At 39.8% G+C, this 72,089-nt stretch overlaps 2 protein-coding genes across 6 annotated transcripts; both read left to right on the plus strand.

The window, feature by feature from the left end:
- Positions 1 to 15,209: 15,209 nt before the first annotated feature.
- sh3bgr.S (SH3 domain binding glutamate-rich protein S homeolog) lies at positions 15,210 to 38,309 on the plus strand. 5 transcript variants are annotated; one of them, XM_018248912.2, is made up of 8 exons: positions 15,210 to 15,381; positions 20,412 to 20,597; positions 24,071 to 24,151; positions 25,650 to 25,706; positions 29,163 to 29,219; positions 31,717 to 31,773; positions 35,667 to 35,743; positions 38,064 to 38,309. In XM_018248912.2, exons 1-7 carry the CDS (start codon positions 15,211 to 15,213, stop codon positions 35,694 to 35,696), a joined length of 639 nt encoding a protein of 212 aa, XP_018104401.2. In that variant the 5' UTR covers position 15,210; the 3' UTR covers positions 35,697 to 35,743; positions 38,064 to 38,309. The 5 variants fall into 5 exon arrangements, with proteins under 5 accessions (XP_018104401.2, XP_041439368.1, XP_041439369.1 ...); XM_041583434.1 differs by lacking the exon at positions 31,717 to 31,773; XM_041583435.1 differs by lacking the exons at positions 25,650 to 25,706; positions 29,163 to 29,219.
- Positions 38,310 to 48,988: 10,679 nt separating this feature from the next.
- Positions 48,989 to 51,288, plus strand: b3galt5.1.S (beta-1,3-galactosyltransferase 5 gene 1 S homeolog). The gene has a single exon (XM_018248709.2). It carries the CDS (start codon positions 49,796 to 49,798, stop codon positions 50,759 to 50,761), a length of 966 nt encoding a protein of 321 aa, XP_018104198.2. The 5' UTR covers positions 48,989 to 49,795; the 3' UTR covers positions 50,762 to 51,288.
- Positions 51,289 to 72,089: the final 20,801 nt, after the last annotated feature.

Here is a 72,089-nt window from a genome sequence, read left to right on the forward strand (position 1 = left end):
CTCCAATCTTCACACTATAGATTCCTCGCTAGCAGCGCCGGCCATTCAACGGAAGGAATACCACTGTTTGATATCATTCGGCTTTATTATTACACACAGTGCGGAGTTACAATTTCAGTGGGTGTGCTGTGCAAACCTACGCGTTTCGTGTCTAGGTAAACGACACTTCCTCAGGGTTACCCTACTCCAGCAGAATTCTGCACTGAAATCCATTTCTCAAAAGGGCAAACAGATTTTTTTATATTCAATTTTGAAATCTGACATGGGGCTAGACATATTGTCAATTTCCCAGCTGCCCAAGTCATGTGACTTGTGCTCTGATAAATTCAATCACTCTTTACTGCTGTACTGCAAGTTGGAGTGATATCACCCCCTCCCTTTTTCCCCCCAGCAGCCAAACAAAAGAACAATGGGAAGGTAACCAGATAACAGCTCCCTAACACAAGATAACAGCTGCCTGGTAGATCTTAGATCAACACTCAACAGTAAAAACCCATGTCCCACTGAGACACATTTAAGGTGGCCATACACGGGCCGATAAAAGCTGCCGACAGACCGTGTCGGCAGCTTATTGGCCCGTGTATGGGGGCCCCCGACGGGCTTCCCCGATCGAGATCTGGCCGAAAGTCGGCCAGATCTCGATCGGATGGGATTAAAAATCCCGTCGGATCGCGGCCGCATCTGTTCGTTGATGCGGTCCCGCGATCCGACCGCCCGTTTGGCGAACGCTAGGATCCGATCGTTGGGCCCTAGGGCCCACGATCGGATCAGCCCGATATTGCCCACCTCAAGGTGGGCATATCGGAGGGAGATCTGCTCGTTTGGCGACATCGCCAAACGAGCGGATCTATCCGTGTATGGCCACCTTTAGTTACATTGAGAAGGAAAAACAGCAGCCTGCCAGAAAGCATTTCTCTCCTAAAGTGCAGGCACAAGTCACATGACCAGGGACAGCTGGGAAATTGACAAAATGTCTAGCCCCATGTCAGATTTCAAAATTGAATATAAAAAAATCTGTTTGCTCTTTTGAGATATGGATTTCAGTGCAGAATTCTGCTGGAGTAGCACTATTAACTGATGTGTTTTGAAAAAAACATGTTTTCTGATGACAGGATCCCTTTAAGGACCTACTGTATAATTTCTGATTTTCCAACTGGTTGGTAAGGGATTATTTTGACAGATTCTACCATTTTTAAGAAAAGTCTGATTACATCCTTTTGCACTTTTGTCTTTTGCATTTCTTTGCACTAAATGAATAAAGCACACACACTGGCTTCAATTAAACAAAATGTGTTCTCTATGCTGGAGAAATATTACTTGCACGAATTTAAGGAAATTCGGTGCTTCTCTGTCCACCAATGAATAAATGAGGTTTAGAGGCCTGTTATTGTTTTGAGAGGTGTGTTCAAATTGGTTTGTTGGAATTTCCATCAGTCCTGTAAGTCAGACTCAATGGTTTAGGGCTTTAGGATATTATGAAGCATAAACCATTTTTGAAGAGTGTATTTTTCACTGCCCAGTGATTCAGATCTGTCCCCTAGTTTTTTTGTGTATTTAAATAGTGTATCAACAAGTCAGATTTCTATAGAGGTTGCAGAATATAACTGAGCGTGTGCCCTTATTTTGCTTCAGATCTGAAATTTTGGAATCATATTAACAAGGTTTGGGCATGAAGTAAGTGGTAAGGTTAGGACCAGGTCATGCTCAAATAATGAGAGCTCATGTTCTTTATTGTCTATTAAGAGCTTTTGAATGATTGAATAATTGTGAAAAGCTATTGCGAGGGGCTCAAATGCCGTCACTGCCTTGTCTTCTTACTAATGAGTCTCTTAATTTTCTGTCATTTAAAGGTCCCCATAGACTTGCCAAACGACCGACTTTAGCGAAGTCCAACCAATCCTTTCGAAATTATCGTGCGGTTAGTGGCATTCGAACGATCGTACATCTTACGATTTTTTAGCCCGACATCTTTTGGCCAGGTTAAAAAATCTTTATCGGTCCCAGTGCAATCTATTTATGTTTGCAGGGACAAGCAGGCAGCTCCCCTTTGTTTTCCTGGCAAATGGTCTTTTTAACTGATGGACAATTCGATCGTTTCGAGATAATCGTAGTCTCACGGTGACGATCGGATCTTTAAAAAATCTTTACATCTATGGCCAGCTTAAGCCTCGTAGTTATATTAGAGAAGTATGTTTTTAAATCTTTAAGAACCACACTGGAGATTCTTATCACTCTGCTCCACTTTGCTCCACCCTGCTTGATCTCCCACCATAGTGGTGGAGCTTATTTTATTTGGTGCATATCAACAGCACGAGCACCAACTGTGTTCTCTTTAGCTATAGCGATGGTAGTGAATAGCAGGTCTGAACTGGAAAGGCGATAGGATTGATTTCTCTCTCTATTTTCACTTTCCTTCTGTTTCTCACCTGATTCCATGTGTCTGTCCCCTCAGTATCTCTCACTCTTTCCTGCATAATTTTACTAAGAGGCACATTTACTTAGCTCAAGTGAAGGATTAGAAAATACTTCGAATTTCGTTATTTAATCCTAATTTTTCCTTCGATCGTTCACTCTAAGCACTTGCGGTAAATCCTGTGACTTCGATATTCGAAGTCGAAGGATTTTACTTTGAGGGTCGAATATTGAGGGTTAATTAACCCTTGATATTCGACCAATAGTAAATGTGCCCCTAGGTGTAGAATGGTCATATAAATATTATTATATTAGGGGGGAACTATATTACAGAGGGGTCCTCAAATACAAAAATAAAAACTGTACAGAAATATTTCCAAGTATCAGTTATGGGATCCGTTTTTTGGAAACCTGCTATCCAGAAAAAAATGCTCCCATAGGCTCCTTTTTATCTAAATAATCCAGTTTTTAAAAAATTATTTCCTTTTTCTCTGTAATAATAAAACAGTAGCTTGTACTTGATCCCAACTAAGATATAACTAATCATTATCAGAGGCAAAACCAGCCTATTGGGTTTATTTAATGTTTACATGATTTTCTAGTAGACTTAAGTTATGAAGATCCAAATCACAGAAATATCCATTATCCAGAAAACCCCAGGTCCTTAGCATTCTGGATAATAGGTCCCATACCTGTTCAATTCTAGCAGCAGCATAAATAACCAAGATCTCACAACTCACAAGCATAATTTATTCATTTAGCTTTTGCAGAAAACAATTCATTTGGATTTGTAGATTCTTCTTCTTCTTCTTCTTCAGCTGTTTTATCTGATAATGCCGGATGGCAAGTACAGCACTAGGCTGTGTATCAATGTAGCTCTAAATCCTACAGACACAATAGGAAAAAAAAACACCCATGATAAGAAGGAGCATCTCTGAAAGCATAAATATATTGGGGATTACTCAATCCATGCAGTATCTTATCTAGAATAACAAACCGTATTGTAATATAAAAGCTATACAAAGTCACGAGGATTCCATGACCATATACTGAATACAGGTCTTGTATAACTTTTATACTACATTAAAGTATATTATTCTGCATAAACTACACATTTTAAAAGGAGTTTACTAAGCAACAATTGTAACTGTTAACATCACCAAATACCATTTATAATTATAGGTCTATATGTTATTCTTGGCTAGTCTATTATAAAAGCTAATAAATTAGATTGTAAGCTCTATGGGGAAGGGACCTCCTACCTACTGTCTCTTTTACCACATGGCACTTAGCTCTATGTCCATATGAAAATTTTGTGTACCTATATTTATTGTATTAATTATGATACTTTCCTTCCTGTGCATACTCGTGTTTTTATATGGTCATGAAACTCCTCGGTAACTTATAATATCCTTATATTTTACAAGAGGGGGTACTTTATTCACTATATAATGTACAGCTCTGCGGCTCCTACAGCTATAAAGTTATACATACACTAAGAAAATATTAAATATGAAGATACCAAGAAGTTATGTGACCATATAAAGGCACAAGGCTACAGTATGAATTATAGAGGGAACTTTGAGTGTCACTCATGCATTATAAGGGATAATGTACCCCCTACTGTAAATGATAAGGATATTAGAAGTCACTGAGGGGTTCTGTGACCATATAAAGGCACAAGGCTGCAGGCTGAGTTATACAAGGAACTTTGAGTATCACTTGTATTATAAAGTATAATGTACCCCCTACTGTAAATGATAAGGATATTAGAAGTCACTGGCACGAGGCTGCAGGCTGAGTTATACAGGGAACTCTGAGTATCACTCATGTATTATAAGGGATAATGTAACCCCTACTGTAAATGATAAGGATATTAGAAGTCACTGAGGGGTTGTTCTGTGACCATATAAAGGCACAAGGCTGCAGGCTGAGTTATACAGGGAACTCTGAGTATCACTCATGTATTATAAGGGATCATGTACCCCCTACTGTAAATAATAAGGATATTAGAAGTCACTGAGTGGTTCTGTGACCATATAAAGGCACAAGGTTGAAGGCTGAGTTATACAGGGAACTCTGAGTATCACTCATGTATTATAAGGGATCATGTACCCCCTACTGTAAATGATAAGGATATTAGAAGTCACTGGGGGGTTCTGTGAACTTATAACAGCACAAAGCTATGTGCTGACTTATACAGGCCGGTGAACTCTAAGTAACTGGGACATTTAAAGAAACTTGTACCCCTGCCAAGAGCCATAGAATATATCTTGGATATCCCCAGAATACAGAGGTTGTCAAAATGCCAGATGTCAAACGGTGGACACAGGCAAATCCAGCACAGATTTTATCCCACCCAGTAGAAATGGCAGTATGAGGAGTTTCTGTAGACCCCTTCTAGTATATAGGACAGCTGGTGGTATGGTAGGCATTTGCCCAGCCAGCAGCAGGGAGAGTTGATTGTGGACACTCCTACAATGTCTAAATCTATGATATTTATGATACTATGATAGGTATCTACTGTATGATACTGTAGATAGTCCTGAGATACTATGAGAGAATGTAGATAGTCCTGAGATACTATGAGAGAATGTAGATAGTCCTGAGATACTATGAGATACTGTAGATAGTCCTGAGATACTGTAGATAGTCCTGAGATACTATGACATTCTGTAGATAGTCCTGAGATACTATGAGATACTGCAGATAGTCCTGAGATACTATGACATACTGTAGATAGTCCTGAGATACTATGAGATACTGTAGATAGTCCTGAGATACTATAAGAGAATGTAGATAGTCCTGAGATACTATGAGATACTGTAGATAGTTCTGAGATACTATGAGATACTGTAGATAGTCCTGAGATACTGTAGATAGTCCTGAGATACTATGACATACTGTAGATAGTCCTGAGATACTATGAGATACTGCAGATGGTCCTGAGATACTATGAGGGACTGTAGATAGTCCTGAGATACTATGAGAGACTGTAGATAGTCCTGAGATACTATGAGATACTGTAGATAGTCCTGAGATACTGTAGATAGTCCTGAGATACTATGACATACTGTAGATAGTCCTGAGATACTATGAGATACTGCAGATGGTCCTGAGATACTATGAGAGACTGTAGATAGTCCTGAGATACTGTAGATAGTCCTGAGATACTATGACATACTGTAGATAGTCCTGAGATACTATGAGATACTGCAGATGGTCCTGAGATACTATGAGGGACTGTAGATAGTCCTGAGATACTATGAGAGACTGTAGATAGTCCTGAGATACTATGAGATACTGTAGATAGTCCTGAGATACTGTAGATGGTCCTGAGATACTGTAGATAGTCCTGAGATACTATGACATACTATAGATAGTCCTGAGATACTATGAGAGACTATAGATAGTCCTGAGATACTATGAGATACTGTAGATAGTCCTGAGATACTGCAGATAGTCCTGAGATACTATGACATACTGTAGATAGTCCTGAGATACTATGAGATACTGCAGATGGTCCTGAGATACTATGAGAGACTGTAGATAGTCCTGAGATACTATGAGATACAGTAGATAGTCCTGAGATACTGTAGATGGTCCTGAGATACTGTAGATAGTCCTGAGATACTATGACATACTGTAGATAGTCCTGAGATACTATGACATAAACACATTTGAACGAGGTGTTTAGGCAGCAACAGGACTATCTAGTTGCTGTCTAAACACCTCGTTCAAAGGGTCCCTGCTCCCCAACTTCTTTAAAATTGGTTATCCCTTTAGGGTACACTTTTTACTGGGGCCTTGTTGTCCCAGGTCTCCCAGCAGACATCCACCTTGGTCAGATGATTGAGGCCAAGGAAAAGAGTCTTGGGTTTCCAGTCACAGGCCACACATCTCTGAGCCATCAAGGGAATATCTATCCCACTCAGGTAGCTGTGGATATAGGTGCATTGACTTAGAAATAGAAGGAAATTAGTTTAGAAGGGGATGGGTCAAGCCAAATGGGGAATTGTCCAAAATGTCCTAAATTTTTAGTTGACAATACTGGTAATAGTCACTCAGAAGAGTGTTGTTACACTGTTTAGTATTAGAATGAGTTTTAACTCTGATGAATTGTTTTACTCTGTAGCAAAAAATCTCTGCACCAGACGGATTCATGGAGCATCACCATAGCATAGAAAAACTGAGGAAATTATGGATGACTTTAGTTGAGATGGTAGATGGTTCATAACTTTATGGATAGAAGGTTCTGTGCTCAATGCAAGAATTTGACTGGAGACCAGTGGAAAGTTACCTCCCGTTCTTGTAACTAGACCAATCAGGAGCAGATTACTGCTATATGGTTAGAGAAAACATTGCACTTTTTAAATTTTACAACCCTTCATTTGGGTCTGATGGCAGCAAGCAGTATAGACTTAAGAACCACTAGGTGAGAACTTAAAAGGCAAGAAAGAGCTATTTTAGATTTGACCACTTAAAGGGGTGGTTCACCTTTAAGGTAACTTCTAGTATGTTATAGAATGGCCAATTCTAAGCAATTTTTTATTATTTATTTTTTATAGTTTTATAATTATTTGCCTTTTTCTTCTGACTCTTTGCAGCTTTCAAATCGGCGTCGCTGACCCCTTCTAAAAACAAATGCTCTGTAAGGCTACACATTTATTGTTATTGCTACTTTTTACTACTCATCTTTCTATTCAGACCTCTCGTATTCATATTCCAGTCTCTTATTCAAATTCACAAAACAGCGAAAAATTTGCAAAACAGCACTTGCGTCTTGTTTTTGATGCTGGCGTCCCTTTTTGATGCCGGCATCCATTTTTTTTTTGATGCCGGTCGGATTTACGTGGCGGTTTCGCGAATTTATTCGCCGACGGCGAATCGCGGAACTTCGGCGCAAATTCACACCTGGCGAATAAATTCGTCCGTCACTAATAATATACTTTTTAAGTAGTATGTGCCATTTTGAAAAATAAGGGCAACCTTAAATGGTGGTTCAAGGCAAGAGATGTAAAAGCACAAGATTTACTTAAATATAAATTCCATTCTTTAATATGCCACTTAATCTGTTGCTTAAAGGGATTCTGTCATGATTTTTATGGTGTAGTTTTCATTTTTAAATTACAGGTATGGGATCTGTTATCCAGAATGCTCGGAACCTGGGGTTTGTCGGATAACGGATCTTTCCGTAATTTGGGTATTCATGCCTTAAGTCTACTAGAAATTCATGTAAACATTAAATAAACCCAATAGGCTGGTTTTGCTTCCAATAAGGATTAGTTATATCTTAGTTGGGATCAAGTACAAGCTACTGTTTTATTATTACAGAGAAAAATGAAACCATTTTTAAAAATTTGGATTATTTGGATAAAATGGAGTCTATGGGAGATGGCCATTCTGTAATTCGGAGCTTTCTGGATATCGGGTTTCCAGATAAGGGATCCTATACCTGTACACTGTTTACATTGCAAATAATTCACTCTACAATATGGGTGAGGGCTGGATACAAAGCAGCTACATGGAAAGTTGATTTCTGAGACTTACTGATTAACAGGTTCCAGGTCAGTGATATTTTCCTGGGTATCGTTCTTCTGGAACAAGTTCATAGGAAATATACTGTATATTTATTTACACAAGAAGCCATTTAAGGACATTGATACCTTGGTGTTTTGCTTTTGTTATTGAAATTTCCTGACACATTTTGCCAAATTTTAAAAAAATCTCCTTCTGAAATAATATTAATAGAGAGGTATTCCTATGCTGGCACAGTTTTTATCTTTACAGCCCTCATATGGATATTTTAGGGGTAACCCTTATTATTTAAATGATCTGGGAACCTAACACTAAGGGGGTTATATATCAAAATTAGATTTTTTTTTTTTTTTGGATTTTTTCAAATAAAAAAGTCCGACCAAACTCAATAGTTTTTTCCCTTAATCATACTATTTTTTTTCATCTTTTTCCTGAAAAAGTCAGATTTTTGGGCTAATTCCAGCGCAGACCACAGAAACTTCCAAATAGGATAGCGACCTCTCCCATTGACTTACAACTTCGGCGGGTCTGAGATGCCGGATTTGCAGATTCTGACTTTTTGCAGCATCGGACTTTAATAAATCCTGAAAAATTTTAGGTTATTTTCCACTAAAAATTCAGATTTTATAGTAAAAAAACTAATATTTTTCTTTTTTTTTTCCATTTGGACCTCAATAGATAACCCCTTAAATGTAGTTAATGCTATACAATAAATGTTATGGAATTTGTTGTACTTGGATAGGAAATTGAGATTTATGAATGGAACTGGAACATCTCATTGTGATATTTCTGCTCCTCTTATTTGTAATTCAGTTGTTTTTTGCAGGAAAAAGTATGAAATCCTCAGCCAGGAGAGGTAATGTTGGCAGAAAAATATAATACTGACACTACTGTGCTGTAAATTTTTATTTTTTGGAAATTTCAGGGACACTTGACAATTAAAAATGTGTAGAATGTCGCAACCTCAGTCACCAGCGACACAAAACAAACAAAAATGGATAATGGATCTTTCCGTTATTTTGGATCTTCATACCTTAAGTCTACTAGAAAATAGGGATGCACCGAATCCGGGATTCGGTTCAGGATTCGGCCAGGATTTGGCCTTTTTCAGTCATTCGGTCAAATCCTTGTGCCTGGCCGAACCAAATCCTAATTTGCATATGCAAATTGTGGGCAGGGCGGGATTTCACATGACTTTTCATCACAAAAGAAGTAAGTAAACAAATTTCTTTCCACTTTTTACTTTCCGGTCCCTAAATGTGCATATGCAAATTAGGATTCGGTTCAGTATTTGGCTGAATCTTCCACAAAAGATTCGGGGATTCAGCCGAATACAAAATAGTGGATTCGGTGCATCCCTACTATTAAACCATGTAAACATCAAATGAACCCAATAGACTGGTTTTGCTTCCAATAAGGATCAATTATAAGTTTGGCTCAAGTACAAGCTACTGTTTTATTAGAATAAAATGGAGTCTGTGGGAGACGGCCTTTCTGTAATTTGGAGCTTTCTGGATAATGGGCTTCCAGATAACGGATCCCATACTTGTATATGGCAAGAATTTTTGAAGATTGTCATTTAATTTTGAGTCATAGTCACTATTCTGCTCTCATATTCCCATGTTTACATATCTATCTACTTCCTGTCATGTGACAACACATACCTCCCGACTGTCCCCCTTTTCTCATGGCAGTCCCAATTTTGACAGCTCAACCCACAGTCCCTGATTTGTACTGAAATATCCCGACTTTCTCTTTGATCTCCTGCACTGAACAGCCAGAGAATGATACAAAGTTTCTAAAACTTAATTGGCTTTTGGCAGAGAGCCCAAAATACCTGGCAGCTGCACTTAGATACATTTGTAACAATTTAAGATAAGCTAAGAAACAACTGTAACTATTTAGGATAAACAGGTCTCTTGGGGAAACTGTGACTTGCAGATTTAAGGGCAATTCACCTTCATTAGCAAAACTGTGATAACGCATAAAACCCACAGAAATGTGTTTAAACTTTTATAACCTGCCAAATTTTGTAAAGTGGATATGGTAATTAGGGGGTGTGACCACAAAAATGGGCGTGGTCACCTTATAAAGAGTCCAATAGTCAAAGGTCCTTTGTTATTTTATAGTAAAATTCTGCATACAAATATAAATAAATGGATGAAAGTGTCACTTTTTAAAAAAGATATTTCTGCATTTGTCTATAAGCACACTCCTAATCACATATACTTAGCAACCCTTCTATCTACTACTACTTCTATCTTACCTGCGGTTGGAAGTTGACTGCAAGGTCCTGAACAAAAGACACTGTAAAATGTTCTCAGAAGGCAGCACGGTTATACTGGGGTCAACTTTCTCCAGCTCTGAAAAATACCTTTAAGCAGAAAGCTGATCCAAGAGATTTCTTTCCTTATATGCACTCATGGGTGAACCACAGTTTGCGACTTTCAGACAAGATTTACTTTACTCATTGGGCTGCTCTTCCACCACTTTTGCTCCAGAGCAACACCCATCCTGCAGCCATTCAGATTCCTATTAAATATCCTATTTTGCCAGACGGATCTGGTTTTTCACATCCCTTCAGTAAAAGTGGGAAGAGCTGTATATTCTCAGTAATGATGCACACGTGTGCCCAAAACCCAAGGGACCCTCCTGTATACTTGGGGATCTGGAGGGTTTAGGTCACAAAGGGCCTCTACTTGCTCAAGTTTTAGGCCAGTGTCAGGTCCAGCTGCTTGTATTAATTGACCTGTCACCAGGAGAAGATTAAATATTCCTTTGATCCCAGGTTGTAGTCGGGCCCTGCCCCAGCCCAAACTATCCTAGATACTGAAAATAAGAGACTAAGTCAACAAGTCCCTTTAGAAGATCTCAGTGGTGATGTTCTTCCTCCTCCATGATGTTACCTACAGGTTTGGTTCATGGTAAAAATTGGAATGGTATGGGTTCTGACGGACCCTGGTACTTTTCCAGCCACTTTTCAACATCAACCTTTACATTGGACAATATGTTCCTTTACACCCCAATTACAAACCACCTACGCCCCGTTACACCAAGACCACACCCTTTGCTCCGTCCCTGCCTGGGGGTATTAATATAGATGACTCCTGAAAAGTACAGGTGGGTTTACAGGTCTTTACTATGATCATTTGCAAGTTGGGATGGAAGGGGAAAACAGTTTTTACTTCCTTGTTTTGTGACAAAAAGTCACGCGATTTCTCTCCCTGTCCATAATTTGCATATGCAAATTAGGATTAGGATTTGATTCAGCTGGGCAGAAGGATTTAGCCGAATTCGAATCCTTCTGCATCCCTATTTGCAAGCCTATCTTTACATTCACTCCCTCATAGGACACTTACTGGGATTCCTTTGCAACGTTTCACCTGCCCCCCAATACATGGCTCCATAAAAGTACCATTGTGTCATTGCTGTAGATTCTATGGTTCCATATCTTTAAATTGACTTAGTCAGTCCCTTCCTATGTGCAATTGTACTTGGTGAAATTTAACATTCGTGTCAGTAAATTAGACTTTAGAGACTTAAAATGTTCATGATGGAAGCCAGAAGCAGATACATAGATACCTTTACTGTGTAAACCTGCGTAGAACTCTGATTTTCTAGCTAGTAATCTCTAATCAACATTTTTATTATTGCCATTTTGAAAATTCTCTGCTCACAATCTAGTTCTTAGCTGAGCCATTTTTTTCTGAGGCCCAGAGCGCCACCTGGAGGAGCACCGACTGAACAATGAGCATCCTTGTATCTGCATGAATTCTAAGACGACTGACGCTCGATTACATTTTAATATGTATGTAGCTGCTTTGGATAAGAAGAATATTCCTCTCGTTCCCTCAGATATTTAGTAAAAATGTCTCATTTTTAAGGAACACAATATTTCCCTTTTACATTGTTCCCCTTTGTGTCTGTATCAGGCGGCGAGCAAAATAACCGACGCGCCACATGACTGGTGCAGTATCCCTGCGCCTCCAATAATCTTCAACAGATGCTTTCCTTGAGGGGAAAAAAAAATAAGAAGTTTATCTTGTTGCTATGGAAACAGAGCAAAGGCAGCAGTTGGGGAGGTTGGGACGTATAGTTATGAGAGCAGCGCTTTTAATGCCATCTTGTGGCGGCACAAGCACATTTTTATCTCTTTTTTTCTCCAATCTCTTTTCTTTAATCAAATTTCACAATTTTTTTTTCTTCAATTCCAGCTTATACGTTTTAATAATATTATAATTAAGAATAAGAACGCCTAATTTGATACTGTTTTCTATCATGCATGCAAGCAGAAGCTAAAATACTATGCAGTTCAAGAAATTCCTGCTAATCCTCTCAATGCTACGGCTGCCACCTGGCTGGTAATCCATGAGCCTGGATGGCGGAACTGATGCTTGATATCTATGCTATTAATAGGGAAGGAGGAATAATAAGGTTGGAAGGTCACTGATATTGATATTCATATGACATATCTATAATTCTAGGTATGATTCGGAACTGATTCGACCACTTACTACATAACAACAATCAGTTTTAATGGTAAAGATATAAACAAAATAAAAAAATCAAGCAAAAAGGACAGAGGTAACTCAGTGCTCCACGACCCTTGAGCTTCTCTCTCTAACGCATTTTGTGCCTCCTCTGATGAAGTGTCAGACTACTCAGTACATAACCCATCACCATGTAAATTCCAGCTAAGTTCTTAGCATAGGTTTTAAGCACAGTTCACTACCTCATTGTCCCCTCCCGACTGCATCCATCTTTTTCGATTTAGCAGCCAGGTAAGAATTAAGTTCATCGCCTATCTGCGCCCAGCAACAGTCAAGAGAAAACACACAGTTCACCACCTTTCTGCCCTTTAAGCCCCCATTGTCTTTTATTCAGCAGCCAGGCTCACCACCTCTCTGTCCCCAGTGCACCCATCTTCTTTAATTCTGTAGCCAGGAAAAAGAGTTCAGTTCACCACCTATTTGCCCATGCTGAACTCATCTTATATCCAACAGTCAGGAAGAGACCACAGTTTAACAAAGTTGTGCCCACAATGTATCCATCATTTTCTATTTAGCAGCCAGGAAAAAAAGAGGACACTTCACCACCTTAGTGTCCCCAGTGCACCCATTTTTTTTACTATTCAGCAGGCAGACAAGAGTTCAGTTAACTAACACTTATTCCCCAGTGCACCTATATTCTTTTATCGAGCAGTTCATCTACTCTTTGTCCCCAGTGCCCCCATATTTTTTTATTTGACAGCTAGAAAAAAGAGCCCAGTTCACAGCCTCTCTGTCCCCAGTGAACCCATCTTCTTTCATTTGGCAGCTGGAAAAAAGAGTTCAGCTCATCACCTCTCTATCACCAGTGAACCCATTTCTTTTATTTGGCAGCCAAAAAAGAAGTTCAGCTCACCACCTCTCTATCCCCAGTAAACCCATGTTCGCCTGTTCAGCAACCAGGAAAAAGTTCAGTTCTCCACCTCTCTGTCTCCAGTGAACCCATCTTCTTTTATTCAGTTGTAGGGAAAAGATTACAGTTTGCCACTTTTCTGTCCCCAATGCACCCATATTTGTTTAGCAGCCAAAAAAGAGTTAATTTTACCATCTCTTTGTACCCAGTGAACCCATCCTTTTTTTTCAGTTTCCCAAATTTCTGTCCCCAGTCTTTCTATTCAGCAGGCAAGACAAAAAGCACACTTTACCACCTTTCTGTCCCAAATGCACTTACTTTCTTCTAATAAGCAGCCTGATAAAGAGTAATTTGTCAGGGCCGAGTGGCTCTAGTAGGTTGGAGTTGGGACCAAGGAAGAAGATGTATGCAGAAAAGTCCAATCTGTGGAATCCAAGGGGTTAAAAGACCTTTCCGTGGCCCACGATCCAGGCAGGGGGCGGAGCGATGATGTCAGAGGGGCGGGCCTGTGACGCTGCGGGCGGTGCGAGAGCCATCATGGGGCCAGGGCTGACATTGGCCTGTTCCAACAGAAGAGACAACTGTTTCTAGGCCAGCCAAAAGCAGGTACTGTCCCTTGTCTTAGTTGCGCTAATTGGAACAACATTACAAAAGGATCTTTTTTACCCACCCCCACAGTGGACGTAAGATTCCTATCAGGACATATTATCCTCTTACATGGTGTATTTAATAAAATGCTCTTGTGGCCTGGTCTGGCCTATGTGGGGGAAATAAGGCAAAAGATAAAAGATCAGATAAAGCAACATCTCTGCCCCTACATTTTAAAGAACAGAAACATTCAGTTAGTCAGTTCCATTATCAAGTGATAGATGACGTGGGGCCGCATAGACCAGGGGGTAATAGAGTCTCTGTTATCCAAAATGCTTGAGACCTGGGGTCTTCCGGATAAAGGATCTTTCTGTAATTTGGATCTTCATACCTTAAGTCCACTAGAAAATCATGTAAACATTAATAAACCCAAGAGGCTGGTTTTGCTTCCAGTAAGGATTAATTATATCTTTATGGAAGGATCCGTTATCTGGAATACCCAGGTCCCGAGCATTCTGGATAACAGATCCCATGCCTGTATATAGTGAATAAAGTACCTGAATAAAGTACCCCCTATTGTAAAATATAAGGATATTATAAGTAACAGAGGAAATCCATGACCATATATTTTATACAGGTCATGGAACTCCATGATGACTTCTAATATCCTCATATTTTTCAACAAGGCGTGCTTTACTTATTATAATATACACATTTTTGTGAGTCGTGTGACAAAAATGACATCACTTGGCTCTGTTTATAACTGATGACATCACTAAAAGCCGTTTACAAAGTTTGCAAAATGCACTGAAGTCAATGGCAGTCAAATTTATTTTCAATTTCGATGCCTGCGACAATTGTTATACGCGCACCTATTTTGTCTAAATGCATTAAAGTCAATGGGCGTCTGAACTTTCGCAAATTTATCCGCCGGTGGTGAAACCCGGAAATTCGCTGCAAATTCGCACCTGCCAAATTTATGTGCCCATCACTAATAAGGATATCATTTACCGGATATTTATGGCTTTTGTGTATTATAATGCTATATTCCATATCTTTTCCAGGGGCTTCCCTAATTATAACTGGGCCAAACACCCTAGCACTATAAATCAATAGTCCCTATCAACTATGCGCTGATTGGTTTATTGTTCTCTCTTTCCTTTTAGGGATTGCATCAGGCCAACCTAAAGTGATAAGCAGCAGTCACAACAGATGTCTCTCTCTGAGCCTATCGCTGTGCCAGCTGCCTGTTCCCAAAATATCCTCAAACCAATGATCAAGTTGCAATGTCCATGGCTCAGAGAGCAGGTTAGACTCACAGGCACTGTGCTTGGACTCACTGTGCTGGGACTCTGTCTGTCTGGATCTGTGGGTTCCCCCTCTCCTCTTGCAGCCAAAATGGTTATTAACGTCTTTGTGGCTACCGTGGCAGGATCCACTGCGGTAAGTTGGAGGGTTTTCTTTCCCTTGATACTGGTGCACGTGCTTGGAAATGCATCAAGGCTACAATCAAGAACTGGGAAATAGGAAAAAGGAATTTTTAAAAATCAGATTATATGTTAAATCTTCCCATTGGGTTACATGTATTTTTGAAATGATAATGCATTAAGGAATCGGCTTGTAAGGGCAAAGGCTCATGTTGTCATTTGGTTATTTCTTTGCTCGTCGCTTCCCCCAAAACACTGCATTGTTTGGGGATCATCACCCCTGTAGGGCAACCTGGATAAGGGAAAGCAATTACGTCTCTTTTCCCAATGGGCCCCCAGCACTTATGGGGCAAAGAGATGTCTATAAAAATGATTTATTATTATTTTCAGATAATACATCAGAACTGTCCAGTAAAGTAGTGTCTGGGTTGCCCTTATAGAGCCTGAAAAAATAGCTTTTTCCCCTCCAAAGCATTGGGTAAAAAATGTAACTTGATAAAATTGAATCTTTTTTTGAAGCCTCCTCAGCTATGTAACTATGTAACAGCGGCCTTCCAGCGGTTATAATGCAACTTACAGCATTCCAGCCAACAGGTGAAATGGGGTATTCCCGGCACCTGGTTTCCAGCGTTACCAAGAGCCCCCCCCCTAGCATTTTTCAAATGTAAAGGTTTTTTTTAAATTTTGCCTGCAAGGGCCATTTCCCTCAAACATGCTATGGAATCTGCTCGGTGCCTGATAAATAAGAATAAGTAGAAAATAAAGGCACGTCACATATATTCTTAGTTAATACTGTGTCTGGAAGTCTCAGAAGAAAGTATTTGGGAGGCTGAGGGGCGGGCGAGGGGTTACCAGCTGAGATGGTGAAGGGACGGTAGGCAGGGGGAAGGGAGGCGAGTTTCCTTATATATCCCTGCCTGACAACTGATCTCACATAACTTGGTGCCTTGCATTTCGCAGCCTCTCAAAAGACGGCTTTATCAGGGTCGCTCTGAGAGATATCGCACGGGACACAGAGACACTTCCAGAGACATTCCTTAGGGATAGGTTTTTCTGCAACTGTAAGTGCTGCTTCCAAGCATTGCTGGGGCCCAGGGAAAAAATAATATTGCTGGGCCCTCAGATCCATAACAACAGCTATGAGTATCATTATTATTATTATTATTATCATCAGGTACTGCTTTAAATTAAATGGGTCTCTGAACCTACAGAATTCCATACAATAACCAGTAACCAATACAAGAGGTGAAGAGGGCCCTGGCCAAAGGAGCTTACCATCTAAATATGATTAAGTAATCTGTATCTGAGCCACACGCACACACTTTTATGGCACAACAGAAATAGCGACTCACAAACGCAAACGTTTCAACGGTGCAATGAGCTTTCTCCAGGTCAGATTAGGAGGCAATAAAGAAAGCACAATTTATTAACTACAGGTATAGGATCCATTATCCAGAAACCCCTTAACCAGAATCCTCCGAATTACGGAAAGGCCGTCTCCCATAGACTCCATTTTATGGTAATAATCCAGATTTTTAAAAAGCGGTTTCCTTTTTCTCTGTAGTGATAAAACAGTAGCTTGTACTTGATCCAAACTAAGATATAATTAATCTTTATTGAAGGCAAAACCAGCCTATTTGGTTTATTTAATGTTTAAATAATTTAGTAGACTTAAGATATTAAGATCCAAATTTATCCTAAACATTCTGGATAACAGGTCCCATACCTGTAGAAGATGTAGTTAGTAAATTATAGCAGCTGTGGAGGAAGGAGTGGCAGACAGGTGGGACATGGTTGTGCATTTCCATTGCAGAGAGGGCCTTGTACTTACTGCCTGGTCGGGGCAGTTGTTAGGTACAGGTGGCCATTGGTCCAGAGCATAACGTCACTTGACCTTTTTGCATCAAAGTTGGTGCAAAGTGCAGGTACATAACCAGTAAAGCTGCAAAGAAATGGTCAGAAGAGCTGGTATTTAAGTGGGGGCAATTCTGCACCTCCTGCACTGGTTCTATTCTGAGCATTAGTAAATGTGCATGCTGTGCTTGCTGTATAAGCTCTAAGGGGCATTTGCCTTCCTGCAGAAAACAGTGGTGCTCAGAGTTTACCGATTCTCCTGCCACCAATGTTACAGGTCTCCATAAGGCACACTATACAGATGAGCAAGAATCTAATGTACAGGACATGCCACCTCAACAGGGCTGCATTCCCCAGAGATGCAGGGCAGGACGCCGTCAGGGTCGGACTGGGTTGGCGGGACACCTTGAAAAAAACAGGTGGCCCAGATGGCCCAGACACGATCCTGGCACAAAGCCTACTGCGGCTTCCAACCTTACTCCCTGGTCACCCACCCTGCACGCCCCTAGAAGAAATAGGTAGAAGGGGGTTGCGGCTGGGGCCGGGGCGTGCGAAGAGTTGGCCCCAGTTACATCTAATATAAAAGATAGATTGTGTTATAGTCTTAAATAATTTGTTTTGTTGTTTAACCAAGGTCATTTATATTTGCAGTGCAAAATAAAGCTTTAGGCTCGTAACTCTTATTGATACAGGGTCTAGTCTGGAATTTATACAGTTACAGGTATGGGACCTGTTATCCAGAATGCTTGGGACCTGGAGATTTCCACATAAGGAATCTTTCCATAATTTGTATCAGCATACCTTAAGTCTACTAAAAAAAACTTTAAAACATTAAATGAACCCAGTAGGCTGGTTCTGCTTCCAATAAGAATTTGTTATATCTTAGTTGGGATCAAGTACAAGCTACGGTTTTATTATTACAAAGAGAAAATAAATCAAGTTTAAAAATTTGGATTATTTGGATAAAATGGAGGGAGATAGCCTTCCCATAATTCAGAGCATTCTGGATATCGGGTTTCTGGATAATGGATCCCATCAGTGGTATAACTAGATGTTACTGGGTCCCACAGCAAATTCATTTTAGGCCCCCAACATATCCAGAGGTTGGCCTGTTCTACCAATATATGTTGAAATTGCTCATTAATTAGGGCCTCATGGGGCCCCTTGTACCTCCTAGGCCCCCCTACAGCCGCTGCGTCTGCATCCTCTGTAGTTACGCCACTGGATCCCATACCTTTATTATAGAGTGAGTGTAAAAGCACAACAAGGGTAGGTAATGATTGGAGCCCAGCTGCAGTTTGGTTTTGCTCCCCTTGAGTGAGTGTACACTGGCCTCCCTTGACCTGTTGGGCAGAAATATGCATCAATGACATCCCAGATATAACCAGGGAATAATGTATAACTAAAGATGGCTACACATGGGCCAATTATTTGCAAACAGTCTCCAGACTGCTGAGGCCAAAGGACATTACTCTATTCTCATTCTCCTGGATTTATCTTCTGCTTTTTTTTTCTTTTGATGCTGTTGACCATTCTGTTCTAATGCAAATTCTCCATTCAATTGATATCTGGGGTCAAGCTGCATCCTGGTTCTCTTCCTTCCTTTCTGACCACTTCTTCTTTATTACGTTTGCTAACAAATACTCTCTCCCTGTTCATCATAGTGTGGGAGTGCCTCAGAATTCTGTACTTGCTTCTTTATTGTTCTCCTTCTACACTCTCTCTTTAGGAGACCTTATATGTTATAGATATATTTACTCCCCTTCCTTAACTGATGATGTTCAGAGCCAGATCGCTGACTGCCAAGTAGCTATCTCCTGTTGGATGAACCAACGCCACCTCAAGCTCAATTTGGCCAAAACTGAACTCATTGTCTTTCCACCCAAACCTAGCCAAACTCTTCCTTTCTTCATTACTATTGATGGCATGCCCATTAACCCGGTTAACTCAGCACACTGCTTGGGGGTTATCTTTAATCAGTCTCTCTCCTTCTCTAACCATATTAATAATACTGCCAAAACTTGTTGCTTTTTCCTCCACAATATAGCCAAGATACGCGATTTCTTTCACAAACAACAGTTAAAACACTAATCCATGCCCTTATCTTATCCCGTTTAGACTACTGCAATCTGCTTCTAACCTGTCTTCTTGACTCCTATCACTCTTCCTTCCAATTGATCTTAAACTCCACTACCAGGATCCTTCTGCTCTATCCTAAGAGGGAACCTGCTCAACCGCAACTAAAATCCTTAGCATGGCTGCCTGTTAAAGGATAGCATATAAAATCCTTCTACTAACTTTCAAAGCCCTTCACTCCTCACTACATTTTGTATCTCACTGTATATTCCTGGTCATCCTCTCAGAGTTCCTTCAAGACCATCCACATCCATAAATTGTGGTGCACACAAAGAATTTTGTGTGAAAATATAACATTTCTCATTTATTCTGACCTGCACACACAGTTTTTAAAAATGCGCACACAAGTTTAAAATGTGCGCACAAAATAATTTTTTTGAACACATAACCAATAAGGAACATTCACTGCTACCTCTTGTTTCAAACCTTTCTATCTTGCTGCTCCTTACCTCTGTCATTCCATCCCTGAATTCCTCCTTAAGGAATCCTCTCTCAAGCTCTTCACCTAATAATTAAAAGTCTACCTTTTGGAGCACTAGAACATTAGTCTAGTTCTAGTACCTATTGGACAATGCCTTCACCTTGCACACTTTTTCCCCTCCAATTTTTTAGCTACCCATCCACTTAGACTGTACGCTCTACAGGACAGAACCCTAAGGTGCACAGACCTGTAGGTGTCTGTCATCTGAAATGCATCTTGATGCATCTGATAATCTAAAAATGAACATGTTTACATCTGTACAAATACTTCTACCATGAACAGCAACCAATAGCCAGACTGGGGCAGAGTTGACACAATTTGTGGTTGACCGAGTGGGAACTGCATTATGCAGGTAAATTGATGAATCAGGTCCAATTTCACCTATATGCAAGATGTGTTTGTAAGAATTTGAGATACAAATGTAAATTTGATGATTATTATGTGTTCCCTCGAAACATAGCTGTGTGCTTTATTGTAGATGAATTCTTGTTTCAACCAGATACAACTATAAATACATTGATAAGAGATTGTTAAGAAGATAAAAAGTTCTCGGCTCTTCTCTCTCTTACCAACAGATAAAAAAGAAACAACAAGAAGTAGTAGGGTTTTTGGAGGCCAACCGGATTGACTTTGAACAAAAGGATATTGCGTGTAATGATGACAATCGGCAATGGATGAGGGAGAACGTACCTGGGGAGAAGAAACCGGAGAACGGGATACCTCTTCCTCCCCAAATTTTCAATGAGGAACTGTATTGTGGGGTAAGGAGTGACCCTCTCAGACCTTCATTCAACTTCAAAGATTTTGTTTTTCTATTTGTTGAAACAAATAACAAGGAACAGACCTTGATGGTGCATCTGGAACATACTAAATAACCTTTATTTTAGTTAAAGAGGTGTGTCCATGTTCCCCAGATGTTTCAATGGTGCCAGATTCTTGTCACATCCATATTATCTTTCAATTATATATTACTTATTACATGAAGTAACCTTCACCGGTCTATATCTACAGAAACAGGCCAATAGAATAGCTCCCGAAAAAGGTGTTAAGGGAAAGAGGAACCCATGTGCTTGTGAATAGAAATAGTCATGGTGATCAAGAAAATATATGAAAATATATATCTCTCCCCAATTGAGGGGTTGTACAAAAGGGTACATACAAGAAATATTATGACTACAACCAGATGTACTGCATTTATGTGACTTCATCTTCATATAATCCAGTCCATGGATAAAGTTGTATATGAGATGATCAGCCTATAGCATAGAAAGTTGGCCAACTCTTACTAAGACAAGAGGGTCTCTTTATTATTTAATGTGCAAAGTGGCCCTTTAGTTTAATGGTTCATTATTATTCCAGTGATTCAGAACTGCAAATCATGAATTTTCCATGCCTTTATGTGATTGTATGAATGAGGTTCATTGGGAGGGGTTGATGGTCTTTTTTCAACTCAAATTAACTATGTAACTGTCAAACCCATTTGTTGCTTTTCATAAATGTTCATAAAACTGGAAAAAGTCTATGGTGGGTATCTTCAACATCATATTTTATCATTCAAGTTTTTTTTTTTTAAATAGTGTTTTTTGTTGGCTGTCAATTTTTTTCTAATTGAGTTAACGGGATCAAGTTTTTCTGATTTTAGTTTTTCTGTCAATATGCTAGCAGTCAAGAAAAAAACAGAATCAGGATAAAACTTTTAAATCGTTTAAAGCTTTTTTCACCACAGTTTCAGAAAAACAGGAAACAAATAAAATTAATTAATCATCCTCAAAATGTACCTTAATTATTACAAAACAGACATTTAAGATACTAAAGATTCTGATTACAGCAAATTGTAACAGGGACAGTAAACTATTTTAACTATAAATCCAAGGATCTCCTGTAGATTGCTCAGGAATTCTTTGAGCAGAGGACAGCATGGAGGGTATTTGCTGCATTTCTCTGGTTTTGATGCCAAACAAAAGAAATATGAGTCCTGTTTGCCCTCAGGGAATTAAAAAATTCTAGGCGGCTTTTACAAAAGCACTTGTCTAGGATAATTAGATGAGGCATGAGTATAGCAGCAATGAAGCAGTAGTGGGAAGGGGTTTCACTTTTATTTTTCATTATCTACTTGCCAGATTAAAAAAAATAAAAACCAAAAAAAGCCCATGAATACACTGAGCAGACCAGTGACATCTAGGCTTAACCTAACCTCTCTTGTGCCAGGTTATAATGATGCACAGTATATCCAGTGTTTTTCATTTCTCTTTTGGTAAATTTCTGTAAGCTATATTTTTTTACTATTGATGAAAGTCAAATAGTAAATGATAACAATTAGTGATAGATTTAGTGCATGTTTTTAAGGTGGCCATACACTATAAGATCTCAACCTCGCCAAACAAATGGATCTTACCCCTGATATTCGTTGTCAAGGCAGGGTGTTATCAGGCCAATCCATTTGTTCAGCTGTAGGGCCAAATGATTGGTTTACAACAATGGGAATAGGCAGCAATTGGACTGGAGGACCTGGTGCCCACTGGGCCTACTGCCTCGTGGCCCACCACTACCCTCCTCATGCCCCCTACCCCAGATGTAAAGCATCCTCTGGCCCCCCTCCCCGAGCCACAACATCCCCCCAAACCCTCGCACCTACCTTCTTTTTTGTTCTGCCATGCTGGGTGCCAGGCAGGGAAGTCAAAAGCCTCTTCCAGCTTCCATGCAAGGACCGGGACTGGGCCAGTGGGGCCCATGAGGGCCATGGCACACTGGATTTTTTTCTGGTGTCCCACCACCCTGTCCAACATTGGGAATAGGTGCCAACGGGTTGAGGACCACATCAACTAGCCAATGCGGTCCTCAATCAGAGGGGAAAACCAAACCTGCTCAATCCATATCTGGCAGATTTTTGGCCAGATATCAGTTGGGGATGCCCATAAGAAGAGATAAGCTGCCAAATTGGTCTAAAATTCCCAAATTGTCTGCTTAAATCTGCCCCTGTATGGCCACCTTTAGATTTATCCAAAAACCCCAATTCTCCAGTTTACTTTATTCAGTTTGCATGAAGAAAAAAGAACATTGCAGTTGTTATAGTATAGAATGAAAATTTATAAATGCAGAACAACAAAGAAATCCAAACTTATACCACAATATTATAATGGGTATAAATGAGAACTCCCAATAGAATATGGAGAAGCCGCACACCACACACTCCCAAAGGTTCTTATCCTGGTGCCCAGTGATAGAGGAATCGGCAGCCTCACAACAAGGGTAAGAAGAATTTCACCGGCACACAGGAATTGTAGTAGCAGGGCAAGCCCTTGCAATTTTATTATGCAGTAGTGCAACTTTTCGGGGTCACGCCCCTTTGTCAAGCATGCTTGACAAAGGGGCGTGACCCCGAAACGTTGCACTACTGCATAATAAAATTGCAAGGGCTTGCCCTGCTACTACAATTCCTGTGTGCCGGTGAAATTCTTCTTATTGTTATAAATGAGAACTCGCCAAATCCAGCCCCAAACCCTCAGCAAGCGTTGCGGAAAGCCCTAAAACATCAACCAAAACAAATGGGGAACAGGCGCTCAAAAACCATGAACGTCACCAGGAAAGATATTTTAAAAACCAAAAATATCTCTAATGCCTTACACGTTTCATTGGCACTTAATCATAGGTAGATTAGGTGCCTCTTTCTGTACACTTTGTCTTAGATACAGAATATATTTCATAACTGTTCAAAAGGGTATTACTTTATCCCACTGATATTGTTGGCTCAACAAATCAAGAAATTAAGACTGTTGGTTTCGTTGTAGCCCATAGGGATACGCAAACACGTCCAAATTTATCTAATTATTTTCTGAAATATACGGGTTATTTCCCCTTATTTTTTAATACATTTTCCTGAAAAATTCCAGTGCGGGAAAAAACTAAAAAAATCTTACGAAAATGCAAATTTTGGGGATTTTCCGACCAAAAAAACCACAAAATCTTCAGATTTTTGCATGAAACCCATCGCAGATCAGGATATCTTTGGGACTTCTAACATTGATTTATATACAATCTCGGCAGGTCTGATATACCAGATTTTAGGATTTGGACTTTTTCCATCCTCTGGGTATAATAAATCGCAAAAAAATTTTATAGTAAAAAAATTTTTCTCGAGTTTTTGGCATTCAGACTTTAATAAATAACCCCCTTAAAGACACTTACCTTATTTCAGTGTTATAAATGAATAATTAATACCTTTACTCCTTCTTAGGACTTTGAATCGTTCTTTGATGCTAAAGAAGGAAATGAAATATTTGTGTTCCTGGGATTAACTCCACTTCCAAGTAAAAAGGTAAGTCTGTGACTTGCACTTGCATTACACGATAGGATTGCTTACGTTTTGGGCTATGTTTTTTCATTTTTTTTGGATAATATTTTTTCATGATATATTTTCATCCTAAACTCTATTGGTATTGCCCACATACATATTGCCTGCATGCTTTATCTACATATACTACCCTTAATTTTATAATGTATGAATCTCTATAAATAATAATAACGCTGCTCTAATCTTCTATTTTTCCACAAGGGCTGAGTTTAATTTTAGAAATGTTAATTGCTTAATTAATAGACATTTAATCCATTATGTGTGTGTAAATTGTCCATCAGGCTTTCTTGTCATGAGCTTCTGTGATGTTAAAAAGAACCGTGTGCCAGTCAAGCTATAGAAGTAGCACATGATATTAAGTGTTGTCTATTGAGTTTTCTTTCCTTGAATTAACATTTGATCTGTACTAGTGATGGGCGAATTTGCGACGTTTCGCTGAATAATTATCGAATTTCCAGCGAAATTCACAAAATGGCAAAAAATTCACGAACTGGTGCCGGCGTCTAGTTTTTGACGCTGGCGTCCATTTTGATGCCGGCGTCCGCTTTGTTTGATGGCCGGCGAATTTTCGCGAGCGTTTCGCGCAAATTCACGGCAAATTCACGCCTGCCGAATAAGTTCGCCCATCACTAATCTGTATTTAAGAATTTCGTCAGATCTATGCCAGTGATAATGGATTATGATCTTATTCTGGAGTGTTGTTTGGGAAATGAAGGTTTGGCCCTGCTGAGAGTCTGTATGTAATATGACCTGTACCAGCCCATGCAAACCTTCCAAATATCCTGTTTTCCTCTATGATCTGCACAGCCAGAAAATGATACAAAGTTTCTAAAACTTAATTGACTTTTGGCAGAAAGCCCAGAATATGTGGCAACTGCACTGCTACAAAACAGGTGTGGTCAAGTACATTTTGTCTCGCTCAAATCTTTTTGTCTCTCTTTCTATTTCCAAAATGTTGGGAGGTATGCCCATGTGTGTTTGGTGCTGGAAGCTCATTCAGTTTTCAGGATATTTTTATCTAGGGGTTATGATTGGGATTTTTGCTTCCCTTTCAAGTGCTTCTCCCTTAACAGGTAACATGGGGCCTCGTAACCAGTTTTATTACGTCCAGTGCTCCAAACCTATGTTAAAATTTACTCCAGAACTTATTTTGTTTTGTGCAGATCTAAGAGAAGGTTTTTAGAACTAAACTCTAAAAAGTAATATGGCAAAAATGCCACATTTTATATACACAACTTATTGTACCAGCCTAAAGTTCCAGCTTCTCAATAGCAGCAATGATCCAGGACTTCAAACTTGTCACAGGGGGTCACCATCTTGGAAAGTGTCTGTGACACTCACATGCTCAGTGGGCTCTGAGCAGCTGTTGAGAAGCTAACCTTAGGGGTTGTCACAAATTGTCACAGAAAATGAGGTTGATCACCAATCACATGCTGCTAATGTCTTTTTGTTTGTGGTATAGGATATGGAGGTTCCATCTGACTTGCAGAATGGGGAGGTTCCAGCAGAAGACAGCACTGTAATCATTATTTTCTTTGTTTAGTTTCTAACCAACTTTTTTTCTAACCTTCTTTTCTCTTTCATCATTATGCCAGTTACTGTATGGGATCTATTATCTGGAATGCTAGGGACTTTTAGATTTTTGTCCATCATTTGGAACAAGATGCTTTAAGGCAGGAGTCCCCAACATTTATTTTTTACCTGTGAGCCACATATGTAAAATGAGTTGGGGAGCAACACAATCATGGAAAAAGTTCCAAGGGGTGCCAAATAAGGACTGTGATTGGCTATCTGATAGCACCTATATGAATTGGCAGCCTGCAGGAGCCTCTGTTTGGCAATACATCTTATGCAACCAAAACTTCAAGCCTGAAATTAAAAATAAAACGGTTAGGGATCACTGCCTTAAAGGAAAATTATACCCCTCAAACAATGTAGGTCTCTATAAAGATATATTGCTTAAAACAGCTTGTATGTAAAACCCTCCTTCATGTAAAACCATTTTCATAATAATATACGTTTTTAATAGTATGTGCCATTGGGTAATCATAAATAGAGAATTGCCATTTTAAAAATTAAGGACAGCCCCCTGGGATCGTATGATTCACTGTGCACACAAACATACCAAACAAACCATACTTGTTAGGTCACATGAGCCAATGAACAGAGAGAGAGGTCTGTCTTTTGCTTCCATACTTCTTCCTGTTACAGTTAGATTTGAAGTATTTCTGGTCAGGTGATCTCTGAGGCAGCACACAGACCATCACAAATGGTGGCTCAAGGCAAGAGATGTAAAAGGTCAATATTTACTTAAATATATATAACGGTATGACAAGATTCTGTTGAATCTGTTGCTCAAGTATTTTGGGGGTATAGTTTTCCTTGGAATTGTTCAGTATAAAAATAAAAACTGGGTAAATGGATGGGCTGTGGATAAAAAAAATTTCTAATATAGTTAGTTAGCCAAAAGTGTAATGTATAAAGGCTGGAGTGACTGGATGTGTAACATAACAGAACAGAACACAACTTCCTGCTTTGTAGCTCCCTTGGTTTCCACTGATTGGTTACCAGGCAGTAACCAATCAGTGACTTGAGGGGGGGGGCACATGGGTCATAACTGTTGCTTTTGAATCTGAGCTGAATGCTGAGGATCAATTGTAAACTCACTGAACAGTTATGTCCCATGTGGCCCCCCTTCAAGTCGCTGACTAGAGAGCTGAAAAGCAGGAAGTAGTGTTCTGTTCTGTTAGACATCCAGTCACTCCAGCCTTTATACATTACATTTTTGCCTAACTATATTAGAAACATTTTTTATTTTGCACAGTCTATCTATTTACCCAGTTTTTATTTATACACTGAACTGTTCCTTCAAGGCAACTAAAACAAGATTATTTTGCCATCAATGTGGAGCTAAATGAGCTTAGTTAAGGGAAATGGGTTCCTGAATTTCTGAGCATTCAGGGGAAAGGTTTCCAGATAACAGGTTCCATAACTGTATTAGGCTTCAATTGTGTGTGTGTTGGAATCATATATATATATATATATATATATAATGTATATCTAATTGAAACAGTGCATCACATTGAAATTATTTAAGATGTACATAATCCATAATTGTAGTAAACAAATGTAGAATGGCTTCCCCATGGCTACACAGCAGCTTGTTTATATAAACTATAGTAGTACTTATCTGTTATCTACTGTGTATCCTGTGCTTGAATGACTGCCCCCATGGCTACACAGCAGCTTGTTTATATAAACTATAGTAGTACTTATCTGTTATCTACTGTGTATACTGTGCTTGAATGATTGCCCCTGTGGCTACACAGCAGTTTGTTTATAGAAACTATAGTAGTACTTATCTGTTATCTACTGTGTATCCTGTGCTTGAATGGCTGCCCCATGGCTACACAGGAGCTTGTTTATATAAACTATAGTAGTACTTATCTGTTATCTACTGTGTATCCTGTGCTTGAATGGCTGCCCCCATGGCTACACAGCAGCTTGTTTATATAAACTATAGTAGTACTTATCTGTTATCTACTGTGTATCCTGTGCTTGAATGGCTGCCCCCATGGCTACACAGCAGCTTGTTTATATAAACTATAGTAGTACTTATCTGTTATCTACTGTGTATCCTGTGCTTGAATGACTGCCCCCCATGGCTACACAGCAGCTTCTTTATATAAACTATAGTAGTACTTATCTGTTATCTACTGTGTATCCTGTGCTTGAATGGCTGCCCCCATGGCTACACAGCAGCTTGTTTATATAAACTATAGTAGTACTTATCTGTTATCTACTGTGTATCCTGTGCTTGAATGGCTGCCCCCATGGCTACACAGCAGCTTCTTTATATAAACTATAGTAGTACTTATCTGTTATCTACTGTGTATCCTGTGCTTGAATGGCTGCCCCCATGGCTACACAGCAGCTTGTTTATATAAACTATAGTAGTACTTATCTGTTATCTACTGAGTATCCTGTGTAGGGATGTAGCGAACTGTTCTGCGGCGAACTTGTTCGCGCGAACATCGGCTGTTCGCGTCCGCCGCAAGTTCGCGAACGTCGCGCGACGTTCGCTAATAGGCGTTCGCGTCAAAATCGTTCGACCATTCGATTCCTTCGATCGCTAAAATCGAAGGATTTTCGTTCGAATCGAACGATCGAAGCCATTGGATTGAATGAAATCATTCGATCGAATGGCTTCAATCGTTCCATTCGAACGAAAATCGTTCGATCGAACGATTAAAATCCTTCGATCGTTCGAATCGAACGATTTTCGGATGTTCGAAGTTCGCGAACAGTTCGCGAACTGTTCGCATTTTTTGCCGGTGTTCGCGAACGGCGTTCGCGAACACATAAACGGCAGTTCGCTACATCCCTAATCCTGTGCTTGAATGGCTGCCCCCATGGCTACACAGCAGCTTCTTTATATAAGCTATAGTTGTGTTTTTGAAGTAAACACACCAGTTTTATCACTGCAGGGCAACATTACATTATATTATTATTCCTTTAAAACACTTTCATTTTTTGGTGTTACAGTTCCTTTAAACCTCCAGAGGCTTGAGCATGCTCAGTTTGCTCCTCTCTCCTTCTCCAACTCCTTCTTCCCTCCTCCCCCCCTTTTGTTATCTGAGCCCAGAACAATGAACAAGCAGGGAGAGACTCAGACAGGAAGTGACCTCACACCAAGCTAATATGGCAGCTGCTATCCTAAACAAACAGAGAGCTTCTAAAGCTGTTTACTCAGATATGATAAAGCATTGTACAGAATAAATATAGCATTCTAGCTTGCACGATTATGACTAATATATTGACAATAAACAGTCTCAGTAGTTTTCCTTCCCCTTTAAATGGCTTCAATCATTCTCACTTGTATCAGATTTGATTTTACAACTAATATCTGAAAATGAATTGGAAAATAAGATACCTTGTCCTTCTTCGCTCAATCTTTTGGCTTTCTTCGGCGCAGGAAGTGACGGTACCAACAGTATCGCAAAACGAGGAGGTTCCAGAAGAAGAGAGCACTGTAATAAATGAGTATTCCATTTTGCTTAATGTCTAACCAGCTTTTTTTATTAACAAACCAATGGATAGGTGCAATGAAATTAATTTGTCAGAAAATACAGTGAACCGAACGATGTTGAAGCGAGTAAGCGTTTTAATTCCTAATTTTCAACTAATGACTTTTTTTCAGCCTAATTGTATGAGCATATTAATTCAATGCTTTGTAATGAAAAATATACTGCAATATGCACCAAATCCATAATTTATAAAGTGTCAGATCAATTCTCTAATAAAAGCACCAGAATTATTCTGATGAATCTGACGTACACTTGCCATGACTTCACCGAAAAATCTGTCATTAAACTAGATCCCAACAATGTTCCCAAATTCTAGACTTTTTGACAAATACCCTTATACATACCTTGGATTCTGTGCATCTCGTTATATAATGAACTGATTCAAAATAACCATCTATCTTAGAAGTACAGGTATTGGATCTGTTACCTGGAAACCCCGATATCCAGAAAGTTCCGAATAACTGAAAGGCCGTCTCCCATAGACTCCATTTTATCCAAATAATCGAAATTTTTAGAAATGATTTCCTTTTTTTCCGTAATAATAAAACAGTAGCTTGTACTTGATCCCAACTAAGATATAATTAATCCTTATTGGAAGCAAAACCAGCCTATTGGGGTTATTTAATCTTTACATGATTTTCTAGTAGAATTAGGGGCAATACTTTGAATTTCGAAGTGTTTTTTTGCTACTTCGACCATTGAATTGGCTACTTCGACCTTCGACTACGACTTCGAATCAAACGATTCAAACTAAAAATCGTTTGACTATTCGACCATTCGATAGTCAAAGTACTGTCTCTTTAAAAAAAACTTCGACCCCCACTTCGCCACCTAAAACCTATCGTGCATCAATGTTAGCCTATGGGGAAGGTCAAACGATTATTCCTTCGATCATTCGATCGAACGAATAGCGGTAAATCCTTCGACTTCGATATTCGAAGTCGAAGGATTTAACTTCGATAGTCGAATATCGAGGGTTAATTAACCCTCGATATTCGACCCTTAGTAAATGTGCCCCTTAAGGTATGAAGATCCAAATTACAGAAAAATCTGTTATCTAAAAAATCCCAGGTCTCATGCATTCTGTGATAACATGTCCCATACTTGTAATAAGATGAAATTCATAACGGATAAATTCATTAAAAAATATCTTTGATGGCAGAAGTTAACAATAGAAACTCTGGCACTAGAATCGATGTCACTCTTTGAGCGCAGCTGGAGATCAAAGACATAATCATAAAATTCTGCTGTTTTTTTGCTTTTTTATTTTTTCTTTGGTCATGGAAATTGTAAAAATGTCGTCATTTTTCAATTAAATCCCACGCTAGCGGTGCATCATTTTTTTATTTGCACATTTATATTCAGTGAAAAATGAGCCGTGAATTTAATTGTAAAAATTTAGGGAAATTTATTTAAAATTCACAAACATGCCGTTGAATTATTTTGCTACCTTGACGGTAACCCAATTGTTTCTATAATGCAGTACAGAAAGCCGTTAAACCAGTTTATAACTGATTAAAAATAATATAGTGGAGAAAGATTTATAAAAAAAATTGTCCCAAGTCAGACATTTTTATTAAAGGGGTTGTTCACATTTAAGTTAACTTTAAGGGGCAGATTTATAAAAGGTTGAAATTAGAGTTTATAGGAGTTTATAAAAACTCCCATGAACTCCCATAAACTTGATTTTCTTGACTAATCGAAAATTTTAAAAAAACCTATTATTTTCAGTTCGGGTGAATGGGATCGACTTGCAAACTCGAATAGAATTTGAATCAAATTCGAATCTAATTTGGTTCAAGTTTTTTAGCCAAAAAAAACTCAGACTTTCAGGATGCCACCAAACAACTCCAAATTGATTCCAGGACGTCCCCCATAGGCTAAAACAGCAATTCAGCAGGTTTGAAGTGGTAAATAGTCGAATTTGAATTCTTAAAGGGAGAGTACATGATACATTTTAAAATTAAATTTTTTTTTAAAAACTCGAATCGAATTTTAACTAATCCTTAGTCAAATTACACTAAAATAAACTTGACATCAGCGGGTGGGGCTATGACGTCAGTGGGCGGACCAGTGACATCAGTGGGTGGGGCTATGACTTGGCGATCAGCGATTGGCCGATAGCCGTGTCAATCAAGGGAATCCCGTCCGGTTTTCTTATTTGGAAAACCGGGCAGGAAGTATAGACCCGGGCAACCCCTCAAAATACGGGCTGTCCGGGTCAAAACCGGACAGGTGGCAACCCTATCAGTGACCCCCATTGAAAGCTGGAAATAGTCAGAAGAAAAAAAGCAAATAATTCAAAAACTATAAAAAAATTAATAAGACCAATTGAAATGCTGCTTAGAATTCATTCTATAACATACTAAAATTAACTTAAAGGTGAACCACCCCTTTAACAAGTACTGTATGTATAAAATCTCTTGGCTTTGTTTGGTGCAGAAACCAGAAGAACCGACTGATGTGCAAAACGAAGAGGTTCCGGCAGAAGAGAGCACTGTAATTTAAATGAGTATAATCCTTGTTTAATGTCTAACCAGTTTGTTAACCAACAACTTGATATTGATGACTATAATAATGAATAATGTACATTTAAAGAATTTTGGTGTTGCATGCCTTCCAACTGACCTGTGCTTGTTGAAGATATATATTTACAGCAGAGTATTATAATGAATCAATTAACCAATTATGCACCGAATTTGCCTTAATACCAAATTGTATTTCCAGCAAAACATTTGCCTAAATATTAAATTCAATCTGATCTGGCAAAATAACAATTGGCCCAAGTTCCCTTGAGCTAAGATCTGTTGGTAGTGAAGATGCTCGTTATGCTGAGGATTCGCTGAGAGTTACATTTTATTCAGATTCATTACAATGCTGGATTCTGTGCATCCATGACTTAAAGGAACAGTAACACCAAAAAAGTCTGTCAAAGTAATTAAAATATAATGTAGTGTTGTGCTGCACTGGTACAACTGGTGTGTTGGCTTCGGAAACTGTACTATAGTTGATATACACAGTATACACAGTAGATAACAGATAAGTACTACTATAGTTTATATAAACAAGCTGCTGTGTAGCCATGGGGGCAGCCATTCAAGCACAGGATACACAGTAGATAACAGATAGGTACTACTATAGTTTATATAAACAAGCTGCTATGTAGCCATGGGGGCAGCCATTCATGCACAGGATACACAGTAGATAACAGATAAGGACTACTATAGCTTATATAAACAAGCTGCTGTATAGCCATGGGGGCAGCCATTCCAGCACAGGATACACAGTAGATAACAGATAAGTACTACTATAGTTTATATAAACAAGCTGCTGTGTAGCGATGGGGGCAGCCATTCGAGCACAATGAAAGGTCACGTTGCATCCTGTGCATAAATGGCTGCCCCCATGGCTACACAGCAGCTTGTTTATATAAACTATAGTAGTACTTATCTGTTATCTACTGTGTATCCTGTGCTTGAATGGCTGCCCCCATGGCTACACAGCAACTTGTTTATATAAACTATAGTAGTACTTATCTGTTATCTACTGTGTATCCTGTGCTTGAATTGTTGCCCCCATGGCTACACAGCAATTTGTTATAAACTATAGTAGTACTTATCTGTTATCTACTGTGTATCCTGTGCTTGAATGGCTGCCCCCATGACTACACATCAGCTTGTTTATATAAACTATAGTAGTACTTATCTGTTATCTACTGTGTATCCTGTGCTTGAATGGCTGCCCCCATGACTACACAGCAGCTTGTTTATATAAACTATAGTAGTACTTATCTGTTATCTACTGTGTATCCCGTGCTTGAATGGCTGCCCCCATGACTACACATCAGCTTGTTTATATAAAATATAGTAGTACTTATCTGTTATCTACTGTGTATCCCGTGCTTGAATGGCTGCCCCCATGACTACACATCAGCTTGTTTATATAAAATATAGTAGTACTTATCTGTTATCTACTGTGTATCCCGTGCTTGAATGGCTGCCCCCATGACTACACATCAGCTTGTTTATATAAAATATAGTAGTACTTATCTGTTATCTACTGTGTATCCCGTGCTTGAATGGCTGCCCCCATGACTACACATCAGCTTGTTTATATAAACTATAGTAGTACTTATCTGTTATCTACTGTGTATCCCGTGCTTGAATGGCTGCCCCCATGGCTACACAGATGCTTGTTTATATAAACTATAGTAGTACTTATCTGTTATCTACTGTGTATCCTGTGCTTGAATGGCTGCCCCCATGGCTACACAGCAGCTTGTTTATATAAACTATAGTAGTACTTATCTGTTATCTACTGTGTATCCTGTGCTTGAATTGTTGCCCCCATGGCTACACAGCAATTTGTTATAAACTATAGTAGAACTTATCTGTTATCTACTGTGTATCCTGTGCTTGAATGGCTGCCCCCATGGCTACACAGTAGCTTGTTTATATAAACTATAGTAGAACTTATCTGTTATCTACTGTGTATCCTGTGCTATATAAATACTCCCCGGTCTCCCTGTTACCGACACCTGTCACACTCATTTATTTAATTACAGTATTGCCCATGGATAACGAGCCACTGATACTGGTTCTATTATTCATTATCTGAGTCCTGTTTGTAGTGAACAGGTATGGGATCCGTTATCCAATAACCCGTTATCTAGAAAGCTCCGAATTACAGAAAGGCCATGTCTCTTAGGGGCAAATTTATTAAAGGGCGAACTGACTAACTCTGGTGAAAATACGCGTGATGTAATTTCGGGACTTCGCCGATTTACTAATGGGCGCTGGCGTGAATTCACTAGCGAAGGAGATAGACTGTATCGCTACTTTGCTCCCTAATGCCTAGCGAATTTGCGGTCTGGCGAATGGACGTAACTACGCAAATTCACTAAGATGACGATTTTACTGAACTTTCCTCTTGTGCCAGATTTGCCTTCGCAAGATCAGACCAGGTGAAGTGCAATAGTGTAGATAGGAGTTCCTCAAAAAAAATTAGAAAAGTCCCAAAAAACGCTGGCGACTTTTCAGTTTTTCAGGGTGATTTTTTTTTAGGGTACCTTGCTTCCCCCCTACATTTCCTAACATACGGCACATAAACTATACAGTGGGCTCATGTGTAGGGCAATATAACAACTCTATTTTATTTTTTTTAAGGTTTCCTGGGCTTGTGTAGTGTAACATATACGTCCATTGAAATTTAACTTCCCGCCATATGCAAATTAACCAACGCTGGCGCAACTTTGCTTTGCTTGCCGAATTAGCGCTAGCGAAACTTCGCCATCGTTCGGAGCTCTGGACGCAACTTTGCATTTTAGTGAATTAGCGTAGTCCTGGCGAATTTTCACCTGGCGAAGTGTGGCAATGTGAGCGAAGCCGTCGCTGGCGAATTTCCGGAGGTTAGTGAGTTTGCCCCATAGACTCCATTTTATTCAAATAAGCCAAATTTTTAATAATAATTTCCCTTTCCCTCTGTAATAATAAAACAGTAGCTTGTACTTGATCCCAACTAAGATATAATTAATCCTTATTGGAGGCAAAACCAGCCTATTGGGTTTATTTAAAATAGTGTGTCCCAACATAACCACTCGTAATGGGAACTCCCTCCCGGTGTGGTTGGCCTAGCGCTGGCAGTGACACAATCTTTAACTCAGCACCACGTAGTTAAAATACGCCTTTATTCAAACTTTCTGGCAGACCTGTTCAGCAACGTTTGAGGCCTACATATGGCCTTTTATCAAGCTCCGTGGAGCTTGATAAAAGGCCATATGTAGGCCTGGTAACATCACATTCTTATAATATCTTATAATATCAGTGGGCAAAGTCCCGAAGATATTGTAGTTTTCAGGTAGAAAATCTAAAAAATTTGTATGATTCGAATTTTCTTCCAATTTTCACAATTTTTTCCAGTTTATTCCAGCACTCACATTTTTTGGGAAACTGTATTGATAATTGGTAGCCTCTTTCTTTGGTGTACAGGACAATGTCACAGTATTTTTAATGTGTTGTAACTTTGTTTTGATCTTTGGGAGGAGGATGAAACATTTGATCTCAAAGGAACACTTGAAACCAAAAGTGTCAAATCCTCTGATCTGCTGATATTCTTCATAAGACAATAAAGATATCATTTAAGTAAAATGTGTGAAACGGCTTCATTGGTGAATCAGCAGCTAGTTATCGAGAAATGACAAAAAGCTATAAAGACATTCTAGTGCAAATGTGTCCTTGTCTTTGAGGGACACAAAAAAACACAGTCTGTGTCTACAAAGCAAAATGTTTGAACAAGAAACTGTATATAGGGATGTTCTCTGCTCCGGTTCCCTCATAATTCATTTGCCCACACACTAAACTGGTCCATGGTAATGCCATTTTGTCACTTTTTAGGTAGAAGAAGAAGAAGAAGGAGAGCAATAATAGATGGAAGAACGCTTGAAATCAGTTCACTTTTATGAAATATCAAGGTATCATTTTTTGATTCATAATTCTTTATTTTATGCTTTTCTGTCACTCCATTTACAAAGCCCTTTAGTTCTCATTCCATAAACAGACATGTCAACTTACACATCAGACTGTAATTGAGCAGGGTCCCTAGTAGTATCTATAAAGATAGAAGAATACAGTGACGGTTTACTGATGTACAACTGGAGACATCTCTGTTAGAACTGTATTTAGTGACAAATCAATTGTGAACATTCCTAAAATTCCTTTATCCCAGCAAAGATATTAGTCAACGTGTTTGTTTAATAAAGGTGATTGGAGGCAGGAGATGTTTAGTGACTCATTTCAAACACTAGACATGTGCTTGTGCCAATCCTTCACTGGCCAATAAATCAACAAAGATTTTGACTTTTTTTTCCCCCCTCTCATACTATTGGTTTTAAAAAATGTGCCTGATGTGAACATTAAATCAGATTTATCTTAAAGTAGTAATAATATTATTATATTGTGTGTGTGCATTTATCATGGTTGATTTTCAGGTTGGTGGATCTCTTAAATGGAATCGAAGGATGCTATTTTGGGAGTTCAGAGATACTAGTTTATAAAATAAATGTTTCCTTGTCTATAAAACTGGCACACACAGCATCTATGATTCCCAGCATTCATTGGACTAAAGCCAGGGCCAATAAGTATAGTAGAGAGAGAGATGGTGCCTATAGTAACAGTATAATAGTCTCTGAGAAGGGAGTGTGACTGTGGGATAGCAGGTATAGTAGGGAGAGATGGTGCCTATAGTAACAGTGGATAATAGTCTCTGGGAAGGGAGTGTGACTGTGGGATAGCAGGTATAGTAGGGAGAGGTGGTACCTATAGTAACAGTGGATAATATCTCTGGGAAGGGAGTGTGACTGTGGGATAGCAGGTATAGTAGGGAGAGATGGTGTCTATAGTAACAGTGGGATAATAATCTCTGGGAAAGGAGTGTGACTGTGGGATAGCAGGTATAGTAGGGAGAGATGGTGTCTATAGTAACAGTGGGATAATAGTCTCTGGGAAAGCTGTGTGACTGTGGGATAGCAGGTATAGTAGGGAGAGATGGTGTCTATAGTAACAGTGGATAATAGTCTCTGGGAAGGGAGTGTGACTGTGGGATAGCAGGTATAGTAGGGAGAGATGGTGTCTATAGTAACAGTGGGATAATAGTCTCTGGGAAGGGAGTGTGACTGTGGGATAGCAGGTATAGTAGGGAGAGATGGTGTCTATAGTAACAGTGGGATAATCGTCAATGGGATGGGAGTGTGACTGTGGGATAGCAGGTATAGTAAGGAGAGATGGTGTCTATAGTAACAGTGGATAATAGTCTCTGGGAAGGGAGTGTGACTGTGGGATAGCAGGTATAGTAGGGAGAGATGGTGCCTATAGTAACAGTGGGATAATATTTTCTGGGAAGGGAGTGTGACTGTAGGATAGCAGGTATAGTAGGGAGAGATGGTGCCTATAGTAACAGTGGGATAATAGTCTCTGGGAAGGGAGTGTGACTGTGGGATAGCAGGTATAGTAGGGAGAGATGGTGCCTATAGTAACAGTGGATAATAGTCTCTGGGAATGGAGTGTGACTGTGGGATAGCAGGTATAGTAGGGAGAGATGGTGTCTATAGTAACAGTGGGATAATAGTCTCTGGGAAGGGAGTGTGACTGTGGGATAGCAGGTATAGTAGGGAGAGATGGTGCCTATAGTAACAGTGGGATAATAGTCTCTGGGAAGGGAGTGTGACTGTGGGATAGCAGGTATAGTAGGGAGAGGTGGTGCCTATAGTAATAGTGGGATAATAGTCTCTGGGAAGGGAGTGTGACTGTGGGATAGCAGGTATAGTAGGGAGAGATGGTGTCTATAGTAACAGTGGGATAATAGTCTCTGGGAAGGGAGTGTGACTGTGGGATAGCAGGTATAGTAGGGAGAGATGGTGCCTATAGTAACAGTAGATAATAGTCTCTGGGAAGGGAGTGTGACTGTGGGATAGCAGGTATAGTAGGGAGAGATGGTGCCTATAGTAACAGTGGATAATAGTCAATGGGATGGGAGTGTGACTGTGGGATAGGTATAGTAAGTTGGGTAGAGTAATGTGTATAGATATTACACCTTATGCTAAATGAGCTGAAAACTGTAGTCCGAAAGCTCTGAAAACCATAAGTTTAGTTTTAGATGAGTTGCTGAATCTGGTTTACCCTGGACCCCACCAGAAGAAGATAAAAAAAAAAACCATATCATTTAGACCAGCTATAAATGTACTTGGATTTTATTTTGATAATGACACATAAGGAAATACATCTCTTTCCTTCCAGATTGCCCAGGCAAGGTAGTGCCACACAACTGAATACAACACAGTGTTCCATAAAATTCCTTTTTTTGGGATGCTGCTGCATTGAATAATGAAGAACGTTCCCAAGATGCCACTATCTGTTCCTGCAGGGGTTTTCCACGTCGGATTCAACGTGATCTATTTGCATTTCCCCAAGATCTTTTACAAACAGGATGCTATGTATGCAATTTTATAATAAAATGACAATATAACATTGTATTATTTTTAACACAGGCTCAGAGTTTTATATGAATTCTTAACGGGTGTAACTTGCTTTGAAACAGAACCGGAGAGCAATAAGAATCTGCAGACTAGCAGGTAGGAAGTGGGCTACAAAGTTGCAGCTACAAAGATAGTGTATCTGGGCACAATAAGAAACTATTGAGTCTTTAAAGGGGTAGTTCACCTTTAAGTTAACTTTTATAGGTTATAGAATGTACAGTTTGAAGCAACTTTTCAATTATTTATTTTTTTATAGTTTTATTTTAGTATTATAGTTTTTATAAATTATTTGCCTTCTTCTTCTAACTCTTTCCAGTTTTCAAATGGGGGTCACTGACCCCATCCCAAAAAACAAATGTTCTGTAAGGCTGTTACATTTTATTAGTTATTTTTCTATTCAGGCCTCTCCTATTCATATTCCCATCTCTTAATCTAGGGTCATTTGGACCATACCATATTGCTGAAATTAAAGGAAAATTAAACAATAAAAATTAACATGGCTAGAGATGCCATATTTTATATAATGATTTTATATACACAGCAGCTTGTTTATATAAACTATAGAAGTACATTTCTGTTATCTACTGTGTATCCTGTGCTTGAATGGCTGCCCCCATGGCTACACAGCAGCTTGTTTATATAAACTATAGTAGTACTTATATGTTATATACTGTGTATCCTGTGCTTGAATGGCTGCCCCCATGTCTACACAGCAGCTTGTTTATATAAACTATAGTAGTACTTATATGTTATATACTGTGTATCCTGTGCTTGAATGGCTGCCCCCATGTCTACACAGCAGCTTGTTTATATCATCATCATCATCATCATCATCATTTATTTATATAGCGCTGTCAAGATACGCAGTGCTTTACTGCAGTTATAGCAAACAGGGAATAAATGGTGGCTAACAGACAAGGATTACAGAGTACAATGGGGTTTACAAACTAAAAGGTTAGGGTACAATTGAGACATTAGGATTATATAAACACTTTGTCATTTTTGATACAGCAATGATTAATTAAGGTACAACGAATAGGCCTCTTTAAACAGATGGGTCTTTAAGGAGCGCTTGAAAGTTTGGAAGGAAGGAGAAAGTCTGACAGCTTGTGGCAGAGAGTTCCAGAGAAAAGCAGAAGCCCGAGAGAAGTCTTGTAGACGAGAATGGGCAGAAGTGACCAGAGGAGAAGTGAGGCGAAGATCAGAAGCAGAGCGTAGGTTTCGTGAAGGAGTGTATTTGGAGATTAGAGATGAAATATAGGGAGGGGTTTCATTATTAAGGGCCTTGAATGTGAGTGTAAGTAATTTGAATTTGATTCTAGAAGAGATTGGGAGCCAGTGAAGGGACATACATATGGGAGCAGCTGATGTTGAGCGGCGAGCTAGATGAATGAGTCTAGCGGCCGCGTTTAGAACAGATTGGAGTTGTGAAAGGTGACTTGTTGGAATACCTGTGAGGAGTAAGTTGCAGTAATCAAGGCGGGAGATGATGAGAGACTGAATCAGTGTTTTAGTTGATTCTGAACTGAGATAGGGTCGTATTCGAGCAATGTTGCGCAGTTGAATACGGCAAGATTTTGCAAGTGTTTGAATGTGTGGTGAAAAAGACAGATGAGAGTCTAAGATAACTCCTAGGCAGCGTGCCTGTGTGGTGGAATGAAAAGTGGTGTTGTTTACGGTGAGTGATATCTGAGGGACAGGGGAAGATCTTGGAGGAAATATGATGAGTTCTGTTTTAGAAAGGTTCAGTTTCAGGTGGCGCTGTGACATCCAGGAGGAGACAGCAGAAAGACAGTCTGTGACTTGGGAAAGGACAGAATTAGAAAGATCAGGAGTAGACAAGTAGAGTTGGGTGTCATCAGCATAAAGGTGATACTGAAGTCCAAATGACTGAATGAGTTTTCCTAGTGAAGTTGTATAGAGCGAGAACAGCAGGGGGCCAAGAACAGAGCCTTGAGGAACTCCAACAGAGAGTGGGAAAGTAGTAGAAGTAGAGTTAGAGAAGGAAACTTTAAAGGAACGGTCAGACAGATAAGATGTAAACCATGAAAGAGCAGTGTCCCGAATGCCAGCTGAGTGTAGAATGTCAAGGAGGAGTGTGTGGTCAACTGTTTCAAAGGCTGCAGAGAGATCTAGTAGAATTAGAATGGAATAATGACCATTAGACTTTGCCAATAGAAGATCAGTGGTTACTTTGGTGAGGGCAGTTTCAGTCGAGTGTGATGGGCGGAAGCCAGATTGCAAGGGGTCGAGGAGGGAGTTGTGAGTGAGATGCTGGATCAGGCGTTTATAAACAAGCCTTTCTAGTAATTTGGAGGCGAATGGAAGAAGGGAGACCGGTCGATAGTTAGTGGGAGAGCTGGGATCAAGGGAAGGTTTTTTGAGGATAGGAGTGATTAGTGCTTGTTTGTATAATGATGGAAAGGTACCAGTAGAGAGTGAAAGATTGAATAGGTGGGTAAGTGCAGGAGAGAGTGTATCAGAGATTGGGTGGAGAAAGCGAGAGGGTATGGGGTCAAGGGAGCAGGTGGTGGGTTTTGAGCTGGCTAGAAGTTTGCTGACTTCATCTAGAGTTGCAGGGGTGAAGGAGTGCAAAGTAGATGTGAGTGGACTGCACGTTGGTCTGAGATTGTTGTCGGACGGTATGCTCAGCCTAATGAGATCGATTTTTTCATTAAAGAAATGAGCAAGGTCTTGGGCAGTAACATTAATAGGTGGAGGAGGTGGAGGGGGGCATAGGAGTGAGTTAAATGTGGCAAACAGCTGCTGTGGTTTGGAGGACGTAGATATTAGATAAGAGAAGTATTGTTCTTTGGCTAATGATAGAGCTCGGTTATAGCAGGAGAGCATGAATTTGAAGTGGATGAAATCAGGATCAGTTCGTGACTTTCTCCATCGTCGCTCAGCTGATCTACTACATCTTCTGAGGTACCGTGTTACACTAGTGTGCCAGGGTTGGGGTTTAAACTATAGTTATATAAACTATAGTAGTACTTATCTGTTATCTACTGTGTATCCTGCGCTTGAATGGCTGCTCCCATGGCTACAAATCAGCTTGTTTATATAAACTATATACTGCTTTGTTGGGGCTTGAACCCAGGACCTCACGGTTGTTAGTTGCTCACCTTAACCACTGGGCCAGGAGTGCTGCCAGTTTGTGCTTATCTCCCTTTCTCCTATATCTCTGGCTGTGTTATATCACTCCAGCAACCTTATTGGTTGGGTGGGATCAGCCAACCAAGGATGTCTCGGAGAGAATTGGCCTATTGGAAGGGTGTAAATAATCAAGACTTTTATAAAAAATAAATCAAGTTTCACCAGATACTTATATGATACCTAAAATGTATATGACCTCTACACACCCTCTGGGTATAGACCTATGTTATCTTGAGATCAGATCAGAGCTTTATAAGGATAAAAGCCACCAATGTGTAACAACCTGCTTGGAGATAAACCAGGGACTTGGTGTTTCTGTGCTGTCAGCATTCCCTCTGCATTATGTGAGCGAACAGCTAAAGTCCTGGTTTACTCCAATTGCGTTCCATGTAAAAGTAGGGTTGACTAGTTTCACCTGTTGTCAGTCTGGCTACAGGTGCTCTATGTAAACCATTAATCTGCCTATAAAACCTCCTACTCTGCAATGACTCTTTGCCCAACGTAGGTCCATGTGCCATAGTTCCTGTTGTGATTCTTGTCTGGTTTTCTGTTCCTGACCTTTGCCTGTTTTTGAAATTGTTGTATCACTGCTGGAACCGACCTTTGCCTGTTTGACCACTCTTCTTGATCCTGATTTTGTACTGTGTGTTTTGACCCTGGTCCGTTTATCCTGACTATGCTCTTGGCACATGATACTGTACTGACTAGTGCTGTTCTGGCCTGGTAATCCTGACTATGCTCCTGATCCTATACTGCCCAGTCTGATTAGTACTGTCCCTGCCTGTTCCAAATCTGCACTCTCTGTTCCCTGTCCTTCCTGTATATGTTACGATTCCCTTACCTGCCCAGAACTTCCCCCTTGGTCCTCTCACTTTGGCGACATCCGAGTAGTGAAGGGCTCCTCCTCAAGCGAAAGGCGGTTGATAGAGGCAAGAAGCGTGAGCCGAGACTGGGACTTTGGAGTTTGGTCTGGGTTTTGGTACACCATAGGTGTTCATATTGGTTCTGATGAATTTTTCTAAACTCAGAAAAGGACCAATACAAATTAACCGTCTTTGTTAAAAATTAAAAAAACAAAAAACCATAAGACACACAGATAAGATTCAATAGTTACTAGTGCTACTAGCATATTGTGCATGAACAAGCCAAGATCACTCTTTATGGAAACAGTCAGTAGGCTGTAGAGGCAAAAAAGTTTGTCCTATCATCTTTAGTGACAAGAAAGAAATTGATGTGGCTAAAGAAAACAAAGAAGTCAGTAGACTATCAGCTACAAGTTTTTTTGTCCATTATCAGGGAATACTGTAACCTCTATGGATATCACACTTATCTTAAATACAAGGTTCTTGGGCGTAGCCAGATCATATAGGTAAACCATATGATAAAAAGATAGGGAATAGTGATGGGCGAATTTGGGGCGTTTCACCGAAAAATTCACGAATTTCCAGCGAAATTCATGAAACGTCTCGTTTTTGACGCCGGCTCCCGGTTTTTTTTTTACGGCAGCGCAAATTCGATTTGCGGCGGTTTTGCGAATCGCAGCAATTTGCAGCAAATTTGCGCCTGGCGAATTAATTTGCCCATCACTAATAGGGAAGATTAATAGGATGGGGAGAAGACATATCAGATTCTTACTGCTACTAATAAGCAGGATAATCTAGAGTGGCATCTTATAATATGTCTGAATCAGCATTAATTAAAGTTTAAATATCTTTTTCCTTTTTAACACATCGATTTTGTTATTGAGAGATTCTGAAATGTATGGCTGTAGCATTGCTAAAAAAAATATAGAACAGTTACTAAACACAATCATATTAATAATTTGAAATGTATACTTGCAGCTTGCATCTAGTACATATTTTAACTTCAGTGGCCCCATCTGGCATTGGGATTCCAAACTGCCCTGAAATTCACCCTACTATATTGAATTAACGCTTGAGAGGATAATTCTGTAACACAAAACACACACACATAGAAACAGAAGTTAAAAATTCATTAAATCATGAAAATTCATAAGATTAAAATTAGGTGACGACTTTAAAGTCACTTTCAGAGCCAAGGCAATGCTACAGGGAACTTCATTCACTACCCACAAAACTCATACTATTACTTGCCTATTACTATACAGATATTCATAACATGCTGCCAATTTATCTCCGAACAAAAATATTAATTGTTCTCATATATCTTAATGTTACCTAACAGGCCATTTCACTAGCTCCCCATAAGGGTAGTGTCACATTAGAAGATTTATCACCGCAAGCGACAAATCACCCAAAATGCCTCTATAATTCCGGTAATTAAAATCCCTGTCCAACATATAGCTAAATCAGCTGAAATTGACTCCAGGGAAAACTTTGGACAATTTTGCGTTACGTTGGACATACCGCCACCGATTTCAATTACCGCATTTTTTTGGGAGATTTGTCACCTGCAGCCGTGTCAAAAAAATTGCAGGCGAAAAATCTCCTAATGTGACACTACCCTTCTCAGGAGCTAGTGAAATGGCCTGTTAGCTAACATTAAGGTATATAAGAGAACAATTAGTAATATTTTTGTGCCACTACCCGAACTGCATCAGACAAGTAGAGAATATTTATTTGACTCAATGGCTAATGTTAATCATAAACTAACTCTTAATCACTTCTATTGTTCTCTGATTTCTAGTTATGTATTCTAGTTATGGACTGATAATAATTCCAATAAGACAAACTTGTACAGAATTTACAGACTTCACTGACTACGGGGAAAATTCACTAAGATCCGAAGTTGCGCACTTCGCCAGGCGTAGTTTCACCAGCACTACGCAAATTCACTAAAATGCGAATTTGCGCTCAGGGAGGTGAACGGTGGCGAAATTGTGCTAGCGTTAATTTGTCAAGCAAAGCGAAGTTACGCTAGCGATGCCTAATTTGCATACGGCGCCAAGTTAAAGTACAATGGACATATATGTAGCAGCAAATACATTACACTACACAAGCCTGGGAAAGCGTCATAAAATAAAATAGAGTTGTTATTTTGCCCTATACATGTGCCCACTGTATAGTTTAGGTGCCATATGTTAGGAAATGTATGGGGGAAGGAGGGTACCCCCAAAAAAATTTACGATCTTTTTTAGCCTATCACCCTTAAAAAAGGAAAAGACGCCAGCGTTTTTTGGGACTTAGAAAAAATTTCAACTTTCTTTGAAGAAATCCCTATCTACTCTATTGCACTTCGCCTAGTGGCGAAGGCAAGTCCTGGCGCAAGAGGTAACGTTCAGTAAAATGCGCAAGTTAGTGAATTAGCGTAGTTATGTCCCATTCGCCAGAGCGCAACTTTGCCTGGTGTAAGGGTGCGAAGTAGCGCTAGAGAAGGTCCACTTCGCTAGCGAATTTACGCCAGCACCCGTTAGTAAATTGACGAAGTAACTAAATGAAGTCACGCCGGCGAATTTGCGCTAGTTTTAGCTGCTTTGCGCTTTAGTGAATTTGCCCCTATGCCTACACCTATAATAAATGATGCTGATGTAGTCAAATGCCAACTCATCTAATCAAAATGCTTTTATTTGGAAGTGTACCAGCACAAAGCCATACAGAAATGAAGAGAAATGCTTCTAAAGATACAACACCACTGCACAACTTGCTCTTTGCTGGTGTCAGTTACTTGAACTTCAGAATTAAGCACGCAAACAAGCCAACCAATTGCAGGGCTGTCTGCTCAAAGGATAACAGGCCTTAAAAATGAATGTAAAATTGCTCAGGGCGCTGTTCTAAGCACTAGTGCAATTCACATTCATTATTTTTCAGTTTCAGAGCTATTTAAGTGACTGACTGTACAATCAGAGATACAGTTTATACACTCAGAAGGAAAACAGAAAAGTGTTCTGATGCTGTTGCTCTGCTTAGGAAAGAGATCAGAAGCCTCAAATGCCATTTTCCAACTCATTCCTAAGCAAAGCAACAGCAGAACACTTTTCTGTTTTCTTTTTAAATGTCGCTGGCTGTACAATTACAGAAACTGACCAGCAGGCTGTGCTGTTACAACATTCATTATATTGCCAGTTAAAACTTAAATAGCTCTGAAACAGAACAAAAATAAAAAATGATTATAAATTGTAAAAGTGCTTGGAAAAAGCACCCTGTGCAATTTTACATTCATTTTTTAAAGGTTTACTTATCCATTAATAAGGAACTTACCCTTATGTCATCACTGCACAATATGTTGGCGCTCTATAAATACATGTTAATAATAATAATAATAATAATAATACTAATAATAACAAAAATATGTAATTAAAGGCATTAAATATACAAGATACAGTAACCCATAGCAACCAACAAAATGTTTGCTAAACAGGTGGACAGTAAATTCTTTCTTTTGATCTATTGATATAGATTAGTGATGGCCGAATTTGGGACGTTTTGGTTCGCCGAAAAATTCGAGAATTTCCCGCGAAATTCGCAAAACGGTGAAAAATTCGCGAAACTAATTTTTTTTGACGCCAGCGAATTTTCGATACGGTTTCATGAATTTATTCGCCGGCAGCGAATCGCGTGAATTCGCCACAAATTCACGCCTGGCGAATAAATTCGCCCGTCACTAATATAGATGACTATACTAATAGAAAGCATTGCATCTTTTATTAAATTACTCCTATGATCTGATCCCATACAACCAGTTAAGTATATAATATACAGCAAATCTAGCCTTAGTTTTTATACTTTAGTCCAACTTTCCACCTCTGGCCTCTAATTATGTTTAAGACATTGGGTTCCAAACTACAACCCTTTAGTTGTCCCCCAAAGGGATCCCAGTCAATAGCTGATATTCATATTATCCTCCAGCTCCACAAAGAATGGCCCAGGGAAGGCAGTAGATTCTAAATAATTTCTGATTTCAGTAAATAATTCTCCAAATGAAGAAGAAATTGTCCAGTTGATAACTACAGAACAGCCATGCAACCACCCTGTTTTATCTACCACAGAGCGATGAGTAAAATTTTTCTCCAAGTTTCGCCACGAAAATGATGCCCATAGACTCCAATGGGTGAATAGATTTGTGCATCAAAAAATGTTGTCGCCCATAGACTTCAATGCATTTCGGCAATTATATGCCGTTTTGCTAATTTTCGGTGAAGCACAATTTTACTGTGGGATAGAACTGAGACACAATTAAGCTACTCACAAGTAGAAACGTTTTGGTGGGGGAAAGCATTGACAGGGGAGGCTCCAGAAAATGAAAAGTCACCCTGTCAAACTTCTTCTCGATATCAGTGGAATATACAAGAAACTAAACCAAAACAAACGAAAACCCTGGGCCAGGGCTGATACTCTGCATACAGTAGAATCAATACATTAACAACGGTGCCAACTATAGCCCAATATTTACAAAAAATCGCATGCCTGAAAACTGATAATACTGAGGTTTAAAGGATTGACGTTGCATAGGTGGAGTTTATAGGTACATTAGAGATTGTAATTCGGTTGCTATTTACAAAGTTCACCAAAGTAAAATGAGCTTAACAGTCTTAAACATAATTATTGACTTTAACATATTTTAAACTGGGAGATCTGTGAAGCTTTCATTATTGTCAGGGGTTTTGCACTCCTGGAGCAGAGTCACTGTTTATCAGGCAACATAAGAAAAAGTCCAGTGTCTGTCTTTAGCTCAGTCTTGATCTGGAGTGAATTTGTATTTTCTGATGAGTCTTGTTTACTGGGATGTAGCATTTTTTTTTACAGACTGGTGCTTGCTGCCAAATCTCAACTAAAGGTAAGAAGGAATGACTTTGACATCATTTGATGACCATTCTTAACTGCTGTATTGAAACCATTTGAGCTTGAATGTTCTAATAGGGGTTTTAGAGTTATCTTCATTTTGGTGATACAGTTCTAAACGTTGCTTGTTCTGTTGTTAGTCTTCTTGCTGCAGAGATTTGTTATGCCTGAAACGTTTCTTAGCTTTCTGTGGCATGAGTGCATCACTGAAAGGTCTCTCTAAATCTCCTTCATCTGGGCTTTAAAAATGATGCAAAGTTCTAGCATTTTTTTGGAAGTCTGTTGAGTTGAGAAGATATGCAGTTCCTCTTGTGGAATACTTTTAGAATCAGATGGGAAATCTTCTTATTCCTTAGAGTAAGGACATGGAATAGGCAATGTCACATTGTAATGCAAACTCATACTGTATATTATATAGGCAACTCTGTTAACCCTTATGAGTTAGTGTAGCTATCGAGTGTTTGAAGGTAAAGTTGGAGCACTTTGTTGCTATTAGCTCCTCTGCTGGGCCAATAACCCAGCTGAATAGCTATGTTTTTTTTCTCTAAAATCAATAACTATCATTATGATATGTCTTGTTTAGTATCCAGGTTTTCACATCTAGTGCTCCAACCAGATGATAGGCATTTCATTTAGAGGACAGAACAAGCAAGTAGCTTTTTTGACCTTCAGGGTAGAAGACGTTGTAGAACAAGAGGCATCCATATTGGAATCCAAATATGGGCTATATTATCCATCTCACTTCTGTCTTGATACCAATTTACAGATTCCCAATAAATGGGCTTATTTAGATCACAAGCAGTTATGGCCCTGCATGTCCACTATCCTCCGGTCACCTGCCCAGTTCCAGTTTTGCTCCATCCCTGTTTGGTCTGCAATTTGGGGTTGTACCATGGAAAACGAGCCCATTGACAGTTATGAATCTGTGACACCAATTCTTAATTTCTCTGACAATTGTTCAACCCTTGCCATGTTTGTGGTATTACTTCCAAAGGCAGATACAGTATTTTGTCCAGAACACTATTGTAGGTTACCCCAATATGTTGGGACTATCTCTGAAGTTGGATATCTGCATTAAAATTCAAGGGCCAATAAATTCCAAACACCAAAATAATAATCCCACTTCATTCCAAAGTATGTAGCAATCTGTTCCTTACATTGCAGGGGATAGTCAAGGCACAAGCCATTCATTTGGAATTCTGCAAGGAAGGTTATTTTAACTTTCTCCCCTCAAGCACAGCCACTCTCATATACTTGAATACGTGAGTGTTTAGAAAAATAAATTAGCATTATTCGACAACAATGGAGTGAATAGGACACGGCTTTCCCGTAATTGGGAGCTTTCTGGAAACATGTTTTCAGGTAACTGATACTACACCTTTATGTTTAAATAGCTGAAATGTTCAAAAGAGGGGAGAGGCATGGCAGCAATTGGTGGGACCCCTACAGCCCCAGCATTTGGAAAACTATAAAAAACAATATGGCTAATCCTGAATATCACAAAATACAGTGAGTGAGAACCTGCACATTATACATGCACATGATAACAAGATAGTTTCCCATTTACGCTTCCTTATTAGTGATGGGCGAATTTATTTGCCAGCCGCGAATTCGCAGCAAATTTGCGCGATTTGCTGCCAGTGAATAAATTCGCGAAACGCCTCAAAAATTCGCTTCAAAAAAGCCCGCGTGCGTCAAAAACGAGACTTTTCGCCGTTTCGTGAATTTCGCGGGAAATTTGTGAATTTTTCGGCGAAGCGAAATGTCGCAAATTTGTCCATCACTATTCATTATTCCCTAGTTGCTGGGTGAAACCCCATATGTCTAGTTTATCTACTTTATGTATTTGTATCATTTGTCTTTAGGTTTATGACCACTCCCTGCCACACTTTAATGTAGTGCCTAGGGTGGTCCTTCCTGGCCCAGCTGATGTGTCCCAGGGAGCAACAAGGCCCAATAAAGTGTTCTGCCCGGTGAGGAACCCCTACCTTTAGTGAATTCAGGGAGCAGGGACCCCGGGAACGATGCTTTAGTCAGTTACAGGTTATAATTTGTAATAGCACATTCAAGGAAAGTAAGATAGATAGAGGCATTTTTAGGCACTTCGCCAATTTACTAACAGGCGCAGGCGTAAAGTAAATAAATCTACCCCATAGTGTTATTTAATAAGAGCAGCCTTTACTCCACTCAGGAGAGAGAGAGAGAGAGAGAGAGAGAGAGAGAGAGAGAGAAGGTAGTAACTCTCCCCTAGGTTCTGCCTAAGTGAAGGGACTGTAGTACGGAATAGGGGCTCAGGTCTACAAACCCTGAGGGTCCCGCGTCAGCGAAATTTTTTTTGTAGGGCCAGCATATCGGGAGAGGGGGTTTGGGTCGGCTGAGACCCACAAGGTTTTTTTCCCGGTGTCCTGCCGGCCCAGTCTGATCCTGTCCTGATGTCCTTTATTTTATTTGTTGCAACAGCCTATGGGAGTTGTAGTTCCCTACTTTCCCCCCCCACAATTATTCCACTAAACACTGCACAAATACAAATGTAATGCTTTCGGTTTAGTGTCCTGTCAAGCAGTACAAACATTTTAAAATGTTCTTGATCTTTCAGATGCTACAACTAAAGTGGATATTTTCAACACTGTTGCTGATCTTTGGCTTTGGCTTCTGTGTTTTACTCTTAAATATCCAGAATTTCTGTACAACGTGCCGTATGATCGTTTATTCATCACCCACCTCTACATCTGCTACAGAAAGTGAGACATTTCCTCTGCGGACCAAGATACAGTGCGAGAGGAATCCTCCATTCCTAGTGTTGTTAGTAACCACAACCTACAAACAAAAGGAGGCCCGGAATGCTATCCGGCAGACCTGGGGCAAGGAAAGACAAATTGGGGATTTGCTTATTTCCACCTATTTTCTTCTGGGTGCTAGTGCAAACGTCACCATTCAAGAGGAACTTATTGAAGAAAGCGACACCTACAATGACATTATTCAGGGAGACTTCAGAGACACGTATTATAATCTGACCCTGAAAACCATGATGGGGATTGAATGGATTTGCGCCCATTGCCCACAAACAAAATTTGTGATGAAAACGGATTCCGATATGTTTGTTAATACAGGGTATCTAGTTGAGCTGCTTGTAAAGAAAAATCAAACAACCAATTTCGTTACTGGTTCCCTCAGACCAGACGATGTACCCATACGGAATATTCACAGCAAGTGGTACATAAGCGAGACAGAATACCCACTGGACCAGTATCCGCCATTTTGTTCAGGAACCGGGTATGTTTTTTCTGTAGACGTTGCACAAAAGATCCAGAACGTCTCCACAACGGTCCCATTTTTTAAACTGGAGGACGTCTATGTAGGGATGTGCCTGGAGAAACTGAAAATCAACTTGCAGGACCTTCATTCCAGGCCAACGTTTTTTGAGTATAAAAAGCCATTCACTGTCTGTGGTTATCGGAAACTGGTCACCTCGCATGGCTTCCCACCCCATGAAATGTATCTTCTCAGGGACACCTTGAGAAGATCAGAAGCTGAACGGTGCTGAATGGATGGAACGTTTGTTACTCTGATCACATGGGAAGTGGAAAGTGACTGGCTAAGAGCTTGCTGCTAATCATATTCTTATGTTTGCCATTGGATGGCATTTGGCTTGGGTCCCTAGCATCCATAGAGAAAAATATTGCTTAAAGTACAAATGACAATTTATGCATATTTTTGAATCCTTGAAGAAATTCAGCTGACAGTCAATGGCCGATAAATGTTACAATTAGATCCTGTTCTTGGGGTACATAGTGTTTACGCAGCTGCCCTGTGAAAGTGTTTTAGAGGGGTTCACCAGAAATAATGACTTTTTCCAATGACTTTCTATTTTCTGTGTCACTGTTTTTCTAATAGTGAAGTGTAAAATGTCATTTTTCACCTTCTAAAGCAGCTCTAGGAAGGGGGTCGCCGACCCTGTTCTAAATTGATACATTTGTCATCGTTGTCACTACTAAGCAGAGTCTCTGGGTTTCAAAACAGGCAGCAGTTAGAATTGATACAATAGTTGCTAATACTCACTCCAGAGATGCTGCTGAGAAATGGATCAACTCATTGTAGCAACTAAATGTTGCACAATTGTAACAGTTTAGAGAAAGATAGAAAGTAATTGAAAAAAGTCTTAATTTCTGGGGAACAATCTGAAAATGACTGAACTGAAAAAAGTGTTTGGAAGCTGAACAATCCCTTTAAAGTAATGAAGATATCATGTAGTGTTGCCCTGCACTGGTACAACTGCTGTGTTTGCTTCAGAAACACTACTATAGTTTATATAAACAAGCTGATTTGTAGCAATGGTGGAAATTGCAAAAAGGCTATATGGCACAGGTTAAATAGTGGATAACAGATAACACCATTATGTTCTACAGAGCTTATCTGCTGTGTAACCTGAGCCTTTTCTCCTTTGAATGGCTGCCCCCATTGCTATGCAGCAGCTTATTTATATAAACAATAGTAGAGTTTCTGAAGCAAACACAGCAGTTTTACCAGTGCAGGGCAACACTGCATTATATTTGTATTACTTTAAAATAATTTAATATATTATTGTTACTGTTCCTTTAAAGTCGTTGACTAACTCTGTGTTAGAGAGCTGAAAAGCAGGAAGTAGTGTTCTGGATATTATGACATCCAATCACTCCAGACTTTATACATCATATTTTTGACTAACTAACTATATTAGAAACATTATTTATTTTGCACAGCCTATCTATTTACCCACTTTTTATTTTTACACTGAACTGTTCCTTTAAAGGTTGGGGTTCAAGTTGCAAAATACCCTCTTTCTTGCACTTAGAACTGCAGGTTTGCCTGATCAGAGCCGGGCGAGGCTCCCTTGGAAACGTGGCCATTCGTGCAAATTGCAGTGCATGCAAGGGCGAATAGACGCCTGTGTGCAAGCGGACAGTCAGGGAGAGAGGGGACTGGACTAGGGGAAGGAGGCAAAGAAGATAAGTGGCTGGTGCCCCCCAGCTTTGAGCCCTAGGCATGTGCCTACGCTGCCTACCCCTAGTTCCGGCACCGTGCCTGATGGATAGAATGGAGTACAAAAGAGAGAATCATGCTTTGAAAACATTACAGCACTGTATAGAGAGGGGACAGGTGGTGGTACACAGGCCTAGGTGTGTCAGGTGCGGGGCCATATATGCAGGATATGCCTGTATACTGGGATATTGTGAAATATTCTGCCTATATCAGGTGTTCATGTAACAAAATACAGGTGCTGTATGTATATGTTTTTCATTTGTGCACACAAATGCTGCATGTGTTTGAATTGAGAATTAAATTCCCATAAAGTGCTTAGTAACCCAAACCATTAAAGTTGTAAAGTGCTTGTGCAATAAATAATTCTGATAAAGTAACTCTTTTATAAGGTTAAAGTGACTTGGTGCTCAATTACTAATTTCTAATTTTTATAAATTTTTATAATTCCTGATAAAGTGACTTAGTACTCAAAAGACAGGTAGTTAAAATTCGATTACTATATAATTATATTCAGAAATGAATTACAGTTTTTTAAAACTGTTATTCATTTCTGAATATAGTTATATAGTAAGTATGTAAGAGAAATGTACTTTTAGTTCATTATTTAACTAGTTAAAGGGGAACTATTGAGAAAATGAAAATTTTATATAAGCTTCAGCATTCTGAACTAAGAAACTTTCTAAGTACAATCATATAAAAATTCTGTACCTTTTCTGAAATAATCAAGTTTATCTTCACTATCGCTCTCTCAGCATCTGTTTCTCTCATTCATTCATGCAGCAGTTGGGTGTCAGATATTCATTGACAGTTAGATCCAATATATCTTATAGGGGGGCTCCTTTGGCCAAGAAGATGTATTAGAGCTCACTCTATAAAAATCAACAGACATTCTGTCTCTCTACATGCAGAATTTGCGCAAAAGGCAGTAATTTTGTTAGATTTTGTTTGTACGGGAATCAATTATTTGAGTGAGCTCTAATTCATCTGCTAGGAGAGGGAGCCCCCCCCTATAAGATAAATTGGATCTGACTGTCAATGATTATCTGACACCCAAGTCCTGAATGAAGACAGAATGAAGAGAAACAGCTGCTGAGAGAGGAATAGTGAATATAAACTTCATTATTTCAGAAACAGTGCAGAATTTTTAGTTGACTGTATTTAGAAAGTTTCTTACTTCAGTATGAGGAAGCTTATATTAAATTTTTAATTTTTGCGATAGTTCCTCATTAATTATTAATTCTGAATCCATAAAAGAAGCATACCAGGAGCAACAATGCTGCAATGTACCGACCAGCATCCAGCAAGGCTTTCTTTTGTATCCACAGGGATTTTATTAGAGGAAACATAGGCAACAACACCATACCTTCAACTGTCCTGTGTCTGTCATTAAATGCTTGGGGGCCACAACTGCATCTTATATGACATATTTGGGGTCACCACTGTGTCTCTCATTAAATGCATGAGGACCACAACGGCGAATTTGACTCATTTCGCTTTGCTAAAAATTCGCCTCTGCTGAAAATTCGGCGAAACGCATTAAAGTCTATGGATGTCAACATTATTTTGACGCGCGTACAATTTTTTTCATATTTTATTTGTTTTTGAGCCTGCGCATAATTATAAACTTAAAAAGTGATGTTGTAACCTTCATCTATTTGATAGTGGCTGTTGTGTATATTTTATTCATTCACATATAACTTCTGTATAATGAACAATGAACCTGATAGAAGCCTCAATGTTCTGACCCACCCTAATAAGCTACAAATGGGTGTAGAGTTTACAAGTACTTGAGAACAACTGAAACTTATAATAAACATCTGCCCTTTCTAAACTACTTTGAGGCCACTGGGCTCCAGATAAACTCCTTTTAGTAGTCAGCATATAGACAAAAGCCAATATTATACATTTTATACTCTAACTCAAAAAATGGGAACCATAAGATAATTGTTGCCTAAAAATCAAAGGCTATGTAGGCATGAGAGCCTTGACAAAGGCAAAGACTATATAAGCTTCTAGTGTGCACGCTCCTTTTTGGTGATCATAACCCTGGACCAGAAGGGATGTGGAAAAACATGGCCATTAATGATCAGGTATGGGGGACCATAGCCTTCTTCTGGAGTGGACAGTTTAGGTAGGGTGAGGGTTATATGATATAAAAAATGCTTAGTGTAATGTAATATTAATAGATATTAATAATATATAATAATCACCCTTGAGGATGCTGCTTGCAAAGTTGTCCACAGCGCCTCCTTACTTAGCCCATTAAATGCTACTGTTAAAGTACTTTATGTTCCAAAAATGTACCAGTAGCTGCAACCAGGCCATTACCAAACAGCTAATAACTAGTAATGGGCGAATTTATTTGGCAGGTGTGAATTCGGGCGAATTATTGCGATTTGCTGCTGGCGAATAAATTGGCAAAACCGCAGCGAAAATTCGCTGGCGTAAAAAAAAAAAGGAACGCCGCCATTTTGTGAATTTCCCGCAAAACTGCGAAAAATTTACAAAATGGCGCTGGCGTCTAGTTTTTGAAGCCGGCGCCATTTACCAAATTTTTCTTCATTTCGCGGGACATTCGAATTTTTTATCTGCAAAATGCCCCAAATTCGCCCATCATTACTAATAACCACATTTGAAGATATATCAGATCCTAATCTAGACTATTTTAAGTAATGTTAATATATTATCATTCTTATTCTTTGAATAGACACAGTAACCAACATCTGCTAATTTCCTTGTTGCTTCAGCCATTATGGATAAAAAACAAAAGAAAAGATTTTGTTGACTAGGACTTAGTATATCACCTCTTTCTAGAAGTACTTCCACTAAGCATTATGTTACTTACAATTTGGCCTCTTTTTCTAAACCCTGTACCAATTGTTTTATAATGACACTAACAACCATATTTGGCAGTGGCAACATTTGCTTCATTGCCAAATGCTCTACGTTCCAAGTTTCAGTTGTGATTCTGTTTTGCAGCTTTGAATTTTCTTTCTTGCATGGCAAATAGCTTTAGTCCACCTGTATGATCATTGCAAGCACAACATCAAATTATTCTAGAATCTCTTCAGTAGTGTACTGAGTGCCTTCATCTGGACCACTGGACCCTGACCATGTTGTGTTGCTCTCCAGCTTCTTGGATGTTGCTCCCAGTGGCCTTAAAGGATGACTAACCCCCCCCCTAAAAGCTTTGTATTATCTTTGGGTTTCTTCGCCAACACAAAGCCTGTGGGAGCATGAGCAGTTGGGCCAAGTCAGGAATCAGCTTCAACTGCGCATGCGCAAATCAGCATTGAGACCCGAAGTCAATACAAAGAGATGGAAGATGGTGACCTGGAGCTCTGCTCCGATTCTCTGCATAGGGGAGACCTTGCGCTATTGAAAAAGGAAAAAGGAAAAAGTTAGAGACTTTAACCTTCAAGGGACTAAATGAGACTCTACCTATGTCACCTTTTTGGTGAAGGAACTATTGACAGTGCCAGGACTACTAGAACTATGTTCTACAGCACATTATATATATATATATATATAGTATCAATGATTTTGGGGGGAAAAATCAAGCAAAAATCCGAATCATACGATATTTTTAGGAGGTTTTTCCCGAATCGCCACATTTTTTCAGGCTTTTTCCCTAAAAGTCAGAATTTTTCAGATTTTTGTCCAATAAACCCGAAATAGTCAGAAACTTTCAAATAGGATAGGGACCTCTCCCACTGACTTATAGACAACCTCGGCAGGTCTGAGATGGAGGATTTTCAGATTCAGACTTTTCTCATCCTCGGCGTATAATAAATCTCGAAAAATTCAAATTTTTCAGTTTTTTGACATTTGAACTTTAATAAATAACCCCCGAAATAAACCCAATAGGCAGGGTTTACCTCCAATAAGGATAACTAAAGGAAATCTTTCAACCTGTCCAATCGACTAAACGACTGATCGCCATGGTACGTAAAATGTCAGGATGATCCACACACGGGTTTATGGCCAGCTTTACAATATCACTGTCTACATCTACAATCACACTACGACTACTACATTACAATACATGATGAATAATTGCTAAATTACTATATTTAGTACTGAGAGTTTGATATTCTTGCCAACAATATATGTCAGACTAAAAAATAACTTTCATAGCTTTTCCACTGAAACAACACAACTGCCATAATGCAAAAGCAACTGAAATATCTTATTAATGGCTCGTTTATAGTTACACTTGCATGTGTGGCATACTTTTATTTCCAGCCCATCTGACACTGGGATTCCTGCCTTCCCAAAGGCTCAGCGTGAATAATATAGGGCAGGAATGTATGTACCATCCTTATCTTTCACTGTGTATAAATAAAGGAAATCCCTTCACAGGATCTGTGCGAACATAAACCCATAATTCCATATAAACTCATTTAAAAACTGCCACTCCCAAAGAAGTTAATTAAATGCCTAAAAGCCAATTCTAAAATGCAAGTGATGATGTGAGCTTTGTGTTGGATATCGTAGGTTGGACATGGTTGGGCAGACAGCAGCCACCTCTATCTCCAAATGTCACGTAGGATAAAAACATGGGAAATTTGCATACAACTAGAGATGCACCGTATTTAGAATTCAGTTCGAGATTCACCTTAAGGAGAGCTAAAGCTTAACAAAAGAAGTAGGGTAGAAATGTTGTACAGGTATGGGATCCGTTATTCGGAAACCCGAAGATTGTCTCCCATAGACACCATTTTATCAAAATTATCAATGCTTTCTCAAAATGATTTTGTTTTTCTCTGTAATAATAAAACAGTAGCTTGTACTTGATCCAAACTAAGATATAATTAATCCTTATTGGAAGCAAAAACAGTCTATTGGGTTTATTTAATGTTCACATAATTTTTTAGTAGACGGTTATGAAGATCCGCATTAATGGACAAGGAAAGTTTGAAATTAAGTGTAATGCATTTTAACTGCATCTTCATAAAGTTTTCATAGAATTTACTGCTTCTCCTATCAGTGTTTTCCTTCCCTCTGTATGCTGCTCCATTCAAAACCTGCCGGCAGCACTAGGGTGACTAGGTTACCCTGATGTCAGCCTTATGATAAATGGAACTGAGACATTTAGAAGTGTAGATTTTAACTCTGCAAATGCCTGTAACACAGAATTAACTTAGCGATTCAGTACAATATGTTGTGGGCTTTTATTCCTGCAAAGAATATGGGGTAAGCTTTCATTCTCCTTTAAGGAAAGATACATTATCCAGAAAACCCCAGGTCCAGAGCATTCTGGATAACGGGTCCCATATCTGTACATTATGCTTTGGGCTTCTCTACCAGCCTAAGGCAACCCACAGCCCTTTAGCAGTAAAGATCTGTGTCTCCAAAGATGCCCCAGTAGCTCCCCATCTTCTTTTCTGCTGATTCACTGCACATGCTCTGTGCTGCTGTCACTTACTGAGCTTAGCGATCCACTCACAATATACAGTACACATAGAATAGAAATGTCACAATATAAGGCTGATTAGTAATTAATACAGATAATTACTACATGGCAGAATGTAATTTGTGACGACCCCTAATGCAGCATTCCCTGCTTTCATCCAACAGTATATGGTTGCAGAGATTTCCCCCCCCCCATCGAAATGCATTGATTGTATCATCATCATCATCATCATCATCAAGCAATGCTATATATTTTATTGCATACAACATCCTATTACAGTTCCTTTGTGTGCCTCACCTCTTTCGTATCACTTCATATTTTTGCTCCTACACAGTTGTATTCCCATATAGAATATGGACCCCTAGCAGCTCATATTGGAGGTACAAAAAAAGCCCCACTACAGAAATGTCAACTCATGTGTATTCTTCAGGAGTCACCCTGATGTAAGGCACCTTGTCACTCACAGCAACAGGTTTGTTCTCCACTGTCAGTAATTTGCACCTGAAACCACCTCTCCTGCTCCATGGAAATGTATAGAATTGTCACTCAAGTTCGTCCAATATCTGCCCGAAGCAGTGGTGCGGGGAGCATGGAAGTGGGTGGGATAGAGCAACACAGCCTGACCAGGATGCACCTTTGGATGTTGGGTTGGTGGACACAATCCTTATACAGGTTTGAGTAATGGTTACATGTGTTCTCCATACTGTGGAAGGGGAACACTCCCACCCTCACCCAGTTTGACCATTGGAACCACTCTATCTGCTCAGCAATATAAGAGAGTCAAAAGTTCCACACTGGTGGAAGCTTTTATAAAAAATATTGTGTGCTATAATTACACTGCAGGAACACCTTAGTAGAAACGTGACTTTAATGCGTTTGGAAAAAAAAGTCACCAAGACAAAAAAGTCGCCAAAACAAAAAAAAATCACCTCAAGAAAAAAATGCAGATTGACTTTAATGCTTTTGGAGTGAGAAAAAAAGTTGCGTGTGAAAAAAATTATCATGCATCAAAAAAACATTTGTCACCTAATGACTTCAGTTGAGTTTCGAGAATTTTCCACTGTTTTACAAATGTTTTGTTAGTTTTGCCACATTTTTGGTGAGGACAGATTAGCTCATCCCTACTGGGGTCGAATGGACATTAGTAGTAAGATTCAAAATCAAAACCACTGGATCACACTATACACAGTAGAGTGAAATACAGTGTCGGACTGGGACACCAGGGGCCCACCAAAAACCCTTAGACCAGGGGCCCGCCCAAACACCTTTACAACAGGGGCCCACTCTAAGTATTATTTTCTTCCTTTCCTTACTCAATCTCTAGTCTCTTTTCTTTACACACTATAATCTATTATTCCATCTATTTGACCACTTTATTCTCATAGAAATAGGGAATGGCCATGAAATAGGCCAAATGTTTAGAAGCAGGAGGGACCACTGACACCTGGGCCCACCGGGAGTTTTCCTGGTATCCCGGTGGGCCAGTCTCACACTGGTGAAATAAACCTGTTACTAAACGGATAACCCTTGAAGTCTCTTTTGGGGGAAAAGTATCCTGTTTCAACCACTAACTGAATCTTAAAGTGAAGGCCCTTTCCAATGCAATGACTCCTATAACCTAAGGTGCAATTTAACTTCATGCTTTTGTTTTTAGCTAAATTATACTTTAATGGGTAAATGTTTTTCTTTTAAACCTTTATTCTTCTCCTGATTGCTACAGATACCAGTTCTGCTCCAATATATTCTTCTATTTCTGCCCCTTCTGCTACTCTGCATTTGGGCTCTACCTGTTCTCACTCTCATGTTAGAGTTCCCAGTGTGAGGTGCGGGGTAGGCTGTTATTCTGCGGTTTCATCTATCAAGCCAGCATCTCCGGTGAGTCTGACACCTAACCTGGTTGATTGAGTAGACTAAAAAAATTCAATCAGTGTGACTGGATACAGTCCATGGCTGACAGGGACATCTTATGGTGTAATGCTATGCTAATATATGCTATATATTCATATATATTCATATATGAGTCCAACCATATGCATCTGCCCGGACATAAGAAGATGGAAGAAGTCAAAGAACATGGTGATGAGGACATTCTATAGAAATACTCTGGTGCAGTTTTTAGCAAAGAGGAGCACCAGCCTGGGATATCAGGTATGGCATTTGGCACCCCAGTGATTTAAACTTTTGTTTTCCTTTAATGTGCAAACCTTAATTCCCCTTATACAGCTGTATGTAATGGCCTCTGGTCAGTGCATCTTCATAGTGTATATCACCCAAGTGGCGTTCACTTCTGCTCAAGCCCGGATTTGTGGAAAGGCCACAGAGGCCCAGGCCTAGGCACAATTTTAGGGGCGGCATGTCACCCAACCACATCCCAATGGGTTCAGAAGCACTGGTGACATGAGGATATAGCTCTTTAAATCTCATGTGCACCAATCCCTATGCTCTGGACCCAACGAGATAAGGCTTTGTGCATGCATATGAAGGGGGAAGGAAAAAGGTGAAAAGGGGGGCGACAAGTAGTCCCGGCCAAGGGGTGTCCTATGTATAAATCTGGCCCTGCTTCTGCTGGAATGAAATAATGCCCGGGTCGGAAATAAAATAGTTGTTTAAATTTTCCATGCACCAATCCCCATTGCTCAGGTCCCAATGATGAAAATTTGTGCAAATAAAATGGAGGGGACGGGGGTGACAAATGTCAGTGGGCCCAGGGGTGCCTGCTACGTAAACCCGACCCTGGAACCCACTCCTTCCTGCCCACAGCCAGTAGTATAAATATAAGTAGTATAAGTCTAGCCACTGTATAATTGCTTGCTGGAGATAAACAAAATCTTTTTACCCCTACTGTGCAGTTAAATGATATGCTTCTTTATATCTATAAAGAGTGGCAAATGGCTATATTCATTCGTTATGCATTATCCAATCCATGGCTGCCTTCCACTTGGCTACTGATTAAACCAAAACAGTGACAAAGTTAAGCTGTTTTTATGTCTGCCACTGTTAAAGCTTAATATTAACCACGTTAATTAAATAGTGGGAGGGATAAAGTGTTTTATTGGGGCGTGGATAATGTTATTTATATACAGATTTCTCAAGTCCTCTTTGGAATTTTGGAAGCCACCAGCATTCTATCATATTGAAGCACAGAACTGAAAAAAAAAGACTTCAACAGAAAAGGTAGGATAGAACTTACTTATTTTATTTTTAAATTGTTCATATGTTTGCCATGTACACTTTTTGGCAACATTTGGGGAATGCACTGTTTTAGACTACAGAGTAAGCAGACCCTGGGGTGTAAGTAAGGTGCTAAATAATGAGAACATTTCCGAATATCTTGGTAAAATAGGTCAAATTTTAGGTGTTTTGGGCCATAAACTGAATTTGTTGTAGGGCCCAGTAACATCTAGTTACGCCACTGATTGACATTTATTATAAGTGATGGGCGAATTTATTTGCCAGGCGCCAATTTGCGGTGAATTTCCACGATTTGCCGCCAGCAATTTCGCCAAAAACAGATGCTGGCACCGTTTCACCCCAAATTCGCCTAGGCACGATTTCACCCCAAATTCGCGCATCACTATTTATTATGCCTCTAGCTTGCTGTCAGACATCATGAGTTCATTCCTCTCTTGGAGGGCTATCCTTGGTTTAGGGACCACCCCTTAATTTATAGCAAGCTTACATATATAGAAAATATTGGTGCATCGGTCATTTCTACCTGGTTCAAAGAACATCTTCGACAGTAAAAGTGTTTGTCTCAAATCTCATCCTAAATGACTTTCAAGACTTGCTAGAGCAAACCGGGTATCTCCCCAAATGTCATCTTAATTGGCCTATAGACTGAACATCTACTGCCAGTGTTCCAGCCTCCCCCTGCCGAGAGGGGCAGGCTTATTGCCTTGATTTTAGGTGGGAGTGCTTATTAACTATGTTTTATAGAATAAAGCTGGCCACACGTGTACTAGTGCTGTGGTAGAGCAAACTGAGCTTTGTGTCTTCTGCCCCAATCGGGTGCACACAATGGAGCATGGGAGTGCGTTATACTGTCAGATACAATTTTTTTTTTCTATATTGGAGGTGAAAACATGCAAGGGGCATTATAGGCAAACATGCCTGGCTTTTTGCACCTGTATTCTGCACTTGGACCTTGCCATGGACTAAATCTAGATGAGACATGAGAGTGATTTGAATTCTAAAAGTTCTGTTTTCAGTGGTGCCCGCAATAACATTTTCCCAGAATATATATATATATATATATATATATATATATATATATATATATATATATATATATATATATATATATATATGTATGCAGAAAGGCGGCACTCACAGGGTTTTCAGTCAAAAATAAAAAGTTCTTTATTAATCTCAACGTTTCGATCCCCCACAGGGATCTTCGTCAGGAGTATACAAACAAACAACCAGAGGGCCCCTCCACCTCCACCATTTAAAGCCATGTGTGGACAAACGGCGCCAAAACCAGCGCACCTGGTTGCTAGGCAACCAGAGTTGTTGTCAAAAACATCTGTGTAGCATATAAAATAGAAGTGCAGGGTATAGGGGACATAGAGAACACAAGACAGGGAGAAATAGAGAATAAAAGTACAGAGCCGTATCCAAAACGGTAACACCGTGCCCTTTGAAAGCCAAATCATTTCCCTTTCATGCGCCATTGAATCAGGACACTCGCCTGGGGAGTCGGTCCAATCATATTGCAGCAAAGAGGTGGGCGTGCGCCTCCGTGCGCATCTGGCTTCAGTATGTCGTTCTGTTGTTATGGACCCGTTGCCTAGATACCCATCGGTTGCAGGGAAAACAAGCGCCGGTAATGCCAGCCTGTGCAGCTCCCTGCGTCAGCCGTCACCACCTAAAGCGCCGAATCCTTAGTTGCAGGGTTGACAGCTACGGCTGTCTTACAGGTAGGGCATGTAGGCAGGGGCGAGGTTATAGCGCCGATAGTGACAGCCTGTGCAGCTCCCTGCTTCAGCCGTCACCACTTAAAGCGCTGGTTCCTAAATTACAGAATTGACAGCTACGGCTGTCTTACGGGTAGAGGGCATAGTCCCTTGAGGCAAGTAGTAGTGGGATTTAATATAGAAGCGGCATACTTTGGTCAAAAACCCACTTATGACTGCAAGTAAGGTCAGGGCTGCACGCGCAGCTATTAGTCAAACCATACGTTAGGGGTGATGAATAGGCACAGGGCATGTACGGTGTCAGGAGAACAACGAAGAAAAGGTTAAAAATAGGTAGGCAGGAAGCAAAAGGGGGTATATGGAGGATAGTAAACACATATGTACACAGCATTGTTGCATATTATGCTCAGAACATACACAGGGTGTCAGGGTCTGTATTGCCCAGATAATTGTTCATTGGTTCATATTACTGGTTAAAGAAAACAGCCGAGTGGGAGAGTTTCGTTCAACCCCCGTGGGGTAACAGTGTCGGTGGATCCATTTGGATTCTCGTCTTAGTAAGGCCAAATCTCGATTCCCCCCCTCTGGGTAGTGGGGGCTGATGGTCGACTGCCATGCAACGAAATGTAGGTAGAGTGTGGCCCATCTAAAGGGAGTGTCTGGCCACCGGTTGTTTGGCTGTATTTTCTCTTAGAGCCTTGCTGATTGCCGATCTGTGGTTAGCGATCCTATCCCTCAATATAGTGGTGGTCTTCCCCACATAGTACAGACCACATGGACATGTAATAATATAGATCACAAAGGAGGAGGTGCAGGTGAGTCTATGTTGTATTTTAAAACGCTTGCCGGTATGGGGATGTGGGAAATCTCTGCCTGTCAACATTGAGCGGCAGGTAGTACAGTCCGGGCATCGGAAGCAGCCCAGTTTTTGTTGTACAGAGAACACCTAATTGGCTCTCTGTACAACAAAAACTGGGCTGCTTCCGAGGGGGGAATCGAGATTTGGCCTTACTAAGACGAGAATCCAAATGGATCCACCGACTCGACACTGTTACCCCACGGGGGTTGAACGAAACTCTCCCACTCGGCTTCTATATTAAATCCCACTACTACTTGCCTCAAGGGACTATGCCCTCTACCCGTAAGACAGCCGTAGCTGTCAATTCTGTAATTTAGGAACCAGCGCTTTAAGTGGTGACGGCTGAAGCAGGGAGCTGCACAGGCTGTCACTATCGGCGCTATAACCTCGCCCCTGCCTACATGCCCTACCTGTAAGACAGCCGTAGCTGTCAACCCTGCAACTAAGGATTCGGCGCTTTAGGTGGTGACGGCTGACGCAGGGAGCTGCACAGGCTGGCATTACCGGCGCTTGTTTTCCCTGCAACCGATGGGTATCTAGGCAACGGGTCCATAACAACAGAACGACATACTGAAGCCAGATGCGCACGGAGGCGCACGCCCACCTCTTTGCTGCAATATGATTGGACCGACTCCCCAGGCGAGTGTCCTGATTCGATGGCGCATGAAAGGGAAATGATTTGGCTTTCAAAGGGCACGGTGTTACCGTTTTGGATACGGCTCTGTACTTTTATTCTCTATTTCTCCCTGTCTTGTGTTCTCTATGTCCCCTATACCCTGCACTTCTATTTTATATGCTACACAGATGTTTTTGACAACAACTCTGGTTGCCTAGCAACCAGGTGCGCTGGTTTTGGCGCCGTTTGTCCACACATGGCTTTAAATGGTGGAGGTGGAGGGGCCCTCTGGTTGTTTGTTTGTATACTCCTGACGAAGATCCCTGTGGGGGATCGAAACGTTGAGATTAATAAAGAACTTTTTATTTTTGACTGAAAACCCTGTGGGTGCCGCCTTTCTGCATACATATACATACCTAAACTCGGCAGGCACCCAGGTATGTACCGAAGTAAACGGTGTGCACCTTTTGGTCTGTGAATATATATATATATATATATATATATATATATATATATATATATATATATATATATATATATATATATATATATATATATATATATAGTAAATGGACCCACACTCCAATGTTTTCGTGTAGAAAAGTGATAAACTTTATTCACAGATGCATATCCAACGTTTCGGTCCACACTGGGACCTTTTTCAAGGATAAATGGCAAGTGTACAGACAAGTGTTTAAATCCCTTTTGAAATTGGCGCCAAGTATGACGTCATAGATAGGAAAACCCCCATAGTAAACACTCTAAACATTCGTATAGTGGTAAATACAAAAAAATGTAATACATACAATTCACCACTGGGTGTCACCATTGTGTCGATGGTGGAAGTGTTCGAATGAAACAAAAGTGTCCTTTTTAAAAGTGTCCATTCAAGAAGTATTCATCATCATCATCATTTATTTATATAGCGCTGTCAAGATACGCAGTGCTTTTGAACAATCTGCAAAATTATACAAATGTATTATTAGGTTGCTAGTTTCAGGCAAATACAAAAAATACAAATTTAACTCATTTTCAATCATATTGCATTACTGCTAAACAAAAAATTGCTGCCTACACAATAAAAACTTTTTTAATGTACAACCGCTCGTTGCTATGTGTCTATTTTATATTTGCCTATGGCACGATGGTAACAGGAGAGACCTATTTAGGTAAGGAAACAGCTGAGTACCAATTGTCCATTAAGACCTTTAGGTGCCACACAGTCCAGCAGAACAGTCTGACTAACCCTGTTAGATTGACCCTAAAGTTTTTGGACGTAAAAGTTTATAAGGTTAATGATACCTTACAGACAAGTAAACACGTGAAGCCTACAGGCAGGAATACTCTGGTACATTACCGGAGCAATCACCCCAGGCACCTGTTAGACTCATTGCCAAAATCCCAGTTATTGAGGGTAATACGGACTGACAGTGAGGAAGGCAAGAGGGTGGAGGACATAGACACAATGTGTAAACAATTCTTGCTCAGGGGTTATCCAAGTGCTCTGATTGAGAATAAAAAAAAGTGGGCATTGAGCCTTAATCGTGATGAAGTTCTACTAGAGACCAGTACAACCAGTGGAAGGAGCGACGAAAAAGACATGTATTATGTGTGCCAGTATGGTGAGAGTTCCAAATTATGCGTGAATGTGTGGTAAAACATTGGGAACTGGTTAAAAGTGAGGATATGTTCAGGGGTGCTTTGCCAATGAGGCGAGTTGAGGCTGTCGCCTCAGGCAGCAGTGCCCCACTAGGTACCAGGGGCAGCAAAAGTGCTGCTGATGGTACTTTAAGGAGGGGCCAGGATCGACCCTGGATATGTTAGGTAAGAAATTACCACATAGACCTAAGTTCAGTTACCGACGGTGGAGCTCCCTAAAAGAGATTCCCTTGGATCCGGTAGATAAATACTCTAACACACAAACGCAACATTTTCTTTCGCCACGACCAGGTGTGTATAAATGCTCAGGATGCGTGATGTGCAGCAGCCTCATTTTGGGTGATCATGTTTTGCACCCCACGCACAGGAAAACGATATGGCATTAGGCACAGGATGACATGCACAACCACGTTTGTGGTTTAGATAATCAAATGTCCCCGTGGGCTAATCTATTGTGGCAAGACTGCTGAAAGAGCGAATTGGCATGCATAGAGCAAACATCAGGGCTGCATTAGACCCAGAAAGGGAAGACAAAGCAAAAGGTAAAAAGCAGGACATTGCCCAACAGTTAGTTGCCCAGCACTGGGCAGAAGCAAAACATAGCCCAGCAGCATTCAGATGCTAATCGAGCAGGTACCGGCCAGAGCAAGAGGGGGTGATAACAATAAGGTGCTCTTGCAAAGAGAAGCCTTTTGGATACACGAGCTGGACTGTGTGGCACCTAAAGGTCTTAATGGACAATTGGTACTCAGCTGTTTCCTTACCTAAATAGGTCTCTCCTGTTACCATCGTGCCTAGGCAAATATAAAATAGACACATAGCAACGAGCGGTTGTACATTAAAAAAGTTTTTATTGTGTAGGCAGCAATTTTTTGTTTAGCAGTAATGCAATAAGATTGAAAATGAGTTCAATTTGTATTTTTTGTATTTGCCTGAAACTAGCAACATAATAATACATTTGTATAATTTTGCAGATTGTTCATGAATACTTCTTGAATGGACACTTTTAAAAAGGACACTTTTGTTTCCTTCGAACACTTCCACCATAGACACAACGGTGACACCCAGTGGTGAATTGTATGTATTACATTTTTTTGTATTTACCACTATACGAATGTTTAGAGTGTTTACTATGGGGGTTTTCCTATCTATGACGTCATACTTGGCGCCAATTTCAAAAGGGATTTAATCACTTGTCTGTACACTTTCCATTTATCCTTGAAAAAGGTCCCAGTGTGGACCGAAACGTTGGATATGCATCTGTGAATAAAGTTTATCACTTTTCTTCACGAAAACATTGGAGTGCGGGTCCATTTACTACTGTGTATCTAAAAACTTGACCAACGCGCCCACTACTTAAGAAATTTCTGTAAGAGTGCACTCACTAAATTGACTTTATATATATATATATATATATATATATATATCTATCTATATATCTATATATAATTTAATATTTATAATATACTGTATATCTATCTATCTATCTATCTATCTATCTATCTATCTATCTATCTATCTATCTATCTATCTATCTATCTATCTATCTATCATCTATCTATCTATCTATCTATCTATCTATATATATATATATACACACATACGGTATATATTATAAATATTAAAGGGATACTGTCATGGGAAAAAATTTTTTTTCAAAATTAATCAGTTAATAGTGTTGCTCCAGCAAAATTCTGCACTGTAAACCATTTCTCGCAAACAGATTTTTTTATATTCAATTTTGAAATCTGACATGGGGCTAGACATTTTGTCAATTTCCCAGCTGCCCCAGGTCATGTGACTTGTGCCTACACGTTAGGAGAGAAATGCTTTCTGGCAGGCTGCTGTTTTTCCTTCTCAATGTAACTGAATGTGTCTCAGTGGGACATGGGTTTTTACTATTGAGTGTTGTTCTTAGATTTACCAGGCAGCTGTTATCTTGTGTTAGGGAGCTGCTATCTGGTTACCTTCCCATTGTTCTTTTGTTTGGCTGCTGGGGGGGGGGAAGGGAGGGGGCGATATCACTCCAACTTGCAGTACAGCAGTAAAGAGTGATTGAAGTTTATCAGAGCACAAGTCACATGACTTGGGGCAGCTGGGAAATTGACAAAATGTCTAGCGGCTAGCCCCATGTAAGATTTCAAAATTGAATATAAAAAAATCTGTTTGCTCTTTTGAGAAATGGATTTCAGTGCAGAATTCTGCTGGAGCAGCACTATTAACTGATTCATTTTGAGAAAAAATTTTTTTTGAAAAATTTTTTTTTCCCATGAGAGTATCCCTTTAAATTTTATTGTCCCTGCTTTCCCCACATAGAAGAAGGATGCATATTCCACTAATACATACGCAAATAAATAAAGTTTAAATAAAAAAACTGCTAAAAGTAAATAGAAATATAAAAAACCCAATAAATATATTATCTATAATTAAAAATGTAGAAAAATGTACTTTGTAAGAAAATAAACAAAAGGTAAAATTTAGTAGGGTTATTTTTAACTTCTTAAACCAAGCTTTTAGCTCCTTTTGCTTGATCGTTGATCTTATTTTTCTTCCGAAAGTTCTTTTTCCCTTATCTCTGTCTTACAGGCAGGAAATAGCAGTTGATTCTATTGTTAATCGCATACAGGGAGGGGTGGAAAAAATATTGTTACTTATATTAAAGTTCCATACATTTCTTAGCCTGTTGAGCTACATTCACTTTTACGTTTGTGTTGTTTGTGTGTAAGTGAGTCACTAGTAGAGGTGTAGAATAAGCCATGGTGATGGTCACCTTATCCAACAAGTTAGGGGGCCTCAAAGAGACATGGAAAAAGACCAGCCCATTGGGAAGCGCAGGGGAGAGGTCAGGCAGAGACAGGGCAAATCAGAGACCATGGTCAAAACTGGAAAAAAGTATTAAAGGACAATTATGTAACAAAGATTGCTGGAAGAGCTAAAGAGTTGCGTTTCCACAAGACGACTGCACAAAGCTTTACCCTCATACCACCAGTAAAGCCACTCAGGTTTCACCACACCTACCGGTGAGTGCTACAGAATTGTGTCTTTTGCATGTGCATTTATCTCTGTGTTTGTATGTATGTGTATGTTTGTTTAACATTTGAACTTCACGATGAGGATCACTTTACCGGGTCATAATCACAGTGAAATCAAACTTTGATAAAATAGTTGAAACTTTTATTAAAATACAACAATTGAAGCGGGCAGGGGAACACGCATATGTGTATGTTTGTGCATGTGTGTGTAATAATACATTAAAGGAATCCAGACATAAGATTACAAAGTGTTTATAATAACTGGAAACTGTGTTACATTTAGGGCCCATGTTAGGGATAGATGAGAGAAGCTCCGACACCAGTTACATAGTGCATAGCGCTAGTCTGATTTTGACCCTGTGTAATGTTGTATAAAGTGCATTGTTTTTGGGGAAACCTGTTTATTTTATTAATGAAACAGCTGAGGTCATGGTTGTGTTCATATTGGAGTATTTCCTGGTATTCAGTGTCTGTTTCCTTTTTACCAAGATATCCTGTTCTGTCTGAGACAAAGTTATGTACCTTAATCTGAATGGCTGGTGCAGAGAAAATATTTTGCTGGCCTATAAAACATATATATATTTATATAGGCATGGGCAACAAATAAGCACTCACTTCAAAATTTGCCCTAACTGTCCTTCAAGATGGACCCCTTAGCTCAACAAGGTTACAGATATAGAGAAACATTGGGGTAACAGTCACCCTGCTATAGTTCCACGGGTACCCAGGGCACAAATAAGCACTCACCCCAAATCTCCCCCTAACTGGCCTTCAGGCTGGGCCCCCTTAGCTCATAACAAGGTTACAGTTATATAGAAACATCTCTTCCTATTGTGGTAACAGTCACCCTGCTATAGTTCCAGGGGTAAGCAAAATAGTCAGCACAACTTTGTTAAATCTTCTTACTTTGTATTGAAAAAGGGCCAAGTGAAGCCTGAAACGTTGCGGTAATGCCCAATAAGGGTGCAATAAAGGCATTTTTATTATAACAAGATATTGTGGTGCTGTTCAGATCGAATCATAGTTCCAGGGGTACCCAGGACACAAATAACACTCACCCCAAATCTCCCCCTAACTGGCCTTCAGACTGGGCCCCCTTAGCTCATAACAAGGTTACAGATATATAGAAACATTGGGGTAACAGTCACCCTGCTATAGTTCTTGGGGTACCCAGGGCACAAATAAGCACTCACCCCAAATCTCCCCCTAACTGGTCATCAGGCTGGGCCCCCTGAGCTCATAACAAGGTTACAGATATATAGAAACATTGGGGTAACAGTCACCCTGCTATAGTTCCAGGGGTACCCAGGGTACAAAAAACACTCACCCCTAATCTCCCCCTAACTGGCCTATAGGCTGGGCCGCTTAGCTCATAACAAGGTTACAGATAGGTAGAAATATTGGGGTAACAGTCACCCTGCTATAGTTCCAGGGGTACCCAGGGCACATAAAATAAATAAAATATATTTATATATATCAGATGCATATAGTGTGCATACAGCCTAAAGTTCACCAATGAGAGTGAAGGCTCCAGCTCATGGAGTCAATTCATATCAAAAGTACAGCAGACACTCATGGATTTATGGAGCTGCTGCAGCAAACTTTGCTAATGTTTTACCCAGTATCCCTTTCTTAACTTCAAACTCATCACCAGCAACTTTGCATATTTTTGGCCAAAATAGTATTATTCCCCCACCCAGGCGGGATATCGCCCAACATTTAAAAAATGTAAAGAGGGACAAAAAGATCTGCTACGCTATATGCAGAAGAAATTATATTGGTCATGCCCATTTTATGTACCAAAAGGGGTTGTGCGTGCACTTCTAAAGCTACCACATCAAGGTAAACCCCACATGGTGGCCCCTAACTTGTTTACCTCTTGTCATAGTATAAAAGTTCTTGTACCTCTCTGCATAATTAATTGAAGTAAATATCTCCTGAACCTTGGTTTCAGTCTGAGGACTAGATCCTCCCCCGCCACTAGCTTGCGGCTTTTAAGAGAAAGAGACAGACCAAACCAAAGCCTTTTTTTAAAAAAAAAAAAAACAATGAAATAATGGAAAAACAATAGTGAAGGTAAAGTAAAGTTGTATGTATAGGTGCACACTTGGAAAGTGTTTATATATGTGTGTGAGTATATGTGTGAGTATAGGTAGGAGTATAGGTGTGAGCAAAATAAGTAAAAAAGACAAGCTAAATAAAGGTGTGTAATAAGTGTAATAAATGTAAATATATACAAAAGTGTTACCTGGTGGTAGGCGCAGCAGATATCACAGTTAAAAACATAGGACCATCATTAGTTAAATGGGGTGTGGTGGCTTATCAACTTTATGATCATTATATCTATTTAATTAAAACCCCCTTTTTTGAGAACACATGTACTTGCATATATACTGAATTACTTAGACAGGGGACCAAGGAATGTATGTGTATTGATTAATTGGCCAAATCATTAGCATTTTAACTTAGCCTTAGGAGTGCACCCACAACCCCCCTTTATGCCCATTTTATGGCCACACCCCCAAATCACCTTGTCTATTTTACCAAATTTGGCTGGTTATGGAAAGTTTAAACAAATTTCTCTGAGTTTTAGGGCCATCTCTCCCTACTATACCTGCTATCCCACAGCTCAACTCTATTCCCAGGGACTATTATCCACTGTTACTATAGGCATCATCTCTCCCTACTATACCTGCTATCCCACAGTCACACTCCCTTCCCAGAGACTATTATCCCACTGTTACTATAGGCACCATCTCTCCCTACTATACCTGCTATCCCACAGTCACACTCCCTTCCCAGAGACTATTATCCCACTGTTACTATAGGCACCATCTCTCCCTACTATACCTGCTATCCCACAGTCACACTCCCTTCCCAGAGACTATTATCCCACTGTTACTATAGGCACCATCTCTCCCTACTATACCTGCTATCCCACAGTCACACTCCCTTCCCAGAGACTATTATCCACTGTTACTATAGGCACCATCTCTCCCTACTATACCTGCTATCCCACAGTCACACTCCCTTCCCAGAGATTATTATCCCACTCTTACTATAGGCACCATCTCTCCCTACTATACCTGCTATCCCACAGTCACACTCCCTTCCCAGAGACTATTATCCCACTGTTACTATAGACACCATCTCTCCCTACTATACCTGCTATCCCACAGTCACACTCCCTTCCCAGAGACTATTATCCACTGTTACTATAGGCACCATCTCTCCCTACTATACCTGCTATCCCACAGTCACACTCCCTTCCCAGAGACTATTATCCACTGTTACTATAGGCACCATCTCTCCCTACTATACCTGCTATCCCACAGTCACACTCCCTTCCCAGAGA

The sequence above is a fragment of the Xenopus laevis genome, chromosome 2S (assembly GCF_017654675.1).
Source record: "Xenopus laevis strain J_2021 chromosome 2S, Xenopus_laevis_v10.1, whole genome shotgun sequence".
Lineage (NCBI taxonomy): Eukaryota > Metazoa > Chordata > Amphibia > Anura > Pipidae > Xenopus > Xenopus laevis.

Coding starts and splice junctions, on each gene's coding strand:
- sh3bgr.S (XM_018248912.2), top strand. CDS start 15,211: ATGATCAAGTTGCAATGTCCATGGCTCAGAGAGCAGGTTAGACTCACA. Junction 24,152..25,649: donor CTCCACTTCCAAGTAAAAAG/GTAAGTCTGTGA, acceptor TTTGTGGTATAG/GATATGGAGGTTCCATCTGA. Junction 31,774..35,666: donor TTCCGGCAGAAGAGAGCACT/GTAATTTAAATG, acceptor GTCACTTTTTAG/GTAGAAGAAGAAGAAGAAGG.
- b3galt5.1.S (XM_018248709.2), top strand. CDS start 49,796: ATGTTCTTGATCTTTCAGATGCTACAACTAAAGTGGATATTTTCAACA.